This window comes from Ascaphus truei, chromosome 16, assembly GCF_040206685.1.
Source record: "Ascaphus truei isolate aAscTru1 chromosome 16, aAscTru1.hap1, whole genome shotgun sequence".
Taxonomy (NCBI): domain Eukaryota; kingdom Metazoa; phylum Chordata; class Amphibia; order Anura; family Ascaphidae; genus Ascaphus; species Ascaphus truei.
In genome coordinates, this window is record NC_134498.1 from 2626999 (window position 1) to 2699087 (window position 72089).

General features: G+C 43.2%; 1 protein-coding gene across 1 annotated transcript; it reads left to right on the top strand.

Moving 5' to 3' along the window:
- The first annotated feature begins 25742 nt into the window (after positions 1-25742).
- On the top strand, positions 25743-58572 carry LOC142467650 (uncharacterized). Its single transcript, XM_075573595.1, has 4 exons — positions 25743-25833; positions 44087-44164; positions 44530-45062; positions 58522-58572. The coding sequence occupies exons 1-4, from the start codon at positions 25743-25745 to the stop codon at positions 58570-58572; spliced, it is 753 nt and encodes a 250-aa protein (XP_075429710.1).
- Positions 58573-72089: the final 13517 nt, after the last annotated feature.

The following is a 72089-nucleotide window of genomic DNA, read 5'->3' on the forward strand; positions in this document are numbered from 1 at the left end:
CACTACTGTACCAACCTGCTTGGCTTACTAAAAGGCTTTTCTAACTGCTAAGGCAAACAATGGATTAAACTGTACCACCACCCTCTGGGGGGGAGGGGAGGCTAACCCTCCTCCCTAGGGCAACTATTTCCAGCACCCACCCCCAACAACCTCATCCCCCATGTAAAGAAATGGCCAAAAGCCCTATAAGCTAAATGTGGCAAATAGGGCTTTTGGACACTGTAAGCACAATACATAAAGTACACATGTCAAACATTAATAAAACATATATACAGGTAAACCCCGTTATAGCGCGACCCGTTATAACGTGAAATTGGTTATAACGCGGTTTTCACGTGGCTCCCGTTTAAAAAAAAAAATGTATATTTTAAATTTAAATTATTTTTTTTTAAAAAAATTTTGCACACACACTCACTGCACACACTCTCACTGCACACACTCTCACTGCACACACTCTCACTGCACACACTCTCACTGCACACACTCTCACTGCACACACTCTCACTGCACACACACTCACTGCACACACACTCACTGCACACACTCTCACTGCACACACTCTCACTGCACCACTGCACACACTCACAGGACACTACATACTCACAGGACACTGCACACACTGACTGCACACTGCACACACTCACAGGACACTGCACACTGCACACACTCACAGGACACTGCACACTGCACACACTCACAGGACACTGCACACTCCACACACATTCACAGGACACTGCACACTGCACACACACTCACAGGACACTGCACAGCACACACACTCACAGGACACTGCACAGCACACACACTCACAGGACACTGCACAGCACACACACTCACAGGACACTGCATACTGCACACACATTCACAGGACACTGCACACACACTCACAGGACACTGCACACTGCACACACACTCACAGGACACTGCACAGCACACACATTCACAGGACACTGCACAGCACACACACTCACAGGACACTGCACAGCACACACACTCACAGGACACTGCACAGCGCACACACACTCACAGGACACTGCACAGGACACACACACACACACTCTCTCCCTCTCCCCCTAACCCCCCCCCCCCACAGGATAGAATGTCTGTGGTGTAGAGCAGGAGAAGCTATCAGGAACACAGACACACAGACACACAGACACACAGACACACAGCTCTCTTCCTAGACAGGGCAGGCTCCCCCGGCGTCCCTGAAAAGTTTGCAAGTGAGAGCAGGAGAAGCTGCTGTGCGTGTGATCAGTGGACATGTGAGTAAAATTGCCATGGAGAGGAGGCTGCAGCCCTGAGCCTCACACTCTCCAAGCACTGCCTGCAGCTCTCTGACTGCTGGGGAGGAGGGAGGAGGGAGGAGTAGCACAGTGCAGCACAGTGCGATGATGCGATCCCAGCTCTCCCCCCTCTGTAGACACGGAACCCCGGGCGCGGCGGCCATTTTTAAATTTGTTTAATTAATTAATTTATTTTATTTAATTAGCGCGACCCCGTTTTTAGCGCGGTCGGATTGGGTGGCCCCCGAGGACCGCGCTATAACGGGGTTTAGCTGTATATACATAACAATCTATAAAAAATATGAAACGTAGCAATAATAAACATTAACCTGTCACTGTAGCTACCAAAGACCTTGCAATTAGAGCCTAGATAGCCACATTGACTCTCAATGACAACCTTTTAATAAAAGTTTGACACTTACAGTACGGAACCCTGATGAAGGCCCTCCACATCTTAAGGACTGGAGCCCCCTGGAAAGCAATCCAAAAAAAGGACAGATGCCCAACCATTAAAAAAAAGTGATGAGGTGCATGCTGGGAAGCAAGGAGCATGGAAGCTTGAACTGAGAGCTCTGTGCCTCACTCCTTGTTTTTCTAAAAAAACGAACAACAAAACTGGCAAGACTTAAATAAAAACACCACCTTATACTAACTAAACATCCAGGATGTCAAAAAAGATAGCTAAAACCCCTAAAAAAAAGGGGCTCCCAGAGTATTTTGGCGGAGCTAAACCAAGCAGAGCCACGGCAGCAATGGCACCTACCTCCCGCACTGGATCAGAATCGGAGGAGGAGGGGGATACAGGGGTGGATCAGGGTCTTCTGCCGGTAAGACGCTGCGATTTTGAAAGACTATATACCGACTTAAAATCCATGTTGCAGGCTGAAATTAGAGGAAAGGAGGTAGGGAGCCTTGGGGCAAGAACGCAGGAGCTTGAAGTGAAGGTGGATGCTAACGCCAAGGTAGGCCTGCGCAATACAAAAAAGACAGCGGACCTGCAGGCGCAAATTAACGAATTAAAAGACAGACAAGAAGACGCAGAAAACCGCGACCGACGCAACAATATCCGCCTACGGGGCGTCCCAGAGACTGTGGGAGACTGTGAGGAGTTCGTGGTGCGGTGGCTCGCCCATATGTGCCCGGATTCCCCGCAAGATAAACTGGGAATGGATAGATGCCATCGGGCGCTGCGGTCAAAGCCACAACCAACAGAACGACCGCGGGACATTATAGTGCGGCTCCATCACTATAAGACCAGGGAAGCGGTGCTGCAGCACGCAAGGAATGCACCCCTGAGAGAATTTGAGGGCACCAAAATTGCAGTATTCCAGGACATTGCCCCAATTACATTAGCCCGGAGAAGAGAGCTGTGGCCCATAACTAAATGCCTCAGGGATAAGGATATCCGCTACCGTTGGCTATTTCCCTTCGGGCTGATGGTGATTAAAAATGGACGCCCAATCAGCATGAAAGCCCCTGGAGAAGGTGAGGCATTTCTGAAGAAGCTGGGGCTGCGGCTGACCCCCATGGGCTCCGAGACAGAAGAACCGGCCCAAGGCCCATCCTGGACCATGGTCGGAAGCACAGCTGGTGAAGGGGCCACTCACAGAGGAGGAAACGTATAATTACTATGTTCCACCACAGTTTGAATTCTAATAAAGTTGACAGTTCGGTGTTCGAAAAATCAGGAAAACTACACCTTTGCCCTGGATTAATGTACTTCGCACCCCCCCCCCCTAACAGAGCCGGTGGATGTCGCATGCCCGGGACATCAGGCGCCTGTTAAAAAATCTTTTTGACTCACCTCGTGGCGGTGGCATGGCTCCCAAGATGGCGGAGACAGCACAGATGGCGTGGAACGCAGAACCAGGAAGGCGGGAGGATCGAGGTGAGCGGGAAGCGTGCAGAGGATGCGTCTGCCTCGGCGAGTTGTCAAATCCAAGATGGTGTCCGGAGGAAATACGCCACCGGAAGGGGCGGGACCCGGAGTGGCCATCTTGGAGGTGGCATGGAGCAGAGGAAACCCTGGCGGTGACGTCATTTTAAAGAACCGGAAGCAACAGCACCGGCGACTGAGGGAGCGGCCACCGAGAGGAAGGGAGCAGTTGCAACCCCGGACATCTACACACAGGCCAGAAGGCCGGAAGGAGAAGGCGACGGAGCATGGCGCAGGGCTCGACTGCACCAGAGGACATTAAAAGAAATTGGTGTGGACTTGATGTATTGCGGAGCTAAGGGGGGTAGAGGGGTGAGAGTTCGGAAAGCTGGAGAGGCAGATAAGAAGAGCACGGGTAGCACAGATAGGGGGGGTAATACAGAGGAGGGGAGGGAAAGTGAGGTGAGACGGAAGGAAGGGGAAGGGTAATAGGGCGAGACAGGATGGGGTAAGTAGATTAAGTAGATGGTTCAGGGCAAGTGGTTAGGATGAGAGGAGCAGTAGGTAGATGGGTTGGAGGAGGGATCAGAGAGGGGAGGAGTAGGGAGGAGAAGCAGAGAGGAGTAAGTAGGTTGCTGGGAAAGGAGGGGGAAGTGATATATTGGAAGGTAAGAGTACGTTAGCTTAAGAGAATTATTTATGGAAGTGCTGGAGAGAGATAAGGGAAGGGGAAGAGATTAAATAGGAGAAAGACAGAGGCGAGAAGGTAATGCACTCGCGGGAAGGTAGATGGGAGAGAGTGAGAATAGGAAAGAGATCAAAAGGCCTCAGGTAAACAAAATACACTTGATTCCGGTGCAGTCAACTAACCAGATGCAGTTCGTCTCTATATGCGGTGGTCCCGCTCATTGAGATCAACAGCCACTGAAAGTGGAGGGATACATAGGACCAGGCCAAGCAAAGGCCGGAGGCGCCACACAGAGACACAGAGGCGTGATTATTAGCTCCAATTAGGGGTACAAGGATAATGTATTACAAGGGGGAGAGGCAGGCTACCGTAAAGGGGAGTACGTAGGGCAAAGGAATGATCATAGGAAAGCATTGTTTGCTAGTTGTTGTTTGAAGATTTTATAGGAGGGAGGCCGGATAGCGGGGTTCGAGCCTGCTTTTGTTCCTGCATGGACCGACAGCCGGAGCGGGAAAGGACATCAACCCCAATGACCGGCAAAGTCCCTTGGGAGGGGATTCCAGTGAGGGAGGGAGAGGGGCAGGGGGGGAAAGAGTACCTGGCCGCCTACACTGAGTACCCAAGGGCGATGGTCTCACAGCCGGGGTACTGGTACCGAGGCTCTGAGACCACTGTTTATATGTGTTGTTTATGTCTGTCTGGATGTTCCCCCCCTCCCCTCATGTATCTTCCCCCCCATAGTGCACCAACCTACAGGAAGATGGAGAACTACAGATCCCCAGAAGCAGTTGGAGTATGTGGACCAACGAACGGCCCAGATGACCTCGCCAATGGAGCACACCTCTTCTGCAGACAAGGATGAGTAATGAACTAATAATGATTACACACAATTTCAAAGGGTTTAACAGCCCGGTTAAACGTAGAATCGCATTTAAAGAGTATAGCCACCTGAAAGCCGATATACTTTTTCTACAAGAAACCCACTTTTCACACTCCAATCACCCGAAATATCTAGACAAAAACTACAGAACTTTTTATCTGGCCTCTAACAAGGCAAAGAAAAGAGGAGTGGATATCTTAGTACACAATAAACTAGCGTTAGATATAAATAAACAATATGCGGACCCGGAAGGTCGTTATATCATCCTTACGGGGATGATACAAAGTCAACCTCTGACATTAGCGTCAGTCTACGCCCCATGCGAGACGAGCGCTACATTCTTTACACAGTTCTTTAATAAACTATACACTGTCGTTAAGGGACATATCTTCATAGCAGGCGATCTTAACCGCACACTAGACTCTGACCTGGACAGATGTACGAGACCTAACCCATCCCACAAACAGGACGTACTAACCATACATAAGGGTATGCAAGACTGTCAGCTAATTGATATCTGGCGGGAACAACATTCTAATGCACGGGAATATACCTTTTATTCCCACCCACACAATCGCTACAGTCGGATAGATTACCTCCTGGTATCCAATAGAGTGGTCCCAGTGGTAGGGCACACAAAGATCCATGGAATCTCGTGGTCCGATCATGCACCGGTAGAGCTGCGGTGCACATTAGACGCCTTAGACAGACCTGGAGCAAACTGGAAGCTCAACGAACTCCTCCTTAAATGCCCCGTAACTGCATAAGAGATTGGTGAGCGAATCCAAGAATATTTTAAGGACAATAAAGGCAGTGTGTCGGCTCAATCCACACTATGGGAGGCTCATAAGGCTATCATGAGAGGGGTGTTGATGACCATAGCAGGAAAAATAAAGAGAGCAAAAGAGGCGAAAGTAAAAGAGCTATGTGAGAAATTGGCACATCTCACTGCTCAACACAAAACGCACAAGGATAATTTGGTTTGGAAAGAACTGAGCAACACTAAAATTAAACTTAACCTGGTCCTGACCTCTCAGGCCGAGAAGGAGTTGGCATGGTCAAAGCGCAGATTCTATGAGAAAGCCAACAAGCCAGATACCTTATTAGCCAATAAGCTCCGAAACAAGCTTCAAAATTACCGTATAGCATCCATCAAATCTCAGGGGGGGGACCTTACCTCCGATCCTCGACAAATAGTGGAGGTGTTTAAGAATTATTACGCCACACTATACGATGGAGATAAGGTCAGACACACACAAAAGACCGCAGCAACTTTGAACAAATTCCTAAAAGAGGCAAATCTACCTACCTTGAGCAGAGAGGAGAGGGAGGCACTCCAGGGCGACTTCACCCTTGAGGAAGTAACGGAGGTAATGAAGTCCCTGAAACCCGCTAAAGCCCCTGGTCCAGACGGATTTTCAAATTTATATTATAAGAAATTTGTCAAGATTCTGGCTCCCCACTTGTTGTCCCTATTTAATGGGATTCTAGCAGGAGAGCCCCTCCCGGCGCAGATGCTCCAGGCATCTTTCTCTGTGATCCATAAACCCGGTAAGGACCCAGCAGACGTCAAGAGCTACCGGCCAATATCCCTGATCAATTCAGACACTAAAATCTTCTCAAAATTGTTAGCTAACAGGGTGGGCATTGTCCTTCCGGGGTTGATTCACCCGGATCAAGTAGGCTTTATTGAGGGCAGGCAGGCGGCAGACAATACTAGGCGGATTGTAGATTTGATTGATTTGGCAAAAAAGAAGAATATCCTATCTATGTTGTTGAGTCTGGACGCCGAAAAGGCCTTTGATAGGATTGACTGGCCCTTCCTCAGGGAGACGCTGGGGGCGTTTGGGTTCGGGGGGCGCCTCCTAGAGGCAATACTAGCCCTTTACAATGGTCCCACTGCAAGGGTGCGACACCAAGGGTTCCCCTCGGAGATATTCAACATCCGTAGCGGGACAAGACAAGGTTGCCCACTTTCACCGTTAATATTTGCCCTCTGCATAGAACCGTTAGCGGCTCATATTAGAGCAAGCCCAGATATAACAGGGATAGATATAGGGGAGCAGCATCATAAAGTAGCGTTATACGCAGACGATGTAATCCTGACACTGTCAAAACCCCTCACCTCCTTGCCCAACGTCTTTGCGATCTTGGGAACTTTCAGCTTGGTGTCGGGGTTTAAAATTAACCAGGCCAAGTCGGAAGCGCTTAACATCAATCTACCCAAGCCGGTCGAAAAACTGATAGAGCTCAACTTCAATTTTAAATGGCAACCCTCCGCTATCAAATATTTAGGGGTATATATCACAAAGGACTACAATACACTATATAAAGCAAATTTCCCCAGAATAATGAAGAAACTGAAGGAAGATCTCAGGGTTTGGGCGGGCTATGGCATATCGTGGTTTGGACGGATCAACAGTGTCAAAATGAACCTGCTGCCTAAACTATTATATCTGTTTCAAACCCTCCCAATACCTCTTGTTAGGACTGAGGTCCTCACGCTGCAGGCTCGCATTATTCAATTTATTTGGAATAAAAAAGCCCACGAATTGCGAAAAGCATACTGACAAAACCAGTAACAAGAGGAGGGTTAGCGGTACCTTGCTTGTTGGCATACCACAAGGCGGCACAATTATGCCAAATTGTCCAGTGGCACTCGAACCCAGCAAATAGACGATGGGTGGCCCTAGAAACAGAATGCTGCGCGCCAGTAAAACTGCACGATCTGATTTGGCTTCCAAAACAGTGTAAGAAATCAATAGGGATGCCACTCTGTGCAATTGCGAACTCGCTAGCGGTCTGGGAGTCATCTAAATTTAAAGCTAAATTGGTGGGAAATCTGGATTTTGCTCCAGGGCTGTTAGGTGACAAATTTGTAAAATGGACGCAAGCGGGGTACTTACGATTAAAGGACCTGGAAGGAAGTAAATATATCAAGACGTTCGATATGATTAAGGATGAGAAAAAGCTACCCAACACAGAATTATTTAGATTCCTCCAGGTCAGGGCTTTCTATAATAAATTCCCGGTTCGCCCAGCACGAACTAATTTCGAACAGCTGTGTTCCAGAGAGACAGACACAAGAGGACTAACTTCTCGGATGTACAGGGAGGTAATCTGTCCGAAGACTTCCGACGCACCCCGACTGAAATACATGCGACAGTGGGAGACAGATTTAGGGGAGACACTAGAGGACGAGGAATGGGATCAGATATTACAGGCAGCTGCCAAAAGCTCAATCTGTGCCACGTTGAAGGAGAACGCATATAAAGTCCTAATGCAGTGGTACCATACCCCATTGAAATTATCTAAATTTATCAAGGGCTATTCCCCGCTCTGCCCAAAACAGTGTGGGGAAACGGCTGATTTAAAACATATGCTGTGGTCTTGCCCGAAAGTGGTCCCGATTTGGGAATCTATTAGGGATTGGCTAGAAAGAATCCTCAACTTGGAGGTCCCCCTGGCCTGTGGCTGACGGCCTCAGGACGTGTCTAACGCGACACTCAAATTGGTTGCACATTTCGCAACCGCCACGAGGTGTGAGATCGCAGCAGTATGGAGACAACAGGAATTACCCACTATAGCCAAAATCAGGAACAGAATTTGGCATGTCTGCCAGATGGAACAGTTGACGAGTTGGATCAACAACTCTGGCTCCAAATTTCTAAACGTATGGGCCCCATGGCTGGCCCAAACAGACATCCCGGGGGTGGACGCCGCCACAATTTTGCACCAATATAGATAAATGCGTTCTCCTTGGACAGAGCAGACCAGACGGGATGATGACATAGCGACGGAGAACATAGAACCACTGGGATATCCACAACACACCCTAGCGTACACATAGAGCTAATAGCAGATCCTCCGCTCCGATACAGCAGCTACAGGTGCCCCCACCCCCACCCCCACCCACCCTAATGTGTGTCACCCCAGTCTAGTTTGTCCTGTCCGTCTTAGTGATGTGGTTTACGTGTGGTTCGTTACGTCTGTCTCATGTCTTGTCTACGTGTCACTGTTTTGATGACAAAATTGTGTATTCTGTAACGTATGCCAATAGGTGGTGATATTATGTATGCTCTGTAATACCAAATAAAAATGAGAGTTAAAAAAAAAAAAAAAAAAAGTGACGAAGGGGGACGTGTCCAGGACGCCGATGAGAGAGGCTGTGTAGAAGAGGAGCTCCACAGACCCTGATATAAAAATACCAGAATAAGCACTTTTCCCCCCCTAAAAACATTCGCAAGTGCTGCCACAATTCCCCCTAATACCCCTAGCAACAAGAATGGCGAGCAAATCAAAGTCCCAAGCCACCCCAGGAGTTGCTAAATACTTCTCCCCCTCCCAGAAAAGCTCGGAGGCTGCTTTGAGATCACAAGTTGGCGCCGGCTCCGCGAGCACACGTGGGCCCAAGCAGGGAGCAACAGAACGGAGCAGTACGGCTACCCCATCACTGCCAGAAGAAGAACTCACAAGAGCATTTATGCAGGAGATGATCTCCACAATGCTAAATAAGCTCCACTCCTCACTGCAAGATGACCTGCGGGCCGCGGTAAAAGAACTTAAACAGGATATAACGGGCCTAACGGAGCGCACCACGGCCCTTGATCTCAAAATGACTGAAACCACGCAATCCCAGGAGGAGGCAGCCAACGAAATATTTCACCTAGGCGCAGAAGTAAGCAGCCTAAGAGATTGCCTTGAGGACCAGGAGAATCATGACAGGCGCCAGAATATTAGAATTCGGGGCGTCCCTGAAGCGGTTCTACCTGGTCAGTTCGGGTCATATCTCCAGGACTTCTTAATCTCAATGTGCCCCGACCTCACATCAAAGGACGTAGAGATGGACAGAGCCCATCGTGCCCTGGGGCCAAGCTCTGAAGATCCCAACCGAGCAAGGGACATAATAGCCCGCCTTCACAGATATACTGTGAAAGAACAAATAATGGAGGCCTGCTGTACCAGGGAGATTATCAAATTCCAGGATTCTCACCTCCAAATTTACAATGACTTGTCAAAGCGCACAATACTCCGGCGCAAAGAGATGCAACCATTAACTTCCCTGCTCCGCGAGAAAAAAATCAAGTACAAATGGGGATTTCCATTTAAACTGTCGGTACAAAAAAATGGTAAATATCTCACAATACGACACCCGGAGGATATCCCACGGTTCGCAAAAGCCCTGGATCTAAACCTCCCTGCCGACTGGATCCAAGATCCCCCCCACTCCCAGGGGCAACATGCAGAGGAGCCCCAGATCAGAACATCAGAGAGGCTGGCAGGCCAAAAACAACCGCGACCTAGATAGGAACCGCAGCAACCAACTACCACAGTTACCTCCAAGTTCACTCCCTCACCCAGTTGAACTGAACAGCGATCGAAGAAGTTCCCCTTAAAAATCGCTCCTGCCCCGTGAGGCGACGCAATCCTGGATATCCCATCCACAGACCCGGAAGGCCGAAGAAGCGGGAACCCCGGACGCAAACTGCAGGGATGCAGACCAGTGGACGCGCCACAAGGAAAAAGGAGATAACCACCAGCGGGTGGCCCGTGACTCACCTCACCTCGCCAACAACAGCAGCTCAACAAAGGAACCGGACGAGGCAGCGCGCATCGGCACCGGTGGAGACAAACTGCAGCCGCGGATGAATCCGTGAACGGAGATTTAACGCTCCCCGTCCAAGAGGTCAAGCTGTTACAAGCAAACTTTAAATAAAAATGGTCCCAAACACTCATCAAATATCTAGGAATCTACATAACAAACACATACAATTTATTATACCAATACTACCAACTACCCACCTCTATTTGAAAAAATTAAAAAAGATCTTCAGTCCTGGAACGACAATCAAATATCTTGGATTGGAAGGATAACGGCGGTAAAAATGAATATCTTGCCTAGGTTGTTGAACTTCTTCCAAACCCTTCCAATAAAAGTCCCGATTAGGGATCTCAAAAATATCCAAAACAGAATCTTTCAATTTATTTGGAAGAATAAAAGACCGTGGGTTGCAAGACCGGTAATGCTAGCACTGAGATCGGGGGGGAGTGGGGGTGAGGGTGCCTGATATTATCAAATACTATCATGCGGCCCACCTAAAATAAGCAGTGATGTGGAACTGTGATCCAGCAACTTGTGGCTGGCTGGGGATCGAGTCTGCCTATGTGGGCCCTTCCACTCTAGCGGCGGAACTATGGAGCTCTGGGGAGGGGGAGAGCCCCACGGGAAGATTTAAGCTTGGGGCGATGAGATGCACATGGTCCAAAAGCAAAATCAGATACTCCATTTCCACCCACCCTTCTAGCCTGGTTCCAATTGCCCATAACCCTAGGTTTCCACCGGGATGTTCCCCTAAATATGTGGAACAACTCAGAAGTACGGACTACAGTGGCGGCCGGTTTAAAACTAATGCGGCTGCCGTCGCAGTTTAAAAACAGCTGCGGGCGGCGCGCGGCTATCTTCGGCCGTTTTCGGACGGTTTTCCCGTGCCTCGGGCGCTTTCAATAGTAAGCGCCATTAGCGCTTATCTATTGAAGCGGCCGCCATGCGGGAAACTCCGTTTTAAATGGAGAGCAGCCCCGCGGTTAGCCCGCTATGCACCCGGCAAGCTTTAGAATAAAGCTTTCCGGGACAGTAGCAAGCAAAAAGATGTTATCAAAGAAGGAGAGATTCTCTCATACCAGGTGCTAAAACAAAAACCCCACAGGCAGAACCTCCCAATCTTTAGCTATTTACAGATCCGACACTTCCTCCAAAACTTCTCTCAGAATTCCAAATTTAATACCCTTTCGAACTTTGAAAAATGATGTATGGAAGGCCTCTATAGAGGTGGTTTAATCTCGGAAATATACATGGGGATAGCATCTCACGCAACGTCCCAACCCCACAATTACATGCGAATATGGGCTGAAGACCTAAATATAGAAATAGATAATGACGACTGGAGGGATATCTGGGATTCTGCATCTAAAACATCAATTTGTACAGTCACGAAAGAAAATATATATAAAATTTTATTTCAATGGCACTTAACCCTGAGAAGATTGAGCCAGATCTTCCCAGGAACACCAGATCTCTGCTGGAGAGGGTGGTATGAGAGGGGACATGGTTCACATCTGGTGGGATTGCCCGCGAATACAGAAATTTTGGACCATGATTCAAAGCCTGATATTCGAGAGCGCAGATCTGAGGATACCTATAGACCCGCTGACATTCCTACTAGCAAAACCAATAGAGGAATTACAAACTCCAGTAAGCAAACTTATATAATTTATACTCACAGCAGTTGATCTATAGCAGCCGCGTGGAAAAATATAAACCCCCCATCTAGACGTGCAGTCATCATAAGAGTTAACAATGTTAAACTAATGGAAAAGCAATCAGCCCAATTAAACCATTTCCTTGACAAGTTCGACAAGATATGGGAACCCTGGTCCCTAGAGTAAAATACCTACTATCCCAGAAAAAGAAATAAGACAATACATAGCTGACCGAAGTATAGGCAAACCAACGGAGCGATATCTTGAGAATCCCTTCTAAAAACTTTAGTTTGGTGTAGTTAGGTTGCTTCCCTTTTCTCTCCCCCCCCCCAACCCCGCCACTCAGGTTCTCCTCTTCCTTCTTTCCTTACCTTTTCTTTAACTCTACCTATTTTATAGGTACTATAAGCACGCCCCGCAGGATTTGTTCACAAAGCTGATATAGCACATGCTCTGTATTAGGTAAGAAAAAGGGGAGAAGGTAGAGCACTGCCAAAAAAGAAAACAAAAGGGCTGGGGCAAAAAAATAACAATTATTTATTAGGCATCTATGCCAAAAAAGACAAACACACGAATTTAAAACTCTGACGCGTTTCCCGCCGTGGAGGCGCTTTATCAAAGAGTACTGTGGTTCTCCCAGTGTCAGATTATATAGTGGTCAAAGGTAAGTATACGCCCTCTACGAATCAGACAGATTGGACAATTACTTAATGAATTATGCAATCAACTGCTGCTGAAGACTAAGACAGAAAAGTCTATAATACAGGATGTCATCACACCACTGACCACAATATGAAACCGAGAGAACCGATAATATACAACAAACTTCAATGGACAAAATGACAAAACAGAAGACTGATTCATACATAAAAACAACAGAATTTCTAAATCAAAAAGATATATATATATCATAAACCTATATAAACAGTATAAGGTACAAAAGAACATAGATAAAAACGATTGTGATGGTGTTAAACAGATAATAAATTGTAACCCATTATACAGGAACGTGTTGAATACAGATAAAGAAAAAAAGGGTTAGTGAGTGCAAGTGATATAAACATAAATAAAACTATAAAAAAGATATAAGATTAAAAGATTAAAATAAAATATAATAATCTAAAGTGCTAAAAGAATTGTATAAGTCTTCAAATGTAAATTTAAATAACCTATAAAAGTAAATAGAAATAAAAAAACCCTATTGCAAAAACTAATATATTATTTAATAGTCACCTTCATGTGTCTTGAAAACAAATAATTTAGAATAATAATGATAATTGTGCTAAATAATGTTATGTATAAGAGAGATAACCATATTTGTAATAATGTTTAATAACCAAATAATGTATATAGAATAGCATAGTCAGGTGACAAATCTTATAAGTTAAAGTTAATCTAAACCGGAGGTAAAAAAAGAATATAAGATATATAGAACAACTTGAACAAAGCATATAATAATAGAGCAAGACATATAAAATAAAGAAATGTAATGAGAAAGATATATTGACCTTAAAGATATATATCACAATAAATAAGATCACAGATAGGGGAAAAATGAAGGCTATAAAAAATGCTTCAACTCCCAGTCGATGTTAATATCAGAAGGTTGCAATGTATCCAAACTGTACATCCAATACATTTCCTTTTTATTTAACATGCCCAACCTATCTCCTCCCCGAATTGGGGCGTGAATGTAATCTATACCAGAGAAGGAGTAGTTCTTGATTGTCCCTTGGGGGCATGTTGAAAAATGTCTTGAAACAGGATGGGATTGGTCTTTTTTGTTAATTGCACGGACGTGTTCCATAATTCTTTTCTTAAGGGGTCTTATGGTTCGGCCCACATAGCCCCTACCATATCCACATCTTAGGAGATATACTGTATAACTGGAATTGCAGTTGATAAAGGTATGTATTGTGTGTTCAGTTTTAGGATTAATACAAGTCAATTTTTTAATCTGTTTAGCATATTTGCAAATCCCACAATGTCCACATTCAAAAAATCCCTTAAGGATACTTTTTATCCAAGTAGAATTATTTCTAGAATCAAATAAACTAGGGGAGATAAATGAGCCCAATGATTTTGCCTTTCTGAATACAAATTTGGGTTTCTTATCAAGGATAGGTCTAAGATCACTGTCCAATTTCAAGGTGTCCCAGTGTTTATGGATAATTGATCGTATACGATATGACTGTCTACTTTGTTGGGTGATAAACAAAGGTACAGCCATCTCGTCATGTGATGGTCTCCTTCTGGAAGAATTCAGGAGATCCCTTCTGTCTATTTGTTTGACAGAATTCAATGCTTCTGTAATATGAGATATTTTGTAGCCTCTAGATGTAAATCTTGAAATAAGATCTCTAGATTGAACTTCAAATGCTTCTTCTGTTGAACATAACCACTTTAATCTTATAAATTGTCCCTTAAGGATGCCCTTTTTAAGAAATTTAGAGTGATTGCTATCGGCTCTGAGATAGGAGTTACGTGCGTTAGGCTTCCTATATACTGTATGTCAGTTTGGATGCTGCCCCGCATATCCACATACAACATTAGATCTAAATAATAAATGTGATGAATATTTTCCTGAAAAGTGAATTGTAAGTTGTGATCGTTAATGTTAAGTTGGTGAATAAATGTTTGAAGTGAAGAAAAATCACCATCCCAGATAAATAGAAGGTCATCTATATAATGTTTATAGAATATTATTTGGTGCGTAATAGAATTTTTATCACTAAAAATGAAATTAGACTCCCACAACCCCATAAAAAGATTAGCATATGAGGGTGCGAAAGAAGTGCCCATAGTGGTGCCTCGAAGTTGTAAATAAAATTGTGAATCAAAAAAGAAATAATTGTGAGTGAGTAAAAATGTGATAGAATCTATTCAAAAAGTGCATAGTGCTGGTGCTAAGTGAGATAATGTGAGGTAATGTTGTATAGCGGAAATGCCCTGCTCATGTTTAATAATGTTGTATACTGTAGAGAGGTAACATCCATAGTTACCCATCTATAGCTCTCTCGCCCCTGTATATTTTTTAGATCAAAAATCAGTTGGTTTGAATCTTTCAAAAAGGATGGTAATGATTGTACAATAGGTTGTAGATATACATCTATAAAACGAGAGAGACCATCTCCCAAAGATCCAATGCTCGCCACAATTGGACGTCCCGGAGGACTTGTGAGCGACTTATTGATCTTTGGGAGATGGTGAAAGATGGGCACTATGGGATTAGGGGAACATAAAAATGCAAATTCTTTTTTGCTTAGTACATAAAGTTCTCTTCCTAGATCAAGCAAATCATTCAATTCATGTGAGAAATTGGTGGTAGGATCCGATGATAATTTGCAATAGGCCTGACCATCAGAAAGTTGTCTCAAAGCTTCTTGTTTATAGCTCTCTGCAGATTGTACAACAATCGCTCCACCCTTGTCCGCATTTTTAATAACAATTGTTTTATCTTGTTGTAGATTTTGAAGTTCTTTCAATTCAAGGGTGGTTAGATTGCTGTAACAATATGGGTCTTGTTTGTAATTTTCAGCCAAAATCTCAAATCCTTTTCCACCAATCTCTCAAATGTGGTGATAAATGGACTCTTTGAACCATAGGGACAAAAGGTAGATTTCTTTCTAAATGTGGTGTGTTCAAAACTTAAAAAGTTAGAAAGGGACACCTCCTGGGAATTATCTTCCATATTCTGTTCCATATATAAAAAAATCAGAGATGGCACAATGTTCCTTAAATGAAAAATCAGAACAATCTGGTTCTGGTGCGTCATCACCAGCGCGAACTGGTGATGACTCCACAGAATCACACATAATAGGTACAACATTCCTAGACTTATCGGAGAAGAATTTTTTCAAGGTCAGCTTGCGAGTAAATCGCTGTAAGTCAATATATGTGTCAAAGAGGTTAAAGTCACTCTGAGGGGCAAAGTTCAAACCTCTGTTAAGTAGGGATAATAGTCTTATGTGAGATGTTAATCACATTATTTTCCTCCGTTGTTAAGCATATTTTTTCCTCTTTGCTGACCCTCTTGTTCCCCCTCTTCCTCTTTGACCTCCTTCTCCTTGATAGTTTTTTTGACTCCTGTGATCTGTTCATTTGTAAAAAATGTCCCGATGCTCCAGAAGTGAAAGCATCTCGTGGGTTTGAACCCGTTGAACTTTTCCCTCTCCAAGTGTCTGACGTGATATCAAAAGACACTGATGGAAATCTGTTCTCACTTTCTGAGGTATCCGATTCATAACTAGAAGTGTCTGTGTACTTTGACTTCAAAATTGATTTTTTAGATGTACTAGATGTTTTATCCTTATGGCCATGTGAGTGTGAGGGTGTTCTTGATTTCCCTCTATTGGTGTTAGCATTCCCTGGTCTTTCCCAGACATAGACCTGGTTTCTCTCATAGTCTAAGCGGTCTCTTTCAAATTTAGACTGCTATTTTTCCATAATTGTGTCTTCAATGTTAGACAACAGTATTTGATCATTATTTGAAAAATGTTCCATACTTTCGAAAGATTTAAGCTTATTCTGTAAGGTTTTTATCTCAATCCCCAATAACACTCTTTCTGTCGTCTTATGCTCAATAATCATGTCTATGAGTTTAAATGAGCATTCATTCAATGTGGATTTCCATTTTTGCTCAAATTCTTTACTGCCAAAGCCAAAAGTAGGTGCTTTTTTATCCTCAACCCTCTTGGTATTCTTTTGGTTTTGGCATAATTTTTTAACGTGGTTATGTCCCACCAAAGTCTGATGTTTTCTGTCAGTAGTTTTTCCAATTTGAGAAAATGTGCTGTTAAATCAGAGTTTTCTTCACATATAAACTCAGTAGAATTATCAAATACATGTTCAGCTTGCTTAATTCTTTTAGTATTGTCACTGCAATTCCGAACAAAAAGATTGCTCTGTATGTCTTCATTTTCAGATTGTTCAATATCCTCCATAATGGTGTCAATAAAAAATTTTTATGTTAAAATGTAAAAGAGGGTTGTAATGTGTGAATAACAGCCTAAATGAAAAAATATGTGAGCTATAAAGAAAAATGCCTCATCAGCCCTTAATAGGATAAAATGCATAAATCCATTGGTTAATTTACTTCATTGCTCATTTATTTGATTCTAGAAATAATTCTACCAGGATAAAAAGTATCCCTAAGGGATTTTTTCCATGTGGACATTGTGGGATTTGCAAATATGCTAAACAGATTAAAAAATTGACTTGTATTAATCCTAAAACTGAACACACAATACATACCTTTATCAACTGCAATTCCAGTTATACAGTATATCTCCTAAGATGTGGATGTGGTAGGGACTATGTGGGCCGAACTATAAGACCCCTTAAGAAAAGAATTATGGAACACGTCCGTGAAATTAACAAAAAAGACCAATCCCATCCTGTTTCAAGACATTTTTCAACATGTCCCCAGGGGACAATCAAGAACTTCTCCTTCTCTGGTATAGATTACATACACGCCCCAGTTCCGGGAGGAGATAGATTGGGCATGTTGAATGGTAAATGCGTCAGAGTTTTAAATTCGTGTGTTTGTCTTTTTTAGCATAGATGCCTAATAAATAACTGTTATTTTTTTGCCCCAGCCTTTTTGCTTTCTTTTTTGGCAGTGCTCTACTGCACCGACACACTTTATTCGAGCAAATACCCAGTATGTACCTGGCAGATACCTGGAATGCGCCGCTCCTCACCTCTGACAAGCCCCGTTGCGTTTGCCTTCCCAGCCTGGGTTCATGCCTGGCTGACGGGCGGCTGATCTGTTAAATGATAATGATTAGGATTTAATAGGCTGCAATGCTTCGCGTGTCTACCAGATGGCATAAATTCATGAATTGTAATGCAGTATATATATATATACTGTGCAGTATTGCAGCCAGCGGGAATAAAATGCTTCAATCCCTGCCTGGAAAATACCTCAATGCACTCGGGCAGAAAACAGTCACAAACCTCAATACACCCGGGTATACCCGAATTCGTGGGACTAGCCGAGCTCGAATAAAGTGTGTCGCCAGTGTACCTTCTCCCCTTTTTCTTACCTAATACAGAGGATGTGCTATAGCAGCTTTGTGAACAAATCCTGCGGGGCGTGCTTATAGTACCTTCTCCCCTTTTTCTTACCTTATCAATCGCTCCGGTACACATCATTGCAGAACAGCTGTTCCACCTGGAGGATTTTCTCTACCAGCTGCTGAGTGGATCGGGTTTTCAGCCAGTGTGTGGCCGGCACTCCAGTCCCTTACCTGTGCACCGGGAACAGAACACAGCTGACGGAGATGAACATTGCAGAGGAGTGGATCGCCCTCCGTCTTCTCATCAGCCACCACCCCCATGACACAGCGTCAGACCGAAACATCGCGGGAGAATCACCTGGCACCCGGTAATGTGGCGGGAGGCTCTTCCTGCAGGTCTCTACTACCATCAGCTTGTCCTTGCATACCGGGTAGCCATTACCGCATGTCCGAGTGAGGTGGGTTTTACCCCGTCTGCTTCGGAGGGTCTGTACCATCGGATCGGCTGGAGAACATACCGGTTCAGCACAGGTGAGGTGGGGGTCGCTTAGGCTCACACACACCATCGGCATTACCCACGGGACACTCATTGCCTTATTTTTTCATGCATACCGGTTTGCTATGGCATCTTATTACAGTTTATAACATAGACTTTGAAGTATTTGCAGCATCAACTTGGGGGTCCCCCCCCTTTTTTTCCTATGCTCTGTATTAGAACTGCCATGCTTTTTATTATGTTAAAAATTCTACAAATGTTACATTGAACATTTACCTGATGATGGGAAGATCAATGTCTAAAGGGATGTTACTGTGTTGTGAAAACAATAAAAAAAGATTGAAACAAAAAAAGAAATTTCAAGGCGAGACATTTTTTAAGTCCCACTTTTCAGGACCAAGTTCTGAGAATTGAACGTAGCGGTAGCGGCTAGGATTGCAAGCTGAAAACAGCTCCAGGAAGTTTGGGACTTCCGGTCAAGGGATTTCAGCACCTCCGGAAGAAAGAGAGCGGTGTCGTCAGGATCTTCATGACGATTTGAGTTCCAGTATATTTGGGACCACGTACCAGTCAACTAAAAACGTTGTTTTATGTTCTGTTAAAGCTAGGACAGTCTAGTTTTAAGCCCAAGACCCCCAGTAAGTGTGTTTTTCTCATGTATTTTGTATTTAATTGTGCTTATCCTATTTTTTTTTTATATATAACTTGAAGTTTATTGTTTTTTGTTTACAGTACATGGTATTACAATAAATTCTTTTGCATTAAACTTCCTCCATTTTGTGGTTATTCCAACATTTTTTGCATTAACAACATATTACTCACAACATAAAATGCACAGGGGGTGGAGAGGTGGGGGGGGGGAGGACGAGGCAGGGTTTCCATCATTTTTCGATGTCGTTGACCTGATATCCTTTAAAATTTGACTTCATTTACCATGGAGGTCCTAGAGGTTTCTGTGACGGGTGCCTAGTCTATTTTTAGTTAAAAGACACTTGGGTATTAACCCGTTGAGTACCGAGTCTCCTAAACCGCAGCACTATTGAATCTGCATGTGTCCCATAAAGCTTGGAGCTGACACCACTGATATATAAGCCATACAGTCATTAGTGAGGAAAGCAGTGATAATGCAGGCAGTGGGCTGGTCAATCCATAGAGATACAGTGGAGCCTCTTCAAAGAAAAGACCCCAAAGTAAATCACAGTGCGGTGCCAAGTAGCCTCACATCTGCCTAAAACATAACTGCATGTATTATTGTGTACTCACGACACCCGTTCTGCACTGTAGCTACAAGAACGCTCCGGTGGCCATCTCTGCTCCTCGTGGTGTCGGCGTGCTCCTATCCGGATATGACGTGTGAAGGGGAGGATTTGGTAACCGTGGTCACAGCACTCCACACAACCAACGCTTGGAAAAATTCAAAAAACTTTATTAAGCTCCACAGTGAGCATACATAACACCACTCTGACGCGTTTCATCTATAGAAAGACTTTTTCAAAGAGTGAAGATCCCCACACAGTACCGGATCTTATATAGGAGATGACGTATACAATAGGCACCTCCCTAATTGGCAAGGGCCTCCCATATCTTTACACAAAGTCAGATTTGGACGTCATCCTATTAAAGGGACCAAATACAATACATATTACCCACATATATAAAACATAATAGACATACATAAACACCTATTACCAATAAAAAACTTGGGATTAAAAACAAAGACACTGTAATGCTCACATAGTATATAATCACATAATATATAATTAATAGAACAACACAAATTACGTAATGTATCATATTAGAATCGGATGATGTGGATCAAACGTCTCCTAATGGATTTATAAACAATAGCATATATCCATATACACAAAGCATACCATATTCAGATCAGATTACAATATAGATTGAAATGCGATGTGGCAGACATAGTATATACACAAAAGCCAAACAAGACTTCCTAAACAGGACTTGTTCACACACAGCAATATTCCATAGTTATAAGTATACTGGAATAATACACCCCACACACACTCCCCAACCACTCAGGCGGCCAGGAAGTGTTTGAGTTCCCACTCCTGGTTGATGCCAAGTGGGTGGAGAGTGCGTAAGGTGTATATCCAGTACATTTCACGCCGATTAAGCGTACCCTCCCTGTCTCCTCCCCTCGTATGTGGGGGAACATGTTCAAGGGCCATAAATGAAAAATTCTCAATACCACCCCCACTACACTTAGAGAAATGTCGGGGCACTGGATGTGTAACATCATTCTTTTTTATTAGGCGAACGTGTTCTGCGATGCGTGTTTTTAAAGATCTTTTTGTGCGGCCAACATACCGCATAGAGCACCCGCACTGTAACAAGTAAATAGTAAAGGTGGTATTGCAATTTAGAAATGTTTTTATAACATGGCTCTTTTTTTTATCATCATACTTCACGGTCTTAGTTTTACATGCATACCTACACATTGAACAGTTTCCACATGAGAAAAAACCTTTGGGTATCCCCCTTATGTTGGTAAATTCTGATTTTGTTTGGAATAAGCTGGGTGAAAGATGTGACGCCAATGTCTGCGCTTTCCGATATGTAAATTTAGGACCATTTTTTCCAAACTTTGTTAGATCTTTATCTAAGGATAAAGTAGCCCAATGTTTCATGATTATGTCACGTATGTTCCGTGCTTGGCGACTATACACTGGCGACACACTTTATTCGAGCTCGGCTAGTCCCACGAATTCGGGTATACCCGGGTGTATTGAGGTTTGTGACTGTTTTCTGCCCGAGTGCATTGAGTTATTTTCCGGCAGGGATTGAAGCATTTTATTCCCGCTGGCTGCAATACTGCACAGTATATATATATATACTGCATTACAATTCATGAATTTATGCCATCTGGTAGACACGCGAAGCATTGCAGCCTATTAAATCCTAATCATTATCATTTAACAGATCAGCCGCCCATCAGCCAGGCATGAACCCAGGCTGGGAAGGCAAACGCAACGGGGCTTGTCAGAGGTGAGGAGCGGCGCATTCCAGGTATCTGCCAGGTACATACCGGGTATTTGATCGAATAAAGTGTGTCGGTGCAGTATGTGGTAATAAACAACGGACATTCCTCACCATATACTAAAGGTGGTTTACTTTTTGGTCTCTTTTGCTTTCTTGAAAGTACTGATCTGCCCATAGACTCAGCTGACTCAAACGCTTCTTGGATATCTTTCTGAGTATATCCTCTTACCAGAAATCTATTTGTTAGTTCCTTCGATTGTACAATAAAACTCTCATCATTTCTGCATAATCTGCGCAATCTCAGAAATTGCGCTTTGGGAATACTTTTAACCAATGACCGTGGGTGACAGCTCTTGGCAGAGAGCAATGTATTCCTGGAATTTGGTTTGCGGAATATTTGTGATTGAATTGCCATGTCATGGCAATTCAATCACAAATATTCCGCAAACCAAATACTATGTCTGCCACATCGCATTTCAATCTATATTGTAATCTGATCTGAATATGGTATGCTTTGTGTATATGGATATATGCTATTGTTTATAAATCCATTAGGAGACGGTTGATCCACATCATCCGATTCTAATATGATACATTACGTAATTCGTGTTGTTCTATTAATTATATATTATGTGATTATATACTATGTGAGCATTACAGTGTCTTTGTTTTTAATCCCAAGTTTTTTATTGGTAATAGGTGTTTATGTATGTCTATTATGTTTTATATATGTGGGTAATATGTATTTGGTCCCTTTAATAGGATGACGTCCAAATCTGACTTTGTGTAAAGATATAGGAGGCCCTTGCCAATTAGGGAGGTGCCTATTTTTAGTTAAAGCCTCTTCTGTTTGCGTTTAATTACAGGAGAACTCAGCTAACCTTATCATAGCCATATCGTGGCATTGCTCACCCCTTGGATATCTGTCTGCGCTAATCACAGTAGCCAGACCTTTTGGAAATTTGGGCCAGTGTCGTTGACCAAACCAAACCAAATTCTGTTCTGAATTTTTCAATGGATGGAATTGTGCTCTGGTTCCTCGTTGCTGCGGTCTCGCACCTCATGGCAGTTGCAAAGTGCATGATCAATTTATTGCCCTCTCTGGATATTCCCTGTATTGGTTTGTTCAGTAGAAATAGCCACAGGTCTAGCTGTATTTCGAGGCCCAATATCCTCTGTAGCCAATCTCTAATTTTCTCCCATATTGGTGCTATTTGAGGGCAGGACCACAGCATATGCAACAAGCTTCCCCGCACTGCTTGGGGCACAGCGGGGAGTATCCGGGGATAATGTACATTTAGATAGTTTAACTGGGGTGAGATACCACCTCATTAATACCTTATATGAGTTCTCCTTTAATGTTGTGAATATGGAACTTCTAGCCGCTGCCAAGAATATGTCCGTCCATTCTTCGTCCTCTAGTGTCTTTTGTAAGTCGAATTCCCATTGTGTCATGAAGTTCAGTCTGTGTGTAGTCTTTGCCTGAACCGATCAAATGTGAATCTGTCAAGAAACTCTGCAGCATTTTTCTTGTCTTCTCACCGTGATGCACCTTCTCTCCATTATACAGTTTTTCATAGTATAGCTTAAACTCTTCAACTATGCGTTTGGGGTTGGTGGTCATCTCTCCTTTTTGTGTCCGAATTTTGTGTATATTATAATTTTGTTGCCTATTTCGAATCTTGTTGGCTAGCATGGTATCTGGCTTGTTAGCTTTTTCAAAAAATTTCCTCTTTGTCAAACTCAGTGTTCTCTCAGCCTGGGAGGTAAGGAGCATGTTAAGTTCAATCCTAACATTTTTCAACTCCTGCAAAATTGTTTCTCCACCCATTCTGCTAAATAGCATTGAGAGCTCATGTAACTTCCCCCTTAACTCCGTTAATTTGGCCTCTCTTTTTTCCCCCCTTCCCGCTGCTATCCTAATCAGTGTCCCTCTTAATGTGGCCTTATGAGCTTCCCACAAAGTTAGGTGAGATCGAACACTACCTTTATTAATCTCAAAGAACTGTCCCAATTCATCTTGAACAGCCTGTCCCAGTTCTGGGATCTTAATCAATGATTAGTTCAGTCTCCAGTTTGCCCCTGGGTTTTCCAGTCTAATCTGTTTGCACCTTAGCTTTATGGGTGCGTGATCTGACCTTGAAATATCATGGGTCCTGGTATGGAGATCTGTCGGACCATTCTACTGGACACAAAGAAGTAATCAATTCTGCTGCTGCTGTCGTGTGGATGTGAATAGAACGTGTAGCTTCAGTCATTAGGGTGCTGTTCCCTCCATATATCTACCAGGTCCCTTTTTTGGGTCTCTTTCAGTAGGGTCGTTACACATTTGTCTCCTCTGCTCTTTTTGTGGGTCTATCTACTTTCGGGATCTATGGTTTTATTAAAATCTCCTGCTAAAATGATATGCCTCTGTTTCCACTTGTCAAGTGTTGTGAAAAAAGATGAGTAAAACTGGGGTTCGTTTGCACATGGCGCATATATGTTCGCTAAGGTGACCCTGCTGCCGTATATTTGACCTACTCATATGATATCGACCTTCTGGATCTCTCTTTATTTTTTCTATTTGTATAGATATTTTATTACTGAACAGTATCGCTACCCCTCTCTTTTTAACTTTAGCGGATGCTAGGTATATTTGTCTGTAATTTTTGTCTAGGTATTTCGGGGAGTTCCATGTACTAAAGTGTGTTTCTTGGAGGAACAAGATGTCAGCTCTTTTCCTTTTGATGTCGGAAAATGCAATCCTTCTTTTCTGCGGGCTATTAAATCCCTTCACATTCTAAGCTATAATAGTTACTGCCATGTGTATTGTACGTGATGCCAGCTATGAATATTGCTCACCCTTAACCTTCGACTTTGAACTCGCTCATCGGGTCTTTTATCTTGTGGATGTCGGTTCTCTGATGCACTGCCTCTTCCGCTGGCAATTGGTATGGGTGGACACAAGAGGGGGTACAGGGGACATAATACAGTGACAGATAACAACAATGAACCTAAAGTGGTCAGAAATTACCTAGGGTCTGGTGCCCTGGGATACCTGACTTTCCTCCGAACCTTCCTCTCTCTGGTTCGGGGATATGGGTTTCTATACAGCCCATGCTTCCCAGGGACTTGCACCTTCAGGTGGGATAAGCCTTTTGCCTTGTCGGCCCATGCCTACGGTTGAGATAGCTGAGACTCCACTAGCCTCACTGCGCCTTCTTTAGCTTAGCTTATTAATTTTCTAAACTTCTCTAACTTGTGAACCTAACTTTTTTTCCTATGTACCCTGCCATTACCCTTGACTTCTACTATATCGCGTATACTGCCTTCTTCTAAACTATAATCTCCATCCATATTAATATTCTCACCTCAAGCCCTTGATTTACCCATATCTTTCTTCTCCCTCCTTTTCTATCTTTTCATTCACGTCCTCCCCTTTATCTCACTTGCTCTATGCCCTCTATCTTCTAGCTGTGGCCATCCCTCTTCCTGCTGCTCCTGTCTTGGCCTTTTGTCTTGCTGCTTTTTTCTGTCTTTTATCTAACCTAATCTCTGCTCTATTCTAGCCTTATGTCTCCGTTCTCCTTCTCCAGCGCTGTATCTTGTTTTTGCTTATTTTTCCCTCCTCCCCCTCTTTCTCCCCCCCCCTTCTCTCCTCCCCCTTCTATCCCTCCCTTCCGCATCTCTACCGGGGCTTGATCTGCACAGTGTCTGGATTTGAGTCTCCGTCCGGTAACAGCATCTTTGTCCTATCTTGGCTCTGCTCCCCTGGCGGTGGAGTTCGCGTACCCTTGCCAGGAGCTCCCCCTCTGTTGGTGGTGGCTTCTTCCTTCTCCAGACCTAGGCGCTTCTTGATGACGTCATCTAGTTTTATCTTCTGCGCGACATCCTCACCTCCGCGGTGCTCCTCTGGTAACATCTTCTGTCTGGATCCGCGCAGGGGCTTTCTGCTTCACGCCTTTTGGTCCCTTGTCACAATTTTGCCTCTCTTTTTTCCTCCTCCCGCACGCATGGGGCGCTCCATCATACCAGGGGGGGGGGGTGCCATTTTGAGCATCACTGACTTCGTTTTCTGCCTCCATCCTAGGTCAGATGTGGCTAGTGATTTTTCTGTGGAGTCTCTGTTGGAGTTACCCGTCTGAGATTCTCTCCCCTTGCTCTTTGCAGGAATACAACTTTGGGTAAGGAACTTCTTTTTTTTCCCTTTATAAAAAACAACCTTTTAACTTTGTACAATTCAGCGATGCGATGGCTCCTGTAAGGCTTAATTTGAAGGCGGTGGCCTTCCAAAAAAGGAAAGGCCAGGGAAATAGGAAGACGGAGGAGAAAGAGGGGGAGGGTGTGGGGGGAGGGAGGGGGTGTCTACCCTGGTCACTAAGTATCCACCTTGGGCGGATTCTTTCAAAGCACTGATTGTCACAGGCTTCCTTTTCCCAGCGTTCTATCTTCTGGGCTATACCTTGGTGAATTAGACTCGTTCTATAAAGTTATCCATGGTTCCCAGATTCTATGGAAAGCTGTTGTGTTTTGCTTAAGGAGCGCAGTTAGTTTTTCCATAAGCATCACCTCATTTATTCTTTTTTTTAGCATTCCTTTGGAGGGGGGAGCTACTTTCTTCCAGGAGGCCGCTACCTCACACCTCGCCACTGTGAGAATAAAGGAGATTAATTTCCTTACTGGGCAGTCAATTTCTTTCATTGGCCTAGCCAGTACGAAGGTCAATGGATCAATAGGTAATTCGAGGTTGGTAACCTCTTTTAATTAAATTTGAACCATGTCCCAATGTTTCTTAATTTCTGGACATGACCACCAGATATGGGCCATGTCCCCCTTCTGTCCACAGCCTCTCCAACAGAGATCAGATGCCAGAGGATAGATTTGCTTTAGTCTCACTGGAGTGAAATACCAGTAAAACAGTATTTTATAAATATTTTCTTTGGTTGTGGTGCAAATTTAAGTTCCTGAGGCTGCTTTTCAAATATCGTCCCAATCCTCTCTGTTGATATTTATATTCAGGTCCGCGGCCCATTTCAGCATATAGTCATGAGTTGCAGGGTCCGCTGATGTCTCCAATTCAGTGTAGATTTTTGTATTAGTCCTTTTTGGTGAGAGCTATCTTTGCATAGTCTCTCGAACTTAGTGAGAGAGGGAAATTCTGGATTTGTGGATATTGTTTGGGTGAAATGTCTAATTTGGAGGTATTTCAATGTTTCCAAATGTGGTATATCATATTTAGCACGTACATTTTGGTAGCTCAAAATTTTCCTTAGGCTCAGAATGTCTCCGATCGTCTTGATCCCCTTCAATTTAAATTGATCGTATAATTTAGTCGCACATCCGGGAGGAAATTAAGGATTATTAAAGATTGGCGTGAGTTACGAGCTGGTGGAAGCTAGTACGAATCTAGTCTTAGCTTTCAACTAGACTCCCCATGTGTGTTTCATCGCTCCCAGCTTAAATTTGTGCAGGTGCATATCTCCTTTATCCAAGTTCCAAAGGCATGCTGGCAGAGAAGGCATTTTAGCATATTGCGAATCTATTTCGAGGCAGCAACGCTGGTCTGGGTCTGCGTTCCACATGGCCGCTTGTTTAAGTTGGGCTGCCTGATAATATTTAGAAATATCTGGGACACCCATACCCCCCCCCCTTGCTCTTGGTGCCATCAGTACCGATCTTGCGACTCTGGGTCATTTGCCCCGCCAAATAAAATTCAATAGTCTATTTTGAATGTTTTTTAGTTCAGAACCAGGAACGTGGACTGGAAGTGTTTGAAAGAAATAAAGTAATCTAGGGAGTATATTCTTTTTAATCGAGATCATTCTTCCAATCCAAGAAATCTGGCAGCCTTCCCATTTATCCAGGTCTTTTTTATTTTTTTCAAACAGGGCTGGGTAATTGTGTTGATATAAAAATTGGTAGTTCTTTGATACATTTACTCCCAAATATTTGATGTACGAAGAACTCCATCTATAACTTAAATTCAGTTTGGGCAGTTTCACTTGTGGTTCTCAGAGGCTTGGATTGAGGGCTTCAGATTTATCGCTATTTATTTTATATCCAGATATTTTGCCAAAATCTCCTAGTTCCCTTTGAAGGTTAGGAAGGGAAGTTTGGGGTCTGGATAGGGTCAGGATAATATCATCGGCAAATAGGGACATTTTGTAATTTGGTTTTCCAATTTCTATGACTTGATATTTATGTTATTTCGTATTTTGGACGCTAGAGGTTCAATAGTGAGAGCAAAGAGGAGGGGGGATAAGGGGCAACCCTGTCTCGTTCCGTTTTTGATTTGGAACCTTTCAGTGTTCCCTCCAGGTAGTCTAACAAGGGCCGTTTTGGTAGAGCGCCCGCACACCTTCTAGATAAGAATCTTTAAAGCCGAATTTCTTCATAGTATTATCGAGAAATAGCCAATCAATTCTATCAAATGCCTTCTCAGCATCTAAACTCAGTAGCATTGCCTTGGTGCCTGTGAGGTGCACATGATCAATTATGTAAATTATCTTACGAGTATTGTCCAAGGCTTGACCCCCGAGAAAAACCCCACTTGGTCAAGGTTTATTAATCTAGCTAAAATTGGGTTTAGTAGAAAATTTGTATTGAGCGCGCTGTCTCTCCAAACGACCCCCCTCTCACGGCTACCCGGTGTCCCCCCGCAGCTCCCAATCTCCTGTGATCAGCGGGGCATAACCAGCAATACAAAAAACAAAAATAGGAGCGCATGAAAATGAAACCAGATGAAGTGTCATGTGACAAGAAACATGTTGGTGACGTCATGACGCATGGTCGTGACGACGGTCAGTTTGTGTAGCTGGTGGAGCCCTACCTGCCACGAGGAGCACAAAGGGGAATTCTAGTGCTTAAGGTCTGTTTTTTCTATAACATCTTGCATTCCTAGCACCTCTCCTTCCCTGTCACAATCTAGGGTTGTGCATTTGGGTGTTTACATCCATTATTCCTGTGTGGCTAGGGCTTGTGCATAATTTATTTGTGTCAATTTAGACAAGGTTATTATTATATTACTGTATTATGTGTATTTTTGTATGATGAATGATTTTTCATGATAAAAATATATGTATTAATTCTGGTTTCATTTTCATGCGCTCCTATTTTTGTTTTTTTTAAATTGGGTTTAGTCTATTTGCTAGGATCTTGCTCTACAATTTAAGATCATTATTCAGGAGGGAAATTGCCCTATAGCTACCACATTGAGTTGGGTCTTTCCCTTCCTTATGTATATGTCACGGTTGTGCTCGCCACAAACCAGGGTCGGACCGCGAGGCTGAGGTGGGGTTGTAAAAGCACCGACCTTAGACCGCGCAGGCTAATCCGGATTGCGCAGTTCGTAGTCATAGGTAGCAGAATCAGGATAGGAGAAGACAGCATCGTCGTTGTACAAGCCACGGTCAGGACAGGAGACATCAGGATAAACTTTGTTCAAGCAAGAGTTCGGCAACAGGTAGTCAGGAAGGACCCGCTTCAGCTTAGGAGCGCGGGGTTGGCCTTTGCGCGTGCGGCGACCATGGCCCATGGTACTGGTCTCAGGAGGTGGTAGGCAGACCAGAATAGCACACCGCCTAGCTGCATGGGTAAACCAGTGCACAGCGCAAGAGTCCTGAGCGGGCTGGGGAATCCTCCGTTACAGCGCAGGAATCAGGACACGGCCTCTCTATATTAGGGAAAGAGTAGGCCCCAGGAACCAGGAAGTTGAAGATGCAGGGGAATCCTCCGTTGCAGCACAGGAGAAGGAAGCTGAAGACGTAGGGGATACCTTTGCTTCAGTGCAGGAAAGCAGGAAGCTGATGAACGCAGGGCGAAACCTCCACTTCAGCACAGGAGAACAGGAAGCTGAAGAACGCAGGGCGAAACCTCCGCTTCAGCACAGGAGGACAGGAAGCTGAAGAACGCAGGGCGAAACCTCCGCTTCAGCACAGGAGAACAGGAAGCTGAAGAACGCAGGGCGAAACATCCACTTCAGCACAGGAGAACAAGCGAGAGCTTGTGGCAGAACAGGTAGTGACATCCGGTAAGGACTATGCTCGGCAGGGAGCATTGTGGGAACACAGTACTTAAAGGCCAGCGGGCCAATCCCCGGTGGGAGGTGTGAAGGTACTGCTCCAATGAGTAAATGCAAATCTAGGTTGCAGTGATAGGCTGCACAGCTGTAGTAGATACCAGAGGGAGTGTGTGGCAGTATAGCTTTGGTGAGTGAATCCAGGCTGCAGTAAATATCAGAGGGAGTGTGTGGCAGTATTGCTTTGGTGAGAGAATCCAGGCTGCAGTAAATAACAGGAGAAGTGTTCCAGAACTGCACCGGTCTGCAAGGTAAGGCAACCAGTAAACCACGGAGCGGATTCCTTACAGTACCCCCCCCTTCACGCGAGACCTCCGGGCGAACATGAGCACTCATAGAGTTGGAGGATCGGGAATTGTTGCTGAACCGTCTAGGATTGGGGGTAGAGTCGTGGTCCTGAGACTCGTGGTTAGTCCTTAGTGTATCCCCACTGCGGCCAGACAGGGCCATCCATGGGTCTCGGGGACATTGAGTTGTTCCTAAAGTTTTTTAGGTGGAAAGGGGATCCGTAAACGAGCAGTTCCTTGGTGAGTACTGTTCTAGGACATGAGAGTGGTGGTAGAGACATCATTGGTACGTGGCTCGCCCCGCAAAATGTCTTGGAAATCCAGGGCTGTGAAGAACCAGAGAGTTCCAGAGCAGAAATGGCAGAAGAACCCCCACTGGAAGCCCAGTCTTTAATAAAGGAACCGGAATCTAGGATAAGCGGCCCTGATAGTTTATCGAATACGCCAGGAGGAACTTCGGAACAGAAAAAGTCTTGGCTGACCACTGCATGTTGGAATTTGTGAGAGATTTTCCTTCTAGAAGTCTCCCAGGTAATGGTTAGTGAGGGTATAGGCTGGGTGGAAGCATCTCCCGGTATTGGTATGGAAGGTGACAAGGCAAGCAGTAAACCAGGCATAAAGACCGAAATCTTGGGATAGGTACAGAGTATTTCCAACTGAGAGGAAATAACAGGGGCAACCGAAAATTCCGAGGGAAAAACCATGGTTTAGCAGGAGCAGAGAAGCAAACAACCGTAGAGCTCTCCAATACTGGGAAATCCTCAGTGGGAGATAGTATTGTCAGGGAAACAGGAACAGTCCTTGAAATTTTCATATCAGTAGCTTGAGAAAAAGGCAGAGCCCGGGTAGTGGCGAGAGGGAAGCTAACATCAGAAGCTGAAGTCTGTACCTCAGTGACAGGGACCTGAGAGCCAGCAAGCAGCAAGTATGAACTATGAAAACTCTTAATGACAGGCACCTTAGGAGTACAAGGAGTCTTTTCCGAAACTGCAAGGGCCCTAACCACAGGGGTACCTAATCTGACAAAAACATGAATAGGTGTGTTTTCTAGTGCAAAATTTCTGATCACAGGACTCCTAACCGGTAGTGAGGGTGTCTGGGTTTGATTAGTGAAAAAATCAGATGTATTGATAAGTGACTTAGAATCAATTACTGAGGTTCTAGATTTGCTGGACATGTGAGAAAAAATACCCTTTAAGATAGGAGCTTTAATTTCTTCCCAGAGTAACCCCATGGTTGCTGGGGCATATTTAGACACAGTACTGAGGGACTGAGTTTCAGCAAAGGCAGGACAGCTAAATAGCTCAGATTTAAAACCCCAGGACTTGTAATATAGGCATGGTGGTCTCAGACAGTACTAAGGAAGTGACCACAGATATGCTGATCCCTGGAGGATTAGCCTGGACAGAGAAATCAGGTGGACCCCCAGCCAGGATAACCATTGTAGGAAGAGATTCAGAATCAGAAGGAGAATCATTACCTCTCAGAGTCTCAAAACCAGTAAGACACAATTCAGCAAAAAGGGAAACAGTGTGCAAGCTTTTTACTAATCTATATGAAAAAGCGTCACTTTTGGGAGAAAACCGTGTGTCAGCAAACATTCCTGGGAACACAACATGAACCCCAGGAGGGACATACAGACTACTGTATGCTTTTAACCCTAAGCTTAAAGAAGAGAAGAACTCAGACAGTACACAGGGGTTAATCATAACTGTACTGGTCTCTGAAGTAGGTATTTGGTAAGGAAAGTCTGGGGAACCAGAAATGACTGCAGATTCCATAATGTGGGGACTATGCGCTGAAGCAGGGATCACCACTCTCTGGGCGACAGGCTGGTTCAGTGAAATACCCGGGAGAAGGAACTCTGCGACCAAGCTTAGGGAAAAACCTGACTCCTGAATACATTTAACAGGAACCAGAACTTTAGCCGAAGTCTCCGGAGGCGAAACTGCGGAAACTTGAGCTGAAGCAGGGGATTTATAGCAAAGAATTTCTAAGGACTCCGTAAGGTTAGGGGAATCCTTCAATGCAACCTCTGCTGTCTGACTTGGGGACTCATTCTCTGAGGCTAAAACGAAGGCATTAACATGAAGGCAGCAAGACTTTACAGGGGTTAATGCAGACAGTGCCTGAGAGTAGAACATAGGTAATCTTCTCTCAGTATTAGGAGAGACAAGGAATCTCTCCTCTGGAGCTAGGGGCGTGACCATGGCTGGCAGAGAACAGGGAATTATCAAAGGAGACTCAGAGAGCTGCTCCACAGGGGTTAATACAGAAATGACCCTGGGAACAGAACTTAGGGATTCTTTCTCTGACGGGGAAAGCGCACAGGACTGCCTAGCAGAGGTTAAAGCTGGAAAACCCTCAAGACCTAAAGAGAGGGATTCAGAGTTAGAAATAGGAGAACTAAGGGACTTATTCTCTGAAACTGGAACCTTAGTGTTGGTTAGCGAAACATACGTATACTCCAGGGGAGCTTCACAGGCCTGATTGGTAGGGGTTAATGTAGACGTATCATTGGAGTCAGGGAACCCGGGCATACAATCAGGGCTAGTGACCGTGGTAGTTACTACGTTTGGAGATATTGCTAATGGGTCCATTTGGTCATCTCCCGGAGAGGGAGATATGTCCCCCGGTTTAGCGACAGGACTGGCAGCAGAGGAAAACCGCCAGAGGACGGCGTTTGCGGCCAGGGGGCGATCCTGTTTTAATAAGCAACTGTCCAATGCCAAGGAAAGTACATGCAGCGTGTCCTGAGCGAGAGCCAACATGACGGAAGGGTTCGGTTGTACTACGGGAATGTCCAATGATAAAGCCAGGGCATTGAGTGTACTACAGGCGTAGGCCAGTTCCACAGGACTCACCTTATCCCCAGTTAAAGGGGAATCAGGGGAGAAAACACTGTTTTCACTGGCCAGAACACTGGCCAGATACTGTTTTAAGTCTCTGAGGCAGTAAGCCTTACAAACAAGATCATTACGGCATTTCTTTTGCAAGGGAGTTAAGCCCTCCGACATAAACGGATCTTCCATCAGGGGTATTATATCGCACAGATAATCATTCTCAAACTGGGACTGGTCTACAGACCGGGACAGGTTTTTAGGAAAAAACTTACCAACCGGCACATCAGCGGGGTCCGAGTTTGTGGGGCCAAGCATACTGTCACGGTTGTGCTCGCCACAAACCAGGGTTGGACCGCGAGGCTGAGTTGGGGTTGTAAAAGCACCGACCTTAGACCGCGCAGGCTGATCCGGATTGCGCAGTTCGTAGTCATAGGCAGCAGAATCAGGATAGGAGAAGACAGCATCGTCGTTGTACAAGCCAGGGTCAGGACAGGAGACATCAGGATAAACTTTGTTCAAGCAAGAGTTCGGCAACAGGTAGTCAGGAAGGACCCGCTTCAGCTTAGGAGCGCGGGGTTGGCCTTTGCGCGCGCGGCGACCATGGCCCATGGTACTGGTCTCAGGAGGTGGTAGGCAGACCAGAGTAGCACACCGCCTAGCTGCACGGGTAAACCAGTGCACAGCGCAAGAGTCCTGAGCGGGCTGGGGAATCCTCCGTTACAGCGCAGGAACCAGGACACGGCCTCTCTATATTAGGGAAAGAGTAGGCCCCAGGAACCAGGAAGCTGAAGATGCAGCGGAATCCTCCGTTGCAGCACAGGAGAAGGAAGCTGAAGACGTAGGGGATACCTTTGCTTCAGTGCAGGAAAGCAGGAAGCTGATGAACGCAGGGCAAAACCTCCGCTTCAGCACAGGAGAACAAGCGAGAGCTTGTGGCAGAACAGGTAGTGACATCCGGTAAGGACTATGCTCGGCAGGGAGCATTGTGGGAACACAGTACTTAAAGGCCAGCGGGCCAATCCCCGGAGGTGGGTATGAAGGTACTTCTCCAATGAGTAAATGCAAATCTAGGTTGCAGTGATAGGCTGCACAGCTGTAGTAGACACCAGTGGGAGTGTGTGGCAGTATAGCTTTGGTGAGAGAATCCAGGCTGCAGTAAATAACAGGAGAAGTGTTCCAGAACTGCACCGTCTGCAAGGTAAGGCAACCAGTAAACCGCGGAGCGGATTCCTTACAGTATAATAGCAATGTTTGCAAGTGACATTGACGATGGGATCGGGTTTCCTTCCATGAATGAATTACACAAATTCAGTAGGTGAGTGGACAATATAGGTAAGAATTTCTTGTAATAGACATTGGAGAAGCCGTCTGGGCCCGCGGCTTTAGAGGTTTTTAGTGTTTTCCCCACAGCAGACAATTCTGCCTTCGAGATTTTGGCATTGAGTAAGGAGTTCTCTTCCTCTGTCAATGAAAGAAGATTGCAATCATCGAGGTAATTTGTGATTGCCTCCAACCCAGTTGGCTCTGATGGTTTTACAATTAGTGTAAAATTTAGTAAACTTCTGCTATGTTTTTTTTCGTTGTATAGTATATATACCAGACTTACTCTTGATCGCTGTTATTTGGGATCTTTTCTGCACTCCTCTTAACTTGCCAGCAAGAAGTTTGTCGGCCTTGTTGCCCTTATCATAGTATTTTTGGTTGGTCCATTTAAGAGCTTTTTCTACATTCTCCAATTGGATTTGCTTAATCTCGTTTCTATTGGTGGTCAATAGCTTACTGTATATATTTTTTTTGAAGGGTTGGTTTTGTGTTGTTTCTCCAGTTCGAGAATTTTGTCTGTTAATGTTTTTATCATTTTACTTTGATTTTCTTTTTGTGGGAGGCGATTGAAATGAACTTGCCTCTAATTGCTGCCTTATGGTCTTCCCACAAGAGTGCTAGGGATGAGACCATCCGAAATTGATATTAAAATAGTCTTTGAGTGCTCTTTTAATTTCTCTTTCCACTTCCACATTGTTTAATAGGGAGTCATTTCATTTCCAATTATAAGTGGTCGTTTTCATAAATGGTATGGAGATTGTCAGGGTTACCGGAGCATGATCCGACCATGTGATCGGGCCGATATCTGATTTGGTGGCGGCCTCTAAGATATTCTTGGTAACTAGAAAATAGTCGATGCGTGGGGGTGGGGACGGGGGGAGAGGGGAAGGGGGAGTGAAGGGTCACCTTGTAACATGGGTAAACACTTATCCCAACTGTTATAATTTCATAACAAAATTAACTGAGAAATGTCTTTCACCACAATTTAACGAGTGGGTTTCCCGGACTGTAAACCGACCACGGTCAATTGCAAACTGGATCTACCTAACACGAGGACCGGGACACAGGAAGAGCGAGTACAACAAGGATATAAAATAAACCGTTTATCCTGCCTTTCAGTAGACCAAGATCTTGTATGAATGATTAAATACTAAACTTTTTCAAACTAGGTCGGGGGGACTCCTGCCAGTTACTTATAGGGGAGTATATTAACTGGGGAGAGCCTGAGGGTCACGGGGTCTTCTCGTGTTAGCCAATCAGAACCAGAGCTAGTGGTGGCACAGGCTAGTTAGTAATTTAGGGTGGGATTAGAGTCAGGGTCTTATGGCCAAACACAGGGGGTGGGAAGTGTTCTAGTCGGGCTTAAAAGTTCTGTCCCCTGAAAGCCCATCTCTGACCTGTGCTTGATGATAGCGTTCGGATCTTTTCGCTCTAACCGGGCATGTGCACTGCGATTCTTCTTTTCCTGGGCCCCCGTGTAGGCCTCTGCATCTCCCCATCAGCTCCCCCACACCCCCCAGACCCAGCGCTGGAGGTCCCCAACAGCCTTGAAACCCAACCCCCCCCCCACCAAGTGCGCCAAACATAAACAGGATAATGGCTCCTGCATCCATCAGCGATCCCGCCAATGGCATTGCCGGAGCGCCTCTCCCATATCTCCAGGGCAGGTGACCCCCTGCCTCAGCCTTCTCACGCTGCGGAGGTGGTCTCAGCAATCAGAAGCCAGCATTTGAGGAGGTTGACGGGTCTCTCAACCTTCCCGGTCGGGCAGTTGGTTGTTCTGGGAATTTTGGTCTGCCAGCCGCTCTGAAGCCCTGATGGGGACCCCTCCCCCGCGGCCCGGTCACCGAGAGACCGGCAAGTCCGCTCTCTGCGGGGCTGGAAGTTCAACGCCAAGCTCGCGTGTGAATTGTGACATATCTTCCGGTTGTCTGATGGATGGATAGATTATGCTTCCATCTTCACCTCCGTCGCGCATGCGCCTCATTTTTTTTTTGTTTATTTTATTTAGCAGGGTTTTAGGTTTATTATTATTATTTTTTTTTTTTGTGTGTGTGGGGGTGCTGCCCCTTTAATTTTTACATTTTCTGTTTTCTCCTTTTGTTTATTTTTTTTTGGGGGGGGGCAAGAGGGGTTTTTATTGTGTGGCTTCAGGAGAAAATGATAACTTATGGACTGGGTAGCCCCCAGATCCCTCTCAGAGATTCCCTATTCAGCCCCAGAACCCAGGGAGCCTGCCCCCTTAAGATGCAGCTGCCAGCCTCTCCCTCCTCCTCTTTCACCAGCAGAGCAGGACCCGTCCGCCGATCTGTAACTCTAGGGGCCCAGACAGCAAGCAGGGGAGAGGCAGATCCATGAGCCCCAGCAGCCCGGTCACCAGGAGCACAGCTGATTGGTTGCACCTCTACTTCACTCACCGTAGCTGCCATCTTGATCTGAGGCCCGATCAGGTCAGTCAGCTCACTCACTGCAGCGCTGTGGCCGCTACCGCTCCTCCGACTAGGCGAAGGGGACACGATCGCGCGGTCTGGTGATTCGGTGGCAGGGGGGCCAGGCGGCAGGGACGGGCTCTACTGCTCGCACTCACCTCCCTGATGGAGCCTGCGCCGGGCCTGAGTGATCCGATTGGTTCCTGCCTCCACGCCCCGTCCCCCGACACCACCGAGCGATCAAGGGGGAGATCACTGCATCTCTCTGAGCCAGGCAGAGACTATTATCACGCAGTAGGAGGCCGGCCACTCCTCCTTGGTGCCGCCTCCGCGCCACCAAACAAAATGGCCGGCGGTCTTCGTATCATCCTCGTTCTCCTCTTAACTGATGCCCGGTATCCCCCAGACCCTCACCCACCTCCTCCACAGCTCTGTAATAGCCTGAGCTCCTCCAATTCGCCGTGCTTAAGGTTGTGTGTTTTTTATTTATGTTTTATTTAGTTTTCAGGTGTTTGGCGGCCATTTTATGTTTTCGGTCTTCAGGGGAGCCTGATTTCTTTCATCTCCGTTTATGAGATTTCAGCTCTAATTTTTGAGAAACCGGGTCCCACCGATCAAAGAGGCTGTCTTCCCCTAGCAAATTTCGTTTTTGTGGAGGTTTATATTAATTTATTTTCGCCGCTTTTTCCCCTTTATCTACAGTAGTCCTTTGGGATGGAGCTCTACTGCTGCACGTCCTGCTCCTTTGGTGTCTTGGCCACGCCTCGTGCTTATCCTATTTTAAGTGAATAAATGACAATTTATTTTACCACCTTGTTTTGCTCAGTGTTATGATCCCGGTATAAAAGGTGTAAATGTTTGGTCTCCCGTGACATGGTCTTGTCTGCACTCTTGTCCTAGATAGAGATGGTCGAATCAGCCCAAATCCTTTTTACGGCTCTTGCCTATTACTGTATGTGTTGGGGGGGGGGGTGTTGGAGGAAGATGGGAGGGTTGTAGGGTGACCATTATTATGTGTGCCCCTGTTGAGGGCATAGGTAACCACAATGGCAATCAATGTTTTTTTTTGCCCTGCTGATTATTTTAATGTACAGTATTGCAATGTCAAATTAATTATATTAATGTATCTAAATTTAAGTTTTTAATCACCTCAATACCCTTTTCATGCTCAATACATGTACTGTATATAAAGAATAAACATCACAAGTAACTCATATGAAATCATTTTCCCATTTAAAATCATTAATACTAAGATGCAAGGGCAGTGTGGAGACTAGTGGTTGGAGAAATATATCTATATATTGCGATATATGCGTAGTTAGACATCTTTTTTCCCATTTATTAATAGTTTCTCGAGCTCCAACATATATTCATTAGCGGGATTTTCTCTTAATTTGTGATATGTATTGGGATCTTTCAGGAGTCTTTGAGCCTCCTTCAAGTAATCCTCATATCTCTGTATCACAATGCCCCTGCCTTATCCACCTCTCTAATTACAATAATATCATCCTCAACCAATTTTTTCAAAGTGTCTTTCTTTCATTGATAGTTTCTTTCTAAAATTTGATTTATTTTTGTATTAAAGAACGCTTTGTTCCTTATGTACTATCTGGGCATCTATTGCCGTTCCCTTATAATATACCGGGTAGAAAGTAAGTAGTTGATCTTAGGAAACCAAAATCTTCCTCACACTCAATTTTGAGACAGGATTTTAAATACGATAAATCTTCCCTGTTCTATTCTCCATGATGTTCTCTTCAAGTAATTCATTTAGTGTAGTCATATATTCCTCGTCAAGAGTTATTGTTTCATATTTCTCATTCTCCACATTAGTGTCACCATCTTTTCTCATCTTTATTTTAAGGATCAATTTGGCTACTGTACATACTTTGCAAATCTATAAATAGTCTGAAGGCACATGGGGTCAGGGCTGCCAGGGTTCCGGCGCTACAAATTTCCCCCGACCTTTGGATATGCCCTGCTATTGGTTGCGGCTGGGCCCCCAGTGGGGTTTAGCCAAATTTACCACTAAATATATATATATATATATATATATATATATATATATATATATATAGAATCCAATGCACAGCCGGCACACCATATGCAAGTAAATAAGTTTTGGTGCTTATCCCATAAAGCAATAACAGACCATACGATACCGGTTGCAACACGACATCAAGGGACAGCACGCAGGTAAGTAAATCAAAAAATTTCTATATTTGATAGAAGACACAAAAACCGCCGTTTCGGTCCCCCAGTGGGACCTTTCTCAAGGTGGCGCACCAGAACATTTTTGATTTACTTACCTGCGTGCTGTCCCTTGATGTTGTGTTGCAACCGGTATCGTATGGTCTATATATATATATATATATATATATATATATATATATATATATATATTGTGACGTCTCAGTCCCAGCGTCGGATCTTTTTGTCCATATCAAAGGCAGGAAACACTGTACTTTTTAAGCAGGGGTTTATTTACAGGGTATAAAGCAGGTACAGGGTTAACTCATAACACAAAACGGAAATAAAAGACCTAACCCTTCCAGGAGTACTGACTAATACTGCTTAGTCCCTAACTAGTCGTGGGAGAGCTAATCTCTTTTCCCCACTTTACCCATTATACCTGCAGCAGGTCTCCTTTCAGATCAGTCTACAGCAGCTTCTCTCACCCTGTCTGTATAACTCTCAACAGTGTGTGTCTGGCAGCATGGGGGGGGGGGGAATCTCTGTATCACTTCCTGACTATACAGGCTAGGCTAATTTGCTCATTAACTCACAGCTGCACAGACCTCTTCGCCTAGGTCACGCAGATGTTTCTCTGCCTTCTTGCGGCCAGCACACTAAGGGCCTCATGCAGTAAGCGTCGATTATGTGAAATCGGCAATCTTACCGATTAGTCATGTTATTGGCGATTTTTCCTCTCCGTATGCAGTAAGTGCCGAATACATTCAAAATCAACCCGAAAACAAATCCGCCCACTCTCACGATGATTAGCCGATCACACACAGGTGTATCGGCGTGCGTGGCGCGGTGCTGTTAGGTTGCCCAATCACAAATCTTGCTGAATCAGGCGAAACAAGCATGTTTTGGATTGCGCGCCATATTTAAAGGCAACGTGTACTGCTAATCATTCTCTGTGTTGTTGGGAGTGAGAGAGAGAGAGAGACGCACAGAGCTGGCTGTTTGAAGATTTGCATATTGACTGAGAGACTTGTTGTGTATTGGGTGAGCTTTGTCCTTTGTTGTTTTGTTTACATCTTTGTCTTGTTTTATATGTGGAAGTGTTTTGTGTGATTGCCTGTACATTTCTTGTCTGTTTTTTGTGAGTGCTGGAAGTATGCCCGCAAAGCGTGGGAAGAGTGATGCCGGTGGGAGTGGGAGTGCTACTCGTGCGAGTACGCGTCGGAGTGAACGTACTGTTCAGGGGAGTGATGTTGCTGAGAGTGAGAGTGGTGTTGCAGGGAGTGGGAGTGCTGGTGCTGCGAGTGGTGTTGCTGGGAGTGGGAGTGCTGTTGCTGGGAGTGGGAGTGCTGTTGCTGGGAGTGGGAGTGCTGTTGCTGGGAGTGGGAGTGCTGGGAGTGCTGGTGCTAGGAGTGTGAGTGCTGTTGCTAGGAGTGGGAGTGCTGGTGCTAGGAGTGGGAGTGCTGGTGCTAGGAGTGGGAGTGCTGGTGCTAGGAGTGGGAGTGCTGGTGCTGGGAGTGCTGCTGGTGGCGCAGTTGCAGATGGGGTGGATGGTGGTGGCGTGCTTGCTGGTGGGCAGCTTTTGGAGGCTCTTCCATTGGAAGAAGGAGAGTCCAGTCAGCACCAGCCAAGCTCTGACCCTAAACCTGCTCGGAAGAAACGTGTGGAGAAGCCACGTAATCCTCGCTTCAATGACCAGGAAAATACAGCTCTTGTCACTGGCATTCTGGAGCACTATGACAGTATATATGGACATTTACTAGGTAAGTGTACCTTTACATTTATTATTCAAATACATGTGATCCTAGGTCATCTGAGTTTTGTTCATATGCAAATATGGGTTCAGAATATCTTTCTATGTTAATTAGTCTGGAAACACAGCTTTTTATCATGCCTTACAAGGACAACTAAACACAGGCGGTCAATTTGCCATAACTGCATACAATATGAATGCAACCTTGCTTACATGTATAGGTTTAGTAGTGAATGCTCATGTGCTTCACATATTACACCTAAAACAGCATGTTTGCTATCTCTTGGAACAGCTAGCAGTGTAGGAAACTGGTGCTTTTATTATTAATCATTTACCTCATATATTTTATATGTTTTTCAAGGGCGGACAAGTTCAGCAAGCAGAAAAGAAATGTGGGACACAATAGTCATTGGTGTCAATGCGTGTGGGAATCATGTGAGGGACAAGCGGAATTGTCACAAGAGATTTGATGATATTAGGTCCAAATTGAAAAAGAAAATACAACACCAACACGTGCATGCTACTGGCACTGGAGGTGGGCCGACACCACAACGTCTCATATTAAGTCCATTGGAGGAGCTGCTTCGGGCAAAATTACTTCCCGTCGTCGTGGAAGGCTTACCTGGTGACCGTGATATAGGAATTTACCCCTCACAATTTCCACCAGGTGAGAAATATTACTGTACTAGGCGTGTCGTTGCTTACAGTTATTTTGCATAGTTACACTGCTTTTTATACTGTCTTCACAATATAAGCATACCTGCATCTATATATGTATATGTATGATTCTGTATATATATACAGCTAAACCCCGTTATAACGCGCCTCGTTATACCGCGATTCGGTTATAACGCGGTTTTCCCGTGGCTCCCGTTTTTAAAAAAAAAAAAAAAAAAATAAAAAAAAAAAAATTTTTAAAATTTTTTTTTTACATTTTTTTTTTTGCACACTGCACACACTCACTGCACACACACTGCTCATTGCTCACACTGCCACACTGCACACACACTGCACACTGCACACACACTGCTCATTGCTCACACTGACACACTGCACACACTCACTGCACACACACTGCTCATTGCTCACTGCCACACTGCACACACACTGCACACTGCACACACACTGCTCATTGCTCACACTGACACACTGCACACACACTGACCACACTCACGCACACTCACACACACTTACGCACACTCACGCACACTTACAGACACTCACACACACTCACACACACACACACACACACACACTTACACACACTTAGACACTCACACACACTCACACACACTTACACACACTTACACACACTTAGACACTCACAGACACTCACACACACTCACACACACTCACACACACTCACACACACTCACACACACTCACACACACTTGCACACTCACAGACACTCACACACACTCACACACACTTACACACACTTAGACACTCACAGACACTCACACACACTCACACACACTCACACACACTCACACACACTTACACACTCACAGACACTCACACACACTCACACACACTTACACACACTTAGACACTCACAGACACTCACAGACACTCACACACACTCACACACACTCACACACACTCACACACACTCACACACACTTACACACTCACAGACACTCACACACACTCACACACACTTACACACACTTACACACACACTCAGACACTTACACACACTCACAGACACTTACCCACACTCACACACCCATATACACACACACACTTTCTCTCCCATATATACATACACACACACTCTCTCACTCTACACAGACGGGCCGCGACCAGCACCACCACCCGCTCCCCCCCCTCCTCCCGCGCAGGCAGCGGGAGCACCGGGGACAGCGGTGGGGAGAAGAAACCCCCCTCTACAACCTCCATGCAGGCAGCATGGTTCTGAGGTAAGCGGCGACCTGAGGGACATCCCCACTCCCATCTCCTGCCCCGCGGCCTGTCCCGCGGTGACAGGGTGAAGCGGGGACAGGAGGGACATCCCCGCTCCCATCTCCTGCCCCGCGGCCTGTCCCGCGGTGACAGGGTGAAGCGGGGACAGGAGGGACATCCCCGCTCCCATCTCCTGCCCCGCGGCCTGTCCCGAGGTGACAGGGGGAAGCGGGGACAGGAGGGACATCCCCGCTCCCATCTCCTGCCCCGCGGCCTGTTCCGAGGTGACAGGGGGAAGCGGGGACAGGAGAGACATCCCCGCTCCCATCTCCTGCCCCGCGGCCTGTCCCGCGGTGACAGGGGGAAGCGGGGAGCGGAGGGACATGCCCGCTCCCATCTCCTGTCCCGCGGGATGAATATGCGCTAAAGCGCGGCGGCCATTTTTTTTTCTCGTGACCCCGTTAGTAACGCGGTGGTCTCGGGGTGGACCCCGAGACCCGCGTTATAACGGGGTTTAGCTGTATATCTCAAAATAGACATATATGTTGTAGTCCTACTAAAAGCAGTAACTAATATAGCACGTGCCATTGCGTGCTCATTTACATGTGAATTCCCAAAATGCATTGCTGCAGTGGAAGCAATTGATGGTGGGCGAAGATGGGGAACAACAGGGTAGTACACATGTGTAACACATGTTAATGAGAAATTATTACTAGCTACAGGTACAGAACAGAAATATGTAGAATATTATTGTGTATTTTATTTATTTTACTCCGACAAACATGACATTACTGCCTATTTTAAGCATGCATCATATATATTGCATGCAACGGCCTACAAACATCACTTGCACTAACACATCTATAGTTGTTTATGAAAAGGTCCATTTTTACTTTAACTCATATACAGACAGCATAATGAGGCACACGTATCATATTTTATGTCATTGTTTTCATAACTTAAAAACTGCACACGACTATTTAGCTCATCTACCATTGTGTTAAAGCAGCTGCAATTAATATCTCATCACAGCATACACTTCAACAGAGGGGGTGGGTTTCAGCACACACACTAATTACAGCCTCATTTTAGGGTCAACTTAGTTCACACCATTTTCACCTGTTTCAAGTAATTGAAAGGTGTGGCTGATTAGGCTTTTTGGGGAAGGGAATACCGTTCTTACAACCTGACTAGCACAACTGAAGTTAATCACACTCATTTGAAAGCTTCACTTTAGCTACTAAATGCCCCAACAACTCATTACTTATCAAACCGTACGTCACACATTAGTTCACTCATATCTATAGTTGAACTACTACTATCAACGACACATTATCACACACTGCATGTGTTGTCTTGTTTAGTCACAGCCACATTCATGTGTGCCACATCTTATATTAATGTACCACACATATCCTCTACCAAAAACAACACTTTGTGCAATATGACCACCTTCATGATAACCATTGTGAATGGTCATCTCATGATAGTTATGTACATTATGATACTGATATCACTACACAACATATGATTTTTATGTTCAAATTTAATCTATTTATCCTCACGCATTACTGCAGGAACATAGTATGTTTTATGTTAGGGAACTCAAAAGTTCTAAGTACACAGGCATGTACATTGTTATTACAACTATTTATGTTCACTTTCACACACACATTTTGGGTTAAGGAAATGATGCTGTTAGGTATTCATAAATACAGAACATACAATAACTGTTTGTTCAATATTTACACATGTAAATGTAAAACTTATGTTATTGTTATATATAGTTGCCCCTGAAGGACATGTGTCACCTGAGACTGAACAAGTGTCTTCACCTGGGTCAGCCAGCTCAACACACCTAGAAGGTGAGTGTATCAGTTGGTGGCCATATAATATGTGCTCTTCTATATGTTATGTTGTCATGTTCATTATTTGTTTTGCACATCTTCTTTAAATAGGATTACTTAGTGTCAGTGAAAATGAAGTGTATGCCAACTTGTATTGTGTTAGTGATGTTAACTATCATGTAGGAGTTGTGAGTTTACAGCAAGTTTTCATTCACTCATATTTCATACTGAGTCCAAACATTATTCTTAAGTCAAGGTAGTTTTTAATGTGAGGTTATAAAACGTATGGAAACATGTTAGTTGTTACTTATGACACAGTACAATTACATAGTAACACAGCAGAGATTAACATGCCATTTAATAATGTGTACATTTATTTGTAGAACATGATGAAGAGGATTTTGATGATGATGATGATGATGATGATGATGCCGCCGCCGCCGCCATAGACACACAAATACAAGCAAGTGACCATGAAGAGGTTCCAATTGAAACTGTTTTACCGCCAAAACGTCCAGCAAATACCACATATGATGCAATTGTAGCTTCTGAGGGAAAAATTGTGGAAGCAGAAAATCGTCGCCATTCTGACCTGATGACAGTGCTGGAAAGGATGATTGCACTGCAGGAAGAAACAGTTTCACAATTGGCACATCTCCACAGAGTCTTCATTGAAGTGCCTAAACAGTTGCAAAAAATCAACACCTCATTCGAAGCATTAGTTGTTCAGCAAACACAAGCTAATTACTGGAGAATGACTAATGTACCACAATTCAACACCTCACAGCCAGGATCTGTTCATGCAGGTCAGTTTTCACCACATTCATCTGATATTCATTCACCAGGCCCAAATGTTACCGGTCAAGTAGCAGACATTGCTGTGCAGGTTCCTGATGACATCCTACCGCTGCCATCTGTACAAATTCAGCAGCAGACACCTACAAAGGAGGCGACAAAAGCAAAACAAGACACACATGAAACAGACCAACCATCACTTGTGCAGTGTCTACCAACTTGCTCACATGTGTCAGTGGGCACAAGCCCTGTCCGTGAACAGTCACTACCCAAAAGCCCTGTAGGTGAGTCACTGCCCAAAAGCCCTGTAGGTGAATCGCTGCCCAAAAGCCCTGTAGGTGAATCGCTGCCCAAAAGCCCTGTAGGTGAATCGCTGCCCAAAAGCCCTGTAGGTGAATCACTGCCCAAAAGCCCTGTAGGTGAATCACTGCCCAAAAGCCCTGTAGGTGAGTCACTGGCCACAAGCCCTGTAGGTGAGTCACTGGCCACAAGCCCCGTAGGTGAACAGTCACTGCCCAAAAGCCCTGTAGGTGAGTCACTGGCCACAAGCCCTGCCCGTGAAGTGCCAGAGGCCACTCAAAGTGGCTCTGTTGTGCCTAAAGTTGGTGGCAAAAGAAAAAGGAAAATTCAAGAGACAACAAGCAGGCCTGTTACTCGCTCGCAAAAGGAACAAAAAAAATAAATGTTATAATTCAGAAAATATGTCTTTGGCCTTGTTTTGTTGACTTCAGATTATCTAATTACTATTGTATGTATGCTGAAGACTGTGTTGTTTCCAAACTTTCAATATGTTCTTGTACACGTGAAGTTTTGGAAATGTTAACACTCCTAATTAATGAATAGTGTTATAAATATTTATGTTTTAATCGTCTGTTCAGTAATGGTCCACCAGGAGCCAGTTGCTAAGTTTAGAGAAGCTGCCATTGACTTTGCAGCAAAACATTGCATTTGGGTGTGTTAATTGATGTAATCATTGCATGTGCATATTATTTTCATGCAATTATAAAAGCACCTATTTAACTGCAAACATCTTTCTTGTACGTGTACAGCAGGATTTTGTGTTAAATATTACTTACCTTTGGTGGCCATTGTAATGTTGTCCTTTAATCATTTATGTGTTCTTGTTTCAAGAACATCTCTGAATTGATACTAATATATATGTAGTATGTATTGATATATGCACACACACACACACAGACACACACTGTGTGTGTGTGTGTGTGTGTGTGTGTATATATAGTACTATCTAAACTGGTATACAGCACCGACATTGTTTATTGCACTAAATCACTACGGCAAGCCGAGATCTACCCCAGCTGCCGCCAGTAACAACCGCGCGCCGCCGCGTTTCCCCCACGCACCCCCCCTCCACTTCGCGCGCAATTTACCTCCCTTCCCGACCCCGTACCCGGCTCCTGCTCTGCCCCTCTGCTTCCCCGCACCCCCGCTTACCTTCATTTGATCTCCAGGGGTGTCGGGGAAGCCAGGGGAAGCCGGGGAAGATGGGGAAGCCGGGCGCGCATGTTACTGTGACGTCACAGTGCGCCGCCACGCGCCGCGGCTACCCGCTTCCCAGCCGCATGGAGCCGGCGGCTTTTGCTTCAATAAGCAATGTCGCCACTGTAGATGTATTTACAAAAAACATACACTTCATGCTTCCTTGTGAAAACACACTATTTTAATAATACAGGCCTAATGTTTGACAACTATACTAAGTGTGAGCCTCTAACATTATTGGGTGCAAACAAATGTTTATTACTTAATTCACTCATGTTTATCACCATTTAAATAGGTTTCATACAAGGCCTACTTACTGCCATCAATATGTTGTGTGTACTCCAGCAATATTTAAAAAAAAAAAAAAAAAAGAACATTTTTTTTTATATATATATATAATATATATATATATATAAAAAAAAATTTTTTTTAATTTTTTATATATATAATATATATATATATATTTATATATATATATATATATATATATATATATATATATATACACATACACATACACATACACATACACACAATATACATATAGTACAATATACACTTTATATATATATATATTTATGAGAGAGATATATTTATATATATATAGATACACACGTATTTAAACTCATGCAGACAGGGACTTAACCAGACTTTCAAATACACACAGAAATGTATGTGGGAACAAAACATTTCATTTTGCAGGTGTGTGTATTTACTGATATGGCTGTCTAAGCACTATTTTCACACAGTGCTCTTTGTTATTTTGCAAGAAAACTCAATGTTACTGAATGAAAAGTGTAGTAATGTTTTCAGAAACGAGATAAAAAAAGGATACATGTTTGTCCCACATGCGGCTATCACAAACCACAAATGTTCAAGCAATTATAACTAGAAATCCAATTGGCGTTTGAAATAAGGAGTTACAGTTTATACTTTTGTTGACCTTGAAAAGGAAACACAGCAATTTGTTAGCCATTGAGCAGTTTCATTTTGATGAGCAAAGAACAGATACCTGCACACATCTTTTGTGCTACTCTGCAATGGCTGATGAATTGGTGACAATTATGAATCCGAATTTAGGTTATAAATACATGATTTCAGAAGCAATTTTATCAACTTGCGGACACCAAGCAAGCACACGCCAAATCTATGATTTGATTCGAGCAAAATATCCTTATTACCAAAACCGTCGGCATGCGCGCAATTTTAATTCCTCAATAACATTCACTTTATCAACTAATGACTTTTTTGAACGTGTGCAGGATAAGCTAGAACACAACTATGGTTTCTGGAAGATTGCCAAAGAAAAACATTTCACCGTGAAAGAAGGCACATATATTGTGGTTAAAGGCATATTTATTCCTAATGCCAATAGCAATGGATCCGCTACTACTGTTCCGTGTGAATCGATACCTGCTGCAATATCTGCACCCTCCATTCCTGAAACCCACATTGTACAAGAACATAACTACTATGATTATGTACCAAGCCTTTCAGCTGAAAATGCATTGGAATGGGTACCCGAAGAAATGAACCTACCTCCCGACCAATTGTTTGAAGAAAGCAGTGGCGATTCCTATGAGCGCTTCATGGAGGAGATGTGTGTCATACTGGATTCAGCGGGTGGGTCAAGCGTGGATGAAAAAGCCTTGCATTTCTGGAGCGACCAGTTGCAGCCAGACGAAGAGTTAATTCTAGAAGAATGGTAAATATAACAACCGTTATGAGTTGACTCTGCGTTTAAATATTTTTTTTTTTTCTAACCACCATTTTCCCTTTCAATGCGTGGATACAGCGTAACATAGCAGACTGCATAACATGTAGCGATCACAAACAAATTGTTTCCGAATACAATATAGTAGAACCTGAAAGAGTAGTACACATTGCTGACGGAATAAATATACGTACTTTCCTATCACTTTAAACATATTAGCAACATTTTACCATAACTCTAACACATACCTGTTTTGTTATCATGCTACATCTACAACATTTAAAAGCGGGTCCACCACGTATGACGTGGGACCCTTGTCATGGCCCAAGGCGTCCTTAAAAAGGATTACGGATGTAAGTCCCGCCCCCAAGCGACGTGCGCGCCTCAAAGCCTATTGGCTGTCATGTTTTGTTATAGTAACGGTAACTGCAGTGTGTCATACAGTGGGGGCGTACACTGGGCGTTAGCCGAATGTTAATTGAGTGGGAGGAGTGTTAGCGTGCGTTTCACGCTGGTTTAACATGACGTCACACGTATTGCATTTGCGCATTGTGTTATCGGCCGTCCTTTCTGTCCAAACACGTCTGTTTAAAAAGAATACAGATGTACTCGTTTAGAACGAATGTAGTTTCGTATTCATTGTATTTGAAATAAAGATTTTATGTTTAATGGTATTTTCAAGATGTATTGAACGCACAACGTACGCTTTGTTTTGCGCATGCGCTAACAGTTAGTGCAGCCAAGCGTGAAGTGCGTGCGCACACTAAGATGTGCGCGCACAATTTTCAGTATACAGGCAACGTTCACATCATATACATAGTTATGCCTGCTACAAATTTAAAGAAACATTACATACTGATGTACACTTGTACTTCTAACATATAAGTGAGTGACGTGTGTATGTACACAATCATATAGAGCTGTGTAATGCGTTGTCACGGATACATATATAGTAAGGTGCCATATTTGACCATCATGTGTTTGCTGTATTTCAGAGATGTCGGGGAAGATACAATCGGATCAATGTATGATTTCAGAAGAGTCTACCTTTATATGAGATGATTGTGAGGAGGAGCCACCGACTACTATACTACATATGGAACTAATTTTATATTGCTTGCAGCGCTTATTAACAAACAATTAAAAATGTGATACCCTTATGCCTATATTGCATAAGCACTTAATTAACATAATGATGTTGCAAAATAGTGCCTCATGAATTTTTATTGAGTGTTCTTTAATGACTACTATCATTTTATGGCATGGTGTGTTTTATATATAACAACCATTCCCACTCTGCTAACACATTTGTGAATTATATTGTGTAATGGAACGTATGACTGTCGAAACTATGTAACAATAATAATAATAATAATAATAATAATTATAATATGAGCATGTTCATGTATAGCGCTGCTAGTTGTACACAGCGCTTTACAGACACATTTTTCAGGCTGAGGTCCCTGGCCCGTGGAACTTACAATGTATTTTTTGCCGCCTGAGGCACAGGGAGATAAAGTGACTTGCCCAAGGTCACAAGGAGCCGACACCGGGAATTGAACCAGACTCCCTTGCTTCAAAATCTCAGTGCCAGTGTGTGTCTTTACTCACTGAGCCACTCCTTCTCCCAATGTAAAGGACACTTACAACCAACTAGCCATTTCTTGTTAAAAATCTCTTGTTACATGGGTATGTTGATAAAATGGTTTGGGACTGTAGCAAATAATGTTATTGGCCAGATGTTGTGGTCCCCTACAATGCATGATGTTCTGATTATGACATCAACATCATGTAATGAAGTACGTTTCTGTGTATATTTCATTAACCTAACTAACTATAGTTTACTGTGTTTATTAAACGTTCTAAAAATACATAGTATAGTCAATATGATGATATAAGCTACCATAATAAAGCTGGTGTTATCATTTGTCGGTGTTATACATGGATCCTACACAAATTGATACAGACACAAACAGTTGTCTTACAAAGTGTGTCTATGCTAATGTGCACGTGATTGACGTTACAATTGTGACAATACTTGATAATTATCATCATGATAATGATGAAGTGACGTGATTTATATTGCAAAAATATTACCAACATTGTCATATTGGTAAATTATAAATGCTAAATGACAGTAACATTAGTGACAAATTTGTCTTCTCTGTTAACAGTTTAACACTTGGTACATGTAGGACACATCCACACACGTGTGACTTATACATACACATGTCACAAATTTAAATTAATGTTGACTATTAATTCCTAGCATTACAAAACACCAACATTGCTAAATATAAGATGTAGTACGCATTGTTGTGATTGCAGGCATTCATGCATGGAGTTTTATGATCAGTCAATTTCATCCGTGATGAATGATCTCCCGTAAGTAAAGAAATAACTACAGTTATCCCCTTGTCTCCAAACACCTCTATATTACATTAATGGAATTTATAAGGAAACATACATAAAATGTGATGAAATGGGAGTAATCATTTTCTAATACAATGCACATGAAAGCTCAAGAGTAGCTAAATGCATATACATGATACAGAAAGTACATATATGTAACATTTGTGTTTAAACCAATATGTTGGGTTTTGACTTCAAATAATTATAGGAAGATTGATGTAGGCACATCTTATGAGAGATGTCAGCAAATATACATACCATGATCAGTCATACTGGAGATATACCTATAATGCAAAGGAACAATATATAAATTGCAAACATTGACATGCCATCTTCAGTACCGTAAACAACACAGCAAAGTGTGTATTTGGTGTTAAATGTGCAACACCATGTATATTTCATGACATTCAAAATGTAAATCAGGCTGGTGTACACATCATATGGATGTACATGTTACACTGCACCAATAACATTGTATGTAAGCATACTAGAAGCATGAATGAGTATGGGCATAATATGTGTATTGTGTTAGCATAAGGAACAACACAATGCTAAAATATTAGTGCTTTGTTACCCCAGTTGTATTCACATACACACAACTAAAGTAAAATTGAAGAGGGATTATATAACCTGTGCAACAATAACATACCGGTGCCACATCCCTTTGTGCACACAGCAGAGAGAAGAAAGGTGTGCAACCCATATTCATCTGTGTCCTACCAGACGGGTATATAAAAAAACATTATTGTTAAGATAACATAATGTAAGTATAAAACTAGAACTTGGAACATATATGTTTGTACTTACAAGAAAAAAATGAATTGATGAGATTCTGGCGTGTCTGGCCACCACTGGCTGTTTGTTCATTTTCAGCAGCTACATGGGTGGGATGCTCGTCTACCACAGGCTCAGCTAGGTCTGACTGTACATTGTGCCTCAGTGCAACATTGTGCAAAATGCAACAGGCAAGGATAATATCAGACACTTTTTGAGGCTTGTATAGAAGAGCCCCACCAGTTCTGTCCAGACACCTAAATCTGGTCTTGAGTAGGCCAAATGTCCTCTCTATAACAGATCTTGTAGATATATGGGCTGCATTGTACCTGTCCTCTGCTTCAGTTTGAGGGTTTAGCACCGGAGTCAAGAGCCACGGCCTAATTCCGTATCCTGAGTCACCTATAATGAATGGAGCACACATAAGCTGACATTAGTGATCAAATTGTACAATGCCAACATTCCTAAATAAAAATGTGTTTTGTGTTAGAACATGTAAATGTGTACTCACCCAGCAGCCAACCATGTTCAAAATGTCCCTCTTCGAACGCATGGAAGACTGAAGAGTTCCTCAGGATGGAGGAATCGTGACTGGAACCAGGGAATTTGGGTACCACATGCATTATCCTCATCGTCGCATCACATACCACCTGTACATTGAGTGAATGGTAGTGCTTACGATTGCGGTACACATGCTCACTCTGACTAGGTGCAATCAAAGCAACATGTGTGCAATCGATTGCACCCAGCACACATGGTATCCCTGCTATATTATAAAAGCCAGTCCTGACTTCCAGCCACTCTGTCGCCTCTGTAGGAAAATGAATATAATTCCTAGCGCGTCTATTGAGTGCATAGAGAAACTGGGTCAAGGCCCGCGAGAATGTAGATTGCGAGACCCCGCCCACTATGCCCACAGTTGTCTGGTATGACGCGGAAGCAAGATAATGTAATGAGCACAGCATTTTAACAAGCCCAGGGACTGCACGACCTCTGGCTGTGAAAAAATCTAAATCTCCCCTTTCTCCTGATAAAGAGCTAAGATTGCTGCTGAACTCAAACGATAGCGACTTACAATCTCCTCCTCACTCATCCCATCTAACAGGGTTCTCTCCCTGTACAGACGCGGACGAGGCACAACTTGTCTCCTCTGTCTTCTCCTCTGATCTCCTGTCCCTCTCCCTGTCTCTGTCGTATCCGCGTGACTGTCCCTGTCACTGTCCCTCGGTGTGTCCCTCCCTTGCCCTATATGATTGTCTTCATCATCAAGCATGTCATAGAAAAGAATGTTCCTCCGTCTCCTAAACAATCTCAACATTTTGAAATGAGTAGCTGTGAATGATCAGGTAATGGGCGTCCTTTAAATAGGTATGTGATGATGTCAGGTGACATAGTAAAATGCAAGGTGTTACATTAACATAATAAAGTACTTCTGTGGCAAGCTGTGTGCAGTTCTTGTTATAAGTATTTGTTGTGTGTATTCTGCAGGGAATGATGATATTTGCCAATGATGTGACGTGAAGCTTTGTAGAAACATTGCTTGCAAATAAATAGTTGCATGTGCAATGCATGTAAAACTTCTGAACGCAACAGTCAGTCATGTAATTAGGCAAAAAGGCTGAGATTGACGTGGGAAAAGTTTTGTGTAACATGTGTAATTAGCCATGTTATTGTGACATGTTGACAACAATGAATAGTCGTGTGCATATGCATGCATTTCTGTAAGGAGGATAGTTGGTATAGAATGAGTTAACAAGGTGTCCCAATGCTGAATTACTGTACATGTGTGTATAAGTTAGGTTGAAGTGCTTGTAATGCTACGGTTACAATGTAAACATGCAATGTGATTGAGCGTCCAATAAGTGACGTCATGAAAATAGGGAGGACCCAAAACTAGATGTAAACATGAGAATTTAGATGTACATGAACGTTTAAAGATGCGTGTCACATTACAAGCATTGTGTAATGTAAAGGAACATGAATATACGGTGTATGTGTGACATGTGTGTCATGTGTAACATCATGTAAATAATTGTTGCTCAGTTCAGTAAAATGTGTGATATGATGTGAGGTTCTCCTTTAAGAGTTGAGTATAGTATTTTCCCTTGGCACATCATCACATGATGAGTAATGTGACCCGCAAATGCTGCAAACATGTAAAAGTATAATGTTATGCAAATAATACACGTCAGCTGTGACACAATGCAGGGAATGCCCCCACACTGTAATGCAAATGACGTTTGTATTGTGAGCAATGAAACGTAAACAGTACTATACTGTTATACGTCCCCGCTCCATTGACTCCATTGATGTACAGAAGTTTTTTTTTTCTAAGTGCCGTTGCGGCAGCCTTAGCGATCGTTCTCCCCTCCAAACTGCCAACTTTAGTTGGCGGGAGAAATTGGCCATAACATCTCAATTTCGTAGTGCCGATCAGGCCCGATAAGCTGTTTTTTTTTGTTGAATCCAGCCGATTTAAAAAAGTGGCGATCAGTGGCGAAAACAGGCTTATCGGCAGCCGACTGGCCATAACAAAATAATCGGCTCCGAAACCTGGCGAAATCAAGCACTTATCGGCGCTTACTGAATCTCAAACCCAATTTTGGCTATAAAATGGTGATAATTCCCTTATCAACGCTTACTGCATGAGGCCCTAAAACTCCAGGTCCTTCCTCAGGTCTTGAAGCTGTCCTTCTATGCTTCTTTTCTGGCTCAAGGCAGCTGCCAATTCAAATCTTCTCAGGGCCTTCATCTCTTCCCGGTGCTTGCTCTGGGTTTGTGCCAGCGCATCCTTCAGATTTTGGATCTCTGTAGTTTGTGTCGCTAGGATTGCTGCTGCTTCTGTTTCCCATGCCTCTTTCTCCTGGGAGTACTGATTTTTTGTGATGGAGCAGGCTCTCTGCTTCTCCAGCTCTTTTTGCAGCTTGAGGTTGTCCTCCTTTATAGCTGTGAGTTGCTGGGACATGTTTTCAGTTATCTGCTTTAGCTCTAGAAGCATTTTATCCAACTTCAGTTTTTCAGATTCCAAGGTTTGGACATTTTTAGTTTTTTCGTATTCTGCTTCCAGTGATGCTCTGGTAAGGCACAGGGTGGCCTTCAGCTCATCATGCTGCTCAGCGGGGACCCACTGGGTACTCAGTCGCTTCTGTAGCACTTGCTGCTTTACTTTACCCAGCTCTGTTTTTAACGTGCAGACCTCTCGCTGAGAAGCTTCTATCTTGGCGTTGAGGCGTTGAACGTCTTGTTGGGATGCCTCATAGAACCGTTTCCAGTCAACAGTCTTTTGGTCTGGCTCACTTGGATTTCTGCTTATGGCGGTATCGGTACCCTTTGTCATGCCAAGGCTAGTAGTAATTCCTGTGACGATTGTTCCAAGCGCTCTGTGTTGTAGTCCACCTCTGGTGTTTTCTGATGCCACGGGGTAACCTTTCCCTGCAGCTTCTGTAGCACACGGAGGTTGTTCATTCTGCGGGGCCACATAGGAGTCCTCATCGTCCTCTTCTGAACTGCAAGAACTGTGCTGAACCATAGAAACCCAGCGCGCATGATGCCCCACAGAAAAGTTACATTCCATTGGTTCTGTGTTCCGAGGGCAAACTGCGGCCACATGTCCAAGTTCATGGCATCTGTAGCACTCTATATACCTTCCAAAACTGGGTCGGTGTTTTGGCTCCAGTCTACTGGGAACAATGAGACCAGAGTCCCTCTTAGGTGCTGTGGGACTCCCTACACCTTTACGCAAGTCAGTGAGTCCTTGGGGATTCCTATTCGGTTTAACAGTCTTATCGGACCTCCAGGAGCGCAGGAAGTGAGAACCGGCGCACTCATCTGGACTTGAGCTCTTGGACATCTCTTCGGCAGTCAAGTAACATTCGACTAAAGCGACCACCTTTTCGGCGTCTTTGGGGTCACTCTGGCTCACCCACTTCTGGATGGTGCGGGGGAGACCTCTCATGAACCGGTCATTAAACGACTCTTTCGACAACTGCAGCGATGGAACATACCTCAGGCTGGAGCCACTTCCTTGCAGAGTGTATAAGGTTATAGATTTGAGAGCGGGGTGTCTTCTCTAAATCAAAACGCCAGGAATGGAACCATTGAGCCCGAACCGCGAGGGTGACCCCTAGTCGTGCCATAATCTCCGCCTTCAGGGTGTCATAGTCTTTAGCTTGCTCGGGCTCTAAGTCATAATAGGCATGTTGTGAGTCACCCACCAGGAAGGGAGCAATTATTCCCACCCACTCCTCTGCGGGCCACCCTTCGCGTACTGCGGTGCGCTCGAAGATTGACAGTTACGCCTAAACGTCATCGTCCATCGTCATTTTTTGAATGAGGTGCATTTGTACCTGGTGAGCGACCTGTGGGGCCACTCTAGGCTGGGCGGTAATTTTCTCTCCCAACGCTCGGAGCTCCTGGTATAGGCGAAGTTGCGCCTCATTTTGCTCTTCTTTTAGCGTCTGATGTAGGGACAGCACCATCTGTTGTACTAACGCCGCCGTGCTTTCAGTTTGTGACTTTGTCATCTGTAGTAAACCCTCATTATAGGATTTTGCCATCTCCTCTTGGGTCTTTGCCAGTTGCTGCAAACCCCGCATTAAAATGCAGAATTTTCCGTTTGCTTGTGCTGAAGCGAGGTCAGAAATTTCTCCATTTTCCCTTTTCACTGCCTTGTGGACTGCCCGAGTTAAACTCCACCAATTTTGACATCTCAGTCCCAGCGTCGGATCTTTTTGTCCAGATCAAAGGCAGGAAACACTGTATTACTCTAAGCAGGGGTTTATTTACAGGGTATAAAGCAGGTACAGGGTTAACTCATAACACAAAACGGAAATAAAAGACCTAACTCCTTCCAGGAGTACTGACTAATACTGCTTAGTCCCTAACTAGTCGTGGGAGAACTAAACTCTTTTCCCCACTTTACCCAGTATACCTGCAGCAGGTCTCCTTTCAGATCAGTCTACAGCAGCTTCTCTCACCCTGTCTGTATAACTCTCAACAGTGTGTGTCTGGCAGCATGGGGGGGGGGGGGATCTCTGTATCACTTCCTGACTATACAGGCTAGGCTAATTAGCTCATTAACTCACAGCTGCACAGACCTGTACAGCTATGAGAGCTGAAAGTCCCACAACTGCCCCACTCTAGCCCCTAGAGGGCAGCGACGGCACCACAATATTTTTATATATATATATATATATGTGTGTGTGTGTGTGTGTGTGTGTGTGTGTGTGTGTGTGTGTGTGTGTGTGTGTGTGTGTGTGTGTGTGTGTGTGTGTGTGTGTGTGTGTGTGTGTGTGTGTGTGTGTGTGTGTGTGTGTGTGTGAAATACCAATATATCTCTTGAAAAAGGGTCATTTAGTTAACTCTGTGGCCCTTGGGTGCTAAATTTTGGTGGTTAACAAGAGCTTTCTTGGTATCTGTGTGTTTATTAACTTTGTCCTGCAAGTCTCAGCTGTTTTGAGGGTTAGTGACTCCTCCCTCCCTGGGTTTAAGCTCATTCCTCCCCACTTTCCAAGTAAGCAGGTTTTCTTTTCATGCAGCTGGTTGTGACAAGTTCAATGCTAGGACCATTCTTCCTCTAATTATAGAGGTAAATAAGAATTTTAATCAGTTAGTGTTAGGACCTGCAAATTGGTCATGCCTTGATGTGGCTTGCAGGCTTTTATTCTTCGGCCAAATGGTTAACTAAATTACCCTTTTTCAAGAGCTATATAGGTATTTCACTGTGTATTTTTGTCACATTGGATGTTGCTCTGGACTTCTTTGTTTCTTGTTATATGCAATTCAACCTGTCTTTTATTCCCGTACAGTACTTCAAGTGTGTGTGTAATTGTAATTTGAAGATTAAAAATATGAGTTCATATACTGTACAGTTTATGGGAAAAAAATTCTTTCTGAGGCTCCTTAGCTTTTTGCCATACAAAAATTCTCGAACTCTAGAAGATGTAAAATATGAACACACACAACAAAAAGTATTTTTAACAAATTAAATGTTTCATTTGTTCAGTATAATAAAGTTTATGTTAAATTGGAACCTTGTTGAAACGCATATTCATGGCATCACATTTCTGCGCATGCATGTCATTATGTAACCTTATTCAGAATTAAATTACTGTATAGTAAGATACAGTGCATTTCCTCACTGAATTGTAAGTGTATGTAAACCGTAAATGCAACTTATTTTAAAGATTTTTATAGTGTATGTCAAAGATATATTTAAAACAGTATACTTACTGTCGCGGCCGAGTTTATTCTTACCTTTACCTGGTCTCGGCCGCGACAGTAACCGGGCGCGTGCCGGGGTGTCCCGTGCGCGCGCCGAAGCCTCGGAGGAGCGGTCCTCCGATCGGGGCTTCCCCCTCCCATCTCTGGGCTTCCCCCTCCCCTCTCCCCTACCGCCGTCCCCCACATCGCGGGACACCAGGGCTCCCTCGGGGAGCCCTGGGCACGCGCGCATGGGGCGCAGGCACCCGATGAAGCGTGACCGCGCATCCGTGACGCGCGGCACGCCAAGGGGATTTGGCTAGCAAGCCAGGACATCTCCCGACTTGCGGAACTAGCCAGCTAAGAATTAAACGTGTCGCCTGTGTAAATGATATCAGTACTCTATTTACTGTACTACAGTAAGTTTATTTAAGCACAAAAAGCAATTTAATTTCATGATTTGTATATACGGTCTGTCAGATATTTATATATATTTAAATGCCTTTACAACTTAATATTACAGTATGTACAGTGTACTGTAGTGCTAGTATAAGTGTATCTAAACAGTAAATGCACCTTATTTGCAAGATGTTTATACTGTATAGTTTATACTGGAATAGGGAAGCATGCTTTAAACTGGTTTCAGTTCTACCTATCAGGTAGATCCCAACATGTGTCCATCTCAGGCTCTAACTCCAATCCGAAGAAGAAAGGAAATTGGAGGAGCACTACTATAAGTATCAAAAAGTAGGAAAAAGAAGGTGCGTGTCCTATAAAAAATTATTTATTGGTCATGGATAAAAAGGGGCACAGGAGAGCCCCACCAACATTTCACGCTTCACAGAGCACTTTCTCAAGGTATACATATCACAACTTTATTTACATATATATAGGCACACAATAATATGATCAACCAATACTCACAGCTCACAAATGGTCCGCACTCTGTGATTGCTAATGTTCATCTGATGTGTGCATATAGGTAAATGTGTACACAAGGATGACGCCTACCATCTTCACCTCCAAACACTAATCCGGAGGCATGTGGGATCTAACAACCCTCCTGGTACGCGCTTGTGCAATAGACAAATGAGGGAGAGTCCCCCAAGCTAATGGAAGGTGGGGGACACGGGGAAACGACGTCGTCCCTTGACCCTACCTATACGCATCATTGAAGCTCTAGATGTGCGCGCATTCTAAACCTACCATGTCACTGGTCTCTCCTCGCAATCGGAGAAGACCTAGTGAGCCACGGACCCTCAGTGGAGTGCGCGTGTGCAGAACCAACTGAGAAAGCCAGAGGCACACAGAATGCCTTGAGTGCAGGGTTGGGAAAATGACTGGCAGAATAAAGATGCACAGAATGACCAACAGGTTATGCTGAGACATAACAAAACATTAAAAAAACATATATAAAATATATGAATTAAAGAAAAAACGAATTAAAAAAAAAAACCCTTGTATTTAACTTTGTTCAAGATGATATTGATTAAACAAAGGGTGTCACTAAAAACATTACTTTACATATGCATAGTCAAACCTAATCACCGTATTCTCATGGTCCACACATAGTATTCTGAAAAGCTGCTACGTTAGGCAATTTATTGTCACCTAGTATGCTACGGTCTGATGCTTGCATGGATAGTAGGCTATCACTGTTTCCCAAATTACTGGGTTCGTTCAAATGTGGCCATTGTAACATTTGCTCTTATATGACTAAAACTACGCACTTTTCAAACTGTGATGAATCACGTAAGTTCAGAATTAGATCATTTATATCCTGTCAAACATCCTTTGTAGTGTATGTTTTACAATGTGGCTGTAAAAAACAATATGTGGGTCTCACAAGCAGAGTGCTCAGGATTCGCATCTTAGAGCACTTGAGACTTATCCGCAACCGCAATATGATACATCCACTACCCATACACTTCAATACATGTCCATTGGGTTCAATTAAATCCTTTAAATGTATGACCATTGAACACATCCCCTTACCTCCACGTGGAGGAGATCGGAAGAAAATCCTATATCAAAGAGAGGCCCATTGGATTTTTGCTTTAAACACTCTACAACCCAATGGACTTAATGTAGAATGGGATCTACGATGTTTCTTATGAATTTATTGTGATTTCTAACTAATCTTTATTCATTAATAATATGCATCAGTTAACTATTTAGGTTCCTAGAACATGCCGTATATCTTCCTTTGTTTTACATTTTTTACATTTTTAATATTGTATCATTGCTTGTGTATGCTGCAAATATTGATAATGGCCATGCAATGTGTTCTTTCCTTTCTCAGGTTCTCATCTTCTCCCTCCATCTCCCTCCCCTCCCCCCCCATCCCTCCCTCCTTCCCTCCCCCCTCCCTCCTCCCTTCACTCTCCTTCTTCTGGCATATCTTTTCCGCTTTCATCACTTTGGCCCTATAAAGGTCTTTAAAGCAGTCCAACAGTATATAAAAAGACCCAAGATGGTTTGTGTTATATGCATTTTTAATAAAAGGCTATAGCAACATCTAGGCACAAACAAGCACTGCTTCATTATATGGATCCAAGGGCCAATAGAGTTTGATTGTTCTTCATGCAATATTGCTAGCATCTTTTTAATTCATTTTATATAACCCCCATGTTTATAGATTAGCCCCCTTTTGAAGTTATGTTTATGATTAAAATCAAATATATATGTTTACATAGTGGCTATATCAGGATATCACCATGCCTTTAATTAGCATTTTGTTTAAAAAGAATTTTGTACATGATGGGGTTAACAATTATCACTTCCCGTTTTCGCGGGCTTTTTCTTGTATAAATTTCTGGGAAGCACCACGTCTCCTGACTCCAAGACGAAGCCCTATCTCCAAGGGTGAAACGCGTAGAGGAGGAGATCGTGGTGTAGCCCCCAAGTGTGTTGCCAATAAAGTTTTTTGTACCATCCGGGACCTGTTTGGACTTCTGTCATGCGCAGTAGCGCCTTCTCCACACATCCACCACCGTATTCTCATGGAGCTGATGACAGGTACGCTGAGTGGATAAATACTGGCAGATATAAAGCATTGGGTGAATGGAGAACATATCTAATATAGTATAATGATGGAATCTGTTCTAGAAGGATAATTATTCAGAACATTTCCTCCATAGAGATTCACTCATGGTTAGTTGCCATTTCTGTCCACGCAGCAACCTTAACTGGTACAGCCACCTATTGTCACATTACATATAAAGAATCAATAACTAAATGATGTAATGGAGAAACATTACTCTATTAGAATTACCAAAAATCTTTTTCTTAGGCTGGTTATAAAAACAAAGCAGAAAATTAAAGGGCAATACATTTAAATTTTAAGAAAAAAGCAAAATCAGTAATATATTTTGAAGAAGTCGTAATTTGAGACCATGCTTCAAAAAGTAATAATATCTTCACTAAGACACCATTTTGAGGAGATGTCCTATCAGGTGATTTATTAAACAAAGAAAGGGAAAGAAGGGAGTTGTTTGGATAATATTAAGGATTACATTTGGTATTATGATATACAAATACAATGCATAATGAAAAGAACCAGATACAGTCCGCAAGGAACTCAATATAGAGAGTATACACCATAAGATCATAGTTAATACTCTAAAGGTATTTGCCCCTATTGTTTCCCAAATAAAACAATACATTGGGTGAACCATTCGAGCCCTTAAGGTTAGAATAATGCAGCATGTGCGCCTTATTGAGAAGGGGGATCATCTGCACCCTGTGTCCAACCTTTTCAATGCTGTAGCCAGGGTGGCTTGCCAGGCTTTTCCTTTATGGGTATTGAACAGGTCTCTTGCTCTATAAGAGGTGGGGACAAATTGAACTTACTTAACCGACGGGAACTCTTTTGGATATTTACCATCAACACCTCTGGCCTTAATATCGATTGGGATCTTGGTCCTTATTTGGACAATTAGATCATTTTCTTCCCAATAGTTAGGCATCTTTAGAGTATTAACTATGATCTTATGGTGTATACTCTCTATATTGAGTTCCTTGCGGACTGTATCTGGTTCTTTTCATTATGCATTGTATTTGTATATCATAATACCAAATGTAATCCTTAATATTATCCAAACAACTCCCTTCTTTCCCTTTCTTTGTTTAATATACTGTATCACCTGATAGGACGTCTCCTCAATATGGTGTCTTGGTGAAGATATTTATTTTGAAGCATGTTCTCAAATTACGACTTCTTCAAAATATGTTCCTGATTTAGCTTTTTTCTTAAAATTTAAATGTATTGCCCTTTAATTTTCTGCTTTGTTTTTATAACCAGCCTCAGAAAAAGTTTTTTGGTAATTCTAATAGAGCAATGTTTCTCCATTACATCATGTAGTTATTGATTCTTTATTTGTAATGCGACAATAGGTGGCTGTACCAGTTAAGGTCGCTGGGTGGACAGAAATGGCAACTAACCATGAGTGAATCCCTATGGAGGAAATTTCTGAATAATTATCCTTCTAGAACAGATTCCATCATTATACTATATTAGATATTTTCCTCATTCACCCAATGCTTTATATCTGCCAGTATTTATCCACTCACCGTAGATGTCATCAGCTCCATGAGAATTTGGGGCTTAGGTTTGACTATGCATATGTAAAGTGATGTTTTTAGTGACACCCTTTGTTTAATCAATATCATTTAGAACAAAGTTAAACAAGGGTTTTTTTTTTTGAAAATTCGTTTTTTCTTTGATACATATATTGTATATATTTTTTAATGTTTTGTTATGTCTCAGCATAACCTGTTGGTCATTCTGTGCATCTTTATTCTGCCAGTCATTCTCCCAACCCGCACTCGAGGCATTCTGTGTGCCTCTGGCTTTCTCAGTTGGTTCTGCGCAAGCGCACTCCACTGAGGGTCCGTGGCTCACTAGGTCTTCTCCGATTGCGAGGAGAGACCAGTGACTGGTAGGTTTAGAATGCGCGCGCATCTAGAGCTTCAATGATGCGTGTAGGTAGGGTCACAGGACGACGTCGTTTCCCCGCATCCCCCGGCATGGGGGACTGTCCCTCATTTGGCTATTGCGCAAGCGCGTACCAGGAGGGTTGTTAGACCCCACATGCTTCCGGATTAGTGTTTGGAGGTGGAGATAGTAGGCGTCATCCTTGTGTACACATTTACCTATATGCACACATCAGATGAACATTAGCAATCACAGAGGGCGGACCACTTGTGAGCTGTGAGTATTGGTTGATCATATTATTGTGTGCCTATATATATGTCAATAAAGTTGTGATATGTATACCTTGAGAAAGCGCTCTGTGAAGCGTGAAACGTTGGTGGGGCTCTACAGTGCCCCTTTTTATCCATGAACAATAAATAATTTTTTATAGGACACGCACCTTCTTTTTCCTACTTTTTGATACTTACAGTGGTGGCCGCCTTTAGCCTCGTGCGGCCGTAGCGGCGCAACTCTGATAACCGCGGACAGATGTATTTTGTTTTTTTTTTTGTCCGGAGTGTATTGCGGTATTTTAGCGCTCGTAATATTAGCATTTTATTATTGCTGTCTGCAATACTGCAATACTGCAATATCATCTAAAAACTCAGGGGGCGTTCGCGAGCTGTTGTGTTCGAAGTCTAACACTTCATCAGTTCTACCTACGTCAGTACACAGTCTGCGTGTGCGCGCAGTAATTGTAAATTTGCATATTTATACATGCTTTTGCAGTGCTGTATGTCTCATTTGAAAATTGTTGAAACGCATAGGCGTGTACAGTACTGTAACGGTATCACATTTGGGCATATACAGCACTCTCCCTTCGCTCACCCCCGCACACACACAGGATAATTTGCAGTACTGCACTGCAGTATTTCAACTTCTTTCTGTATCTTATCTACAGTGCAGTACACCTCTCCCACACAAATCCTTTGAATGTGTGTCTTTCTGGTTTCAATCACATTCCTGTTTGATAGCTGATGATTACTGCGCATGCGTCTGTAAGTTCACCACTGCTTGCTTGCGAAGTTCAAGAGTGAGTGACCAAAAAAAAAAAAAATTCTCCTCATTTTTTATTTTTATTTTCTACACAAGCCTGCCTAAACCATCTTGATATTACGGTATTCAATCTGTGCTGTAGCTTTTGACTGCACATGGTTGATTTGTGTGCTTTTTATACTGTATTGGGGGTGTAGGGATCAAATTATTATGATGACCTGCCTTTTGAAAATATGCCATTTCTTTGCACTGTAGTACAGCTAATCATTCATGCAGCTGTACCCTGTACCCCCCTCCCCCATGCACACACACACAAGGCTCGCTCAAGGATTTGAACCTGTTATCCACAGACACCTCTCCAGAGCCATTCTGTTTCTAAAGCTTGCCATTGTGTTTTTAATCCGTCCCTAGCCGAGCATCACCTCTCTGCACCTGTGTGTAATCCTCTTTGGGATGGGAGCTACAGTACATAGCTGATGATTACTGCGCATGCATCTGTAAGTTCACCACTGCTTACTTGCGAAGTTCAAGAGTGAGTGACCAAAAAAAAAATATATTTTTTTTTTCTCCTCATTTTTTATTTTTATTTTCTCCACAAGCCTGCCTAAACCATCTTGATATTACGATATTCAATCTGTGCCTGACTGACTGTTCTGTACACCATCCTACTGTAAATGTTTTGACTTTCTGTACTTTAATAAAGGTGATGTTGCAGTTTTTAAATGTTATGAATAAATAATTTTTTTTAATAACAACATACTGTTCTGTACACCATCCTACTGTACATGTTTTGTCTCTCTGTACTTTAATAAAGGAGATGTTGCGTGTTTTAACTTGTATTAGTAAAGAAATGTTTTTACTTACTGTACACAAGACCTGCACAATTCCAGTCCCCGAGGGCCGCAAACAGGCCCGGATTTCAAGCTATCCTGAAAACCAGGCCTCTTTGCGGTCCTCGAAGACTGGAGTTGTGCAGGCCAAACTGACTGTTCTTTACACCATCCTACTGTAAATGTTTTGACTTTCTGTACTTTAATAAAGGAGATGTTGCGTTTTTAAAATTTTATGAATAAAGATTTTTTTTTAATAACACCATACTGTTGTGCTGTACATGTTTTGACTCTCTCTACTTTAATAAAGGAGATGTTGCGTGTTTTAAATTAATCAATAACAACGGCCATTACGTGTTTTTTTTTACTCAGATTCAGCAATGTGCAGGCATTGTAACACAAATCCATCCATCGAAATCCCTCCATTTGCCGGTTTCCGCATGAGATGACAAAGTTTTCTTTTCTGAGGAACAAAAAAAAGTTAAAGTTTTACTGTAATGGTCAGTCAGTCCCCTAAAGAAGATCCCACAGTCAGTCCCACCAATAATTTTCTCGGGGGGCGTCTCCTGTTCACATGCGCATGCGCCTACCGTCGATGTGATGACACGCATATACGTTTCAAGAAGGTTCCAATGCGCATGTGCCTAGCTTTTCACCAATTGTGCAGTATCTACTGTAGAAGCTGCTCAGCCAATGATATTGCTTACAGGAGAATCGCTTGACTTTTGAATCGCACAATGATATTGATATTATCAAAACTAAAAGAATAGAATAAAAAACGGCAACATTACTCACCATAGACTTTCCCAATCAGCTGGCGCCGAGCCACTGCCAGTCCCGTATTCTTGATCATACATGTCGTTGACAGGTGACAGCGGGACTACAACACCTGTAGTCAGCTGATGAGGCTGGAAATCTCTTAGGTACATGCAAGCTTGCTCGAAACTGTACGCGAAATCCGGCTCAGGCTGCAGGTATCCAGGCGGGGACAGACAGCAAGGGTTGCCGGTCACCAGGTTTTCACAGACGGTCGGACCGTTATTGGAAGCTGTCACTGTCGCATTGCTTGCCAGCGACTGACGTTTCTTAGTTAGTTTTAACACGACCTTTCGCCTTTTGCCGTCTCCATGATCATAGATACGGGAAAAACCCGGTGATACACACCAATACCCTCCAATAAAATCGGGATCAATACGAAAAAAACATGGATCACTACATAATTTTTTCCTTATTGCACGCTTCCACATATGAGCATCTGGCGAAAATTTCTAAAAGTCATAGTTTTCGATAAAATACTGATAAATTTGAATAACTGTTGCCATCTTATCATCTGTTGCATTAATCGCGGCCCATATTAAATAAGCGTACGTTCTGTCGGGTTTTTGGAATACGGACTGCAGTTGTGCACTCATGGCAGGACTCTCAGGACAATAACCAGACCAGAAAGTGCTTATCTTTTTTAATATGAAAAGCCTAAATTGATACATTATTGTAACTTCTTCCTTCAGTCCCAAGGCCAATTTACAATGGACCACTGTGGTATTTTTTTTAAACACCTGCAAGTCGACACATTACTGAAGCGCATGCGCATTACAATTCATGAATATCTGCCATCTGGCGAATACGCAAAGAATTGCAACGAATTAAATTCAAACCATTATCAATAAACACATAAACCAAGCATCAACCGCAGGTGTGTATGCAACATGAATGCGGGATAAATGCGGTCAGAATGCGGCATGAACGTGGTGAAGTGCGGTGAAGTGCGTGGCATTCGGATAAAATCCCGGAAAAATTTGGAGATGTTGGAGAATAAAAGGGGCCGCGGCTGTATAGTAGTGCTCCTCCAATTTCCTTTCTTCTACTTGTCTACCCCGTGGACAGAAGCACACCTGGGGACCCCTTACCTGTGGATCACATGGACTATGCAGCACTCAAAGTGAGTTATTCGCTTGCTACATGTTTTACTGTTCAGGACTTCATTTGTTTAGACACTTTGGTACATTATAGGGTGTCATTATACTCAATTGTCCTGTGTCATTGTTTACCATAGCTTCACTTATCAGTGAGCTTACTATCCAGGATTGCAACCCAGTACCTGTCTTCTATGAAGTTTATGATTAGGGGTCCCCCCTCACAAGTATCTGGTTATTTATTTATCCATTTACAATACGGCTGTGAAGTCTATAGCACTACGCATATACCAGGTCTAACTCCAACCCCCTGGATATCACCTGTGGTGTCCCGCAAGGCTCTGTTCTGGGGGCCCTACTCTTCTCAGTGTTCATAAATTATCTTCCCACAGCTTGTCAGGAAGCCTCAATACACATGTATGCAGATGACACAATCCTATGTGCACACAGCCATAGCCTCTCTGACCTTCAACACATACTTCAGTCTGACTTTTTGAGAGTCGAAAACTGGATTTCCCAAAACAAACTGTTTTTAAACACTGACAAGACTGTAACAATGGTATTTGGGACCAAGACTAAATTTTTAAAGCTTCCAGCGACTGAGCTCAAAATTAGAACCAACAATAACACCACCCTAACCCGTGTCACTAGTTTTAAATACCTGGACATATGGTTTGACTCCCACTTAACATTCGAAATGCACATTGATACCCTGACAACCAAGACCTATGCCAAACTAGGAGTACTTTACAGGAACAAATCCTCCCTAAGTCTCCTGGTCAGAAAGCGTATCGCACAGCAGATGTTAATTCCAATTATTGACTATGGAGACATAGTATATGGCTCGGCACCTCAAACCCACCTTAGCAAACTTGACACCCTCTACAATTCAATTTGTCATTTTGTTCTCCAATGCAACTACAACACACATCACTGCGAAATGCTCAAAGAACTAGATTGGTCATCACTCAAGTCTAGGTGCAAAGTTCACCTTTCCTGTCTTGCCTTCAAATTCTTTATGGGCAAGCTACCCAGCTATCTGAACAAGCTCCTCACCCCTACCACATGCAGCATTTATCATCTGAGATCAGACTCTAAAAGACTGTTCATGGTCGCAAGGCTCAACAAAGTATCCGGCCGCTCCTACTTCTCTTACCGTGCACCCCAAAACTGAAGCAACCTACAGGAGACTCTCACATCCACCACCAGTTTAAGTTCTTTCAAATCTAAAGCTGTCTCACATTTTAATCTGGTCTGTAACTGTTTCATTCGCCCATAAAATGTATTTTCTTTAACTGTGCATGCAATGTCTTGTATATAATGTATACCCTGTTCATTTATGTAATTTTATTTGTAATCATGTATTATTTGTCTTCACTCTGTGCCCAGGACATACTTGAAAATGAGCGGTAACTCTCAATGTATTACTTCCTGGTAAAATATTTTATAAATAAATAATACAGTACTGTACATTATGTCAATGAGCTATTTATACAGTACAGTATACAGTATATTTAATTGCCTTTAGTACTTTATGAATAGTACTACTGTAAGTGTCTAAACAGTAAAAGCATACAGTAAACACACCAAAAAGTATATTAAAAGAATGAAAAAAAATCTTTGTAAAGGATAATAAAGGAAAATAGAATAATACAAGAATACAAAGTCGCCTCTTCAAAATTTACAATCTTGTCTTTTTCATCTTTTTCATCTTCGCAATGGATGGTGCTTCTTGGATATCTTGGTCTGTAAAGAAAGAGACAACATTATATATTTACAATCGCACCTTACATTATACAATCCAGATTTTTGGGTGGTTTGGGGGGAAAGGGCATGACATGGGAACCGTACATTATGACTACAGTACATTGTGACTACTGAACATTGTGACTACTGTACACATGAAAATAACTACAGTACTAAACTGCCAGTACAGTCCATTGTTAAATTGTATCTTCTAGTTTTTGAGGGGGGTTGGAGGAGACAAAGCATGCATGACATGGACTACAGCACTTTACAGTAGGACTAGAGGTTTTAAAGTACATTAGGATTTGGGGGGTTTGGGGGAAGGGACATGCCATGTATGAATTTGAGCACTGTGTCTTACCTGGCAGTATTGCTGGGAGAGTTTCCTGCACCAAGGGGGGGGGGGGGGCGGGTTCTTGCACGTTGTCTTTGCCCAGCTCCAGACATGCCAAATAGAAAACAGAAATAGAAAAAAATTATTATACCATGACGTCAAACTGTATCTTCTAGGTATTCTTTTTTGGGGGAGGGGGGAGGGAGTTGGAGGAGACAATGCATGCATGACATGGGCTACAGCACTTTACAGTAGGACTAGAGGTTTACAGTACATTAGGTTATGGGAGGTTTGGGGGGAAGGGATATGGCATGCATGGATTTGAGCACTGTGTCTTAACTGGCAGTATTGCTGGAAGAGTTTCCTGCACCAAGGGGTGGGGGGGGGGGAGTTCCTGTACTTTGTCTTTGCCCAGATCCAGCTCTATCTTCCTTATATACGTTGCCAACCAGGTTGAGATTGCCCAATGTCAGGTGTGTACAGCATTGTGCGTAACAGCCGGGCTCATTCATGAAATCAGCATCATAATTGACTGGCGCCTGCTGAAGATGGTACTCAGGTGGGGTCACATAGCAAGGATTGCTGCTCACCAGGTTTTCAGTCATGGTCAGTCGAATATCCAAGTGATGTGTGTGGCGCACAGCAAACAAGGAACAGGTCAAGTGGCAAATAAAAAATGAATTTATTGAAGCTGCATTTAAAAAACGGTGGAGGGAACACCACTCCTATGCGTTTCGTGCTGTGAAGCACTTTATCAAGCACGCCTGAGGACACACAGGGGATTACAGTGAATACTCTTTAATCACTATGGGCCATCCCAAGAAGGAAGGAAAGTTATGATACTTTTTCCTCATACCCCTAGTGAATCATCGAGCCAGGACATGGAAGATAGATAATTATGCTATACTACATTAATATTTCCCCTGTGTGATTACCTCTTTATGGATGTATCTATAGGACCTAGCATTTGAGCTCCTTCTATACCCACATACACTTTCAATCATGGTCGTCCCGCTATTGCAATAGTATTGGGAAGCCGGTTTAGGTCGGGAAGTACGAATCGTAAATGGATGAAAACTGACATTTCTTCTTTTGCAGTCGCCATGAGCAAACATACCGGCAGATGAGGGGCTTTCTGAAAAAAGCCATCCACATTAGTTAATGTTTGATTTATCGAATGCTTCCAGCCACGTTGGTTCAGTGAAAATTTGAAGAATTCATATTTTTCAATCTTATAGTGGTAAATCTCTGCTAAAGTCGCCTTCTTATCTGTTCCAGCATTAATTGCAAAAAATATGAGAAATGCAGAACTACATTGTGGTTTGGTATAAGGACTTGACATGACGACATGACATGATGCAAGTGCAGGGATTGCAATGTACTGTAGAATAACGGGACAAGCATTGTGTATACTGTGGAGATTTTAATTATGAAACGCCCACATTTGATAATGTCTTCAGCGAACAAGGTCATTTTACAATGGATAATTGTAGTGGCCACTCTTTTTATCTAGTTTTTAAACACCTGCAAATTGACTACACATAGCGCACAGGTTGCCCTGTGCAAAGGGATTCACTTTTGCCATCTGGCGGTAACACACAAAACTGCACACAAATAAATCACAATCACAGTAATCATGGAAAATCAACAGCGGTAAACATACGTGTGATTGACAGCCTTCACGGAAGAATAATGAGTGAATGCTGCGTGGAATACGGCAGAATTTAGGTAAACAGCGGCGAAATGTTCGGAAAACAGCCGCTACATTTGCAGATAGAATGGGGGCAAGTGCGAGTTTGACATGCAGCGAGACACCCATAGTAAAAACAGATAATACTAGAAAACTTCTAATGACTATCCAATTGGCGCAAAAAGGCAGGAGCAGATAAGATAATAGTACAGACTGAAAAAAAATGAAATGCATGCTTTCTAATGCAAGAAAACTGACAAATATAATGAGGGGGCTTGAATTAATAGCTGCAAAGGAGCAGCATGATATCATGGTGGGATGAAACATGGTGGGATGAAACTCATGACTGGGCAGTAAATATAGAGCAGAACAGAAGGACCAAGCTAATAAAAGAGGAGGTGGGGTATGCTTATATGTTAAACCGGATCTAAAACCTATTATAAAGGGAAGATGTTATGAAGGGAATTATGAAAATGTAGAGACCTTGTGGATAGAAATTAGCAGTGGAGGTAAAAGTATAAAGAAAATGTTTGTAGGGATACCGTATGCTATAAACCCCCAAATATCTGTGAGATTGAGTAAACTAAATTACTTTGCAAATGGAGAAGGATCAAAACTAGGTAATGTTTGCATAATGGGTGATTTTAATTATCCAGACATAGACTGGGGCAATTAGGTTAGAATTACAACAATAGGAAACAGGTTTTTGGGGGTGCTTAAAGACAATTAAATGACCCAAATTATTGAGGAACCAACCAGGAGAAGGGCAATCCTGCATTTGGTAATATCAAACAATGTGGAAGTATTAACAAATATTCAAGTCCTGGAACATATGGATAAAAGTGATAACATGGTCTCATTTGAAATAAATGATCAAAAAACAGATTACTTGGGTTCAACAAAGACATTAAACTTTAGAAAAGCACATTTTAATAAATTGAGGATTAATCTACAAGGAATACATTGGGATGATGGTTTTGCAGGGAAAATGTAGAATATAAATGGGCAGTCTTTAAAACATTGTTAGAAAAGCACACATCGGTATATACCCTTGGGTAATAAATATAAAGAGATAAGTCAAAATCAATGTGGCTAAATAAACAGGTAGGGGAGGAAATGGAAAAGAAGAGGCATGCGTTTACATTTTTGAAGTCAGAAGTTACGGAGGCATCATATAAGAATTATAAGGAATGTAACAAATATCGCAAAAATGGATAATGACAGAAGAATTGCAGTAGAAAGTAAGTTCTTTAATTACCTTAATAACAAAAAAATCAGAAAAGAAAATATACTGTAGGACCCTTTCAGTATGAGATGGTGTCATGGGAGACAAGGCAATTTAAACCTTTTTATCAGGATCATACATTGAGCAAAACAAGATAATGAAATAAATTGTAAATGCCAGGAAAGGGCAAACACACAATGTTACACAAAATACAGGGAAAAAAAACCTACTGTACTTGCTTGGGACTGGGGTACAAAACTAGACTCTTCTAGGTGTACGGAATCCTAATAAGGATTTTCCCCTGATAACAGTTGCAAAAACAGGACAGAAAATATTCCAGGCAGCTTTAGTTGATTCAGACTTTTTCTTCTTGGAGACTTGAAATTTAGAATCCTAGCATCTGGAGAAAACTTTGAGAATCTTTAGAACCTTGAGAGAACATTTGGAAAAAAAACATACAACACTCTATCTAATAGGCGCAAGGGGTTATAATACCTCTGAATTTCATTCAAAAAATACTATAGCCCAATCCAAAGCGTGAGAAATTTCTCCGCCGCCAATCAGAGCAGGGCTCATCTGGCTGATGATGTCAGAGAATGGGGCATGGATATCTGCAGGGAAGGCTCCACAATGTCTGAAAGAACTATTGGGGCCTTTTCCTCTGTCCCTCCTTGCTACCAAATGGCATGACACCTTGACATCCTGGATTCCCTTTGGGGCCAGATGGCTAGGCCCCTTGTGCAGGTAAAGTATATCCTTAAAACCTGACCTTTTGTTAGGAATTAGGAGAAGCTTAGTAGAGGAGGTGTTATTGGTGGTAAGAGACATAGTTGTGAAGATC

Excerpts from the sequence above, each read along its gene's own strand:
- LOC142467650 (XM_075573595.1), top strand. The coding sequence starts at position 25,743 with ATGGCTCCTGTAAGGCTTAATTTGAAGGCGGTGGCCTTCCAAAAAAGG. Across the intron at positions 25,834-44,086 it reads GGAGGAGAAAGAGGGGGAGG|TTGCCCCTGAAGGACATGTG; the intron begins GTGTGGGGGGAG and ends TGTTATATATAG. Across the intron at positions 45,063-58,521 it reads ACATCCTACCGCTGCCATCT|GTAAATGTGTACACAAGGAT; the intron begins GTACAAATTCAG and ends GTGTGCATATAG.